Below are 57,413 nucleotides of genomic sequence, written 5' to 3' on the forward strand. Positions count from 1 at the left end.
ATATATATATATATATATATATATATATATATATATATATATATATATATATATATATACATACAGTACTGTGCAAAAGCCTTAGACACATGCAAAGAAATGCTGTAGAGCAAAGATGCCTTCAAAAATAATGAATCTAAATGTTTCTACATTAAAACAACACTATAAAGAGCAGTAAACAGTAATAAATGAAACAAAGTCAATATTTGGTGTAACGATCCTTCGCTTTTAAAAAAGAAATAGTAGTACAATGTGTGCAGTTTTATAAGGAAATTTGCTGTAAGTGTTACTGAGCATCTTGCAGAAGCAGCCACAGTTCTTCTGGAGACTTTGACTGTCACACTCGCTTCTTATTTTTGCAGCAAAACCCAGCAGCCTTCATTATGTTCTTTTTTGTCTGAAAAGTGTCTCTTATGTAATATTCTGCTTTCTTTACTAACATACAAACATTTTTCTGTAACATTTAATTTTGTGCTGGAAAACTAATGTTTGGAATCTAAAATATTTTTGTACTGAATCAATAATGTAGAAGTCATAAAATAAAAATCTATAATAGTAGTGCACCATAGTAGCCACTATCAGAACGTCAGAATGTCTATTTTCGTCCATTTCTGCGGGACCTGGCAACCCTGATCGACGTCAACTGAGCATGCGCATGATAAAGGCCGCTAAAATTAACCAGCTAGGTAGTTATCATATACAGCTGGATTAATTTAACTAGGTGAGTGTTGTGCGAGATTGAGACACATATGTTTTTATACAGTAAAGTCTTTAAGTGGTAGAGTTTTGTAAAAGTCCTCCGCAGTGGCTGGTAGTTGTTGTTGACTTGTGTGTCTCCGCAGTGCAGGCGGCGGCCTTCTCCTCCTTCTCCTCCTTCTCTTCCTTCTCATCCTCGGTGTGTGTTTGAGCGCCTGGCGGATCAGAGCGCGGAGGCGCCGCAGGACACCGCGCTGTGCTTCTGCCGCAGGACTCTTCCGGAACAGATAAACATAACATGAAATACCTGTGCCTTTGTTTTGTCTCTAAAGCTAATAAATAAGCATTGTTGGCTGTCTGTATATTGACAGTAAGCGGTTAGCTAGTTAGCTTGTCTGGAGGCGGACTACACTCTGGTCGTCGCCGGGCTGTGTGCGTTTCTCCGCCGGGTCGTGAGAACAGAGCGATGGAGGCTCCACCAGTCACCGTCATGCCTGTTACAGGGGGCACGATTAACATGATGGAGTACTTGTTACAAGGTCAGTTCAATGATTTTCTTGACATATGAAACTCAACTGATGGTAAAAATGATCTGCTACAGGATCTCAGAGAGCAGCACAGTGCAGTGATTCCCCTTCCAGATACCTGATCCAGCTCTGCTTTCACTCCAGGACCAGGACTCTGGAACCTCGATCTACCTGCATACAGTCAGCACTGGCTGTGTTTACATGCACATCAATATTCCGATATCAATCGGAATTTGGCAATATTCTAATTAGCATTAATTCTAATAATCTACATGGTTTTTGTAAGTATGCCTTAGTTGCCATTCCTAAATACCTAAGCATCTGTTAGGCTAGGTATTTAGGAATATCAATTAAGGCATACTTAAAAAACATGTATATTATTAGAGTTTGTGCACATAAGAGCACAATTCCTTGCATGCACATAAATCTGATTTCAGTGTATTTTCTGAATAAGGTGTTTACATGCAACAAACTTCCGATTAAAACAGGCATATTCCAGGGGTGGGAATCGGAATTTGGGGAACCAGAATGCTGTCTTAATCTGATCAGGCAATCAGATTGCAGCGTTTACATGACTCGATCGATACTAATTAGAATATTGCCATATTCCGATTAATATCATAATAATGATGTGCATGTAAACGCAGCCAATATTCCCCTGGAATATGCCTGTTTTAATCGGAAATTTGTTGCATGTAAACACCTTAGTCAGAAAATCCACTGAAAGGAGATATATGCGTGTGCTCAGTCCACAAGGAATTGTGGGTGTGAACAGATGCTTAGTTGTAGGCTAGGAATGGCAACTCGGGCATACTTACAACAACCGTGTATACAGGAATACTCCGATGCCTGTATGCACATAAACACTGTATTCGGAATATGGCTGCAACCTGAATATAGACTTTAAACTGAATTTGATGTGCATGTAAACGTAACCATTGTTAACAAGAAAATCCTAGTAGGCAGAGGGAAAAAAAACTTTTAATTACAAAACCCCAAGCTTATGTGGGTGGATGAGATGACTACATGCTTACTGCTTAACTCGCAGGTTCCCCACCCTGGTCTTTCAACTCAGAAAGGACTAATTATTTTTATACTGAGCAGGCAAAACAGTAAAATGTATATTACAAGGGGCACTCAGGTACCACGGTTGGGAACCTGTGGCATAAATGATAAAAAAAAAAAAAAATGTAGTGGTTGAACTTTTTCTTTCATATCTTTCACTGTAATATGCAGAAAAGTCTGCTTTTATAATCAACTAGCTGAGTGCATAAGCTTACTATATACAATTATCACAGAATTAACGTAAGTGCAGTCTGGGCCATATCCATATTATGTTGCACATTATAATAAACTGTCAACTGTAGTGAAAAGTATTTACTGTTGTTCAACATATTTGTAAACGTTTGTAGATCTGAGCATCGGTACAGTGTAAAATTGTTTTTTCCGCTTCTATTATTGTCATGAATGGACAATGTCCAAGATACAACTTGTCTGCCCAAATAGAAAACAAAAAATACTCAATATATTAAAAAATAAAATTGACACCCTAAATATTATAAGAAAATGTTAAATGGAGACACACAGCACATCCTACCCTGTGCTTTTATTATTGAACGACCTGTCTGTTGATATACTGGGTGTCTGAAAGGTGAGGAATTGATGGGAATACTTTGAGCAAATATGTTGATTCAATTGTGTTGAGCAAAATCTGCAAAAACAAGATGCAGCGGCTGAGAAAATGTCTAGGGTGTAAGGGTGAACATGTAGAGCACATGTTGTCAATAATAAATACAAAATTAAGTACATGTAGTTTTCCTCTCATTAGTTCCTGACTTTTCAGTCACCCTATAGATATGTTCAATACTCCATCTTTTTATAAAACCTGAAAAAGCTTTTGCATGGCGTTTACCCATTTGAATATTCCCACTCAGATCCAGCCAGGCTGGGTTTTTTTGGTAGCACATGATCATGTGATACTGTCGTGTTGCACGGCTCAGCAGTATGTTGGTTTTGGTGGATTTTGGAGAGTATATAAGGTTAAAGTTTTGCAAATGAGGATCACAAAAATCCACTCATCCAAGTTTACTTTTGTTCTCCTTATGTGCTTGGACTGACGACTGTTTTAGCTGAAATATGAGAAATGTTTTCATGTGTTCTGTATTACTCTAGGTTCAAAAACCATAAGTGCTATGGCTAAACTGTGGATTTTGGCACCTCTTTATAATGTGTACATTTTTATGCAATACTTTACATGTATACATGTAAAGTATTGCATGTACTATTGTAATATATACATTTTTATGCAATACTTTTTTTTTTTCACAGGCAGTGTACTGGACCAGTCCTTGGACAGTCTGCTCCATCGGCTTAGAGGTTTGTGTGACAACATCGAGCCAGAAACCTTTGCCGATCATGAGCTTGTCTACCTTCTGAAAGGTCAGCAGGGAAATCCATTCATCCTGCGAGCTAGACGCTCACTCGCTCACCCTACTGCTCCCTGGCACCTACGTTACCTAGGGCAGCCGGAGGTGGGTGATAAGAGTCGTCATGCATTGGTACGGAACTGTGTGGATGTCGCAGCCTCGCACAGTCTGCCTGACTTCCTCAATGAGATGGGTTTCCGAATGGATCATGAGTTCGTGGCCAAAGGGCACATTTTCCGCAAAGGAGCCCTCAAGGTGGTTGTGAGCAAACTGTCTCGAGTACTCGTGCCAGGCAACACAGACAACACTGAACCTCTGTCTCTGTCCTACCTAGTGGAACTTAGTGTGTTAGCACCAGCTGGACAGGATACGGTGTCCGAGGACATGCGTAGCTTTGCAGAACAGCTTAAGCCTCTGGTACACCTGGAGAAAATCGACCCCAAGAGGCTCATGTAGGTGCCAAAAGCCACCCTGACTGAACATGGTGGCAGCTTTGAATTATTTGGAAGAAAATGGCGTCACCCTGAAATATCAAGTCTTGAAATAATAAAGTGAGCTATATTGCAAGATGTGTTTAATTTGCAGCTGAATTATTTATCCATGCCAATATGGATACTCTGTTTTTGTAAATGATTAGCTTTCTATGGATAAAAGATATGTAGTTTTGGATATCAATGTGCTATTTTGTGCTATTCTTGTTAGTAGTTTGACTACAAGAGGGTGTAAATGTTATTTTCCGAATAAAAAAAATGCCTCATTTACCCTTGCATGCTTTTTTTGTTACAGATGTCATTTTTCTATGTTTGTTTTTACACTGTTTGTGCACTAGGTGGCTCTCTTACCCTGTTTGATGCTTTTTCCTGTTTCCTCACTGAGTGGCATGTCTTTTATACCTCACAAGTGAGAGATGCAGTTGCTATGGCAATAATTAGACGTGAGAGCTGCACCCCCCCACCCCCACCACCAGTATCTCTAATTAGCTTTCTCAATTGCTTAATGATACATGGACCTGTGAAAGCTCTCCTTTCTTCCCTGTCAGAAAAGTGCAGATATTTTTTTCCCTTATCTGCTCTCATCTCCACTATTAACTCATGAGAGCTGACACCAGAGATGGCAGCTAGAGATGAGGCCATTACTCTTCCGGTGCTCCAACTGGGATCCCACTGTTTAAAATGTATGAGAGAATTTACCATTAATTTCTGTTTTAGTACATACACTCATTTGAATGGAGATAAAAATTACTGGAGTGCTCATGTTTGTCTCAGATGAATTGAGTTGATGTTGGCTTCCTATCATAAAGAGGTGGATTGGGTATGTGGTATGTATGGTACTGCAGGATCCCATTGGCCCTGTACTGTCATTTTTATATCTTATAGTCATGAGTGATTTAAGAAAGACGCAAAGTGTTTTTTTTTTTTTTTTAAATCTGAAAGAGTAGTATTCTTTTAAAAAAAAAAAAAAAAACAACTCACTATTACTAAGATTGAGCACATTCTCATAAGTCGTACAGCACTAGGTTAGTTTTAATTTTTTTAAAAAGTCACATTTAGAAGTATTTTTTAAAAACTTTATATCTTAAGATATATAACACTTAAGCCTGATCAGCTCTCATACCTGCTCAATGCAAATAACATTGATAACATTTCCTGGATTATCAACAGTCCCTATAGAGCATATTTCCATATGCTGCATCTTCAAATTGCCAGAATGGAAATTAATATTGCACTGGGACCAAAAATTCCCCTTCACCTGTGAGCATATGGGAAAATGGAAAATGGTATCATTCCAAATTTCCTCCTCCCTTTGAAGCTCTATCACTGTGCTCGTGTTATATTTGTGAATGTGACAAGAGGTGTGTGAGGGTATCACATTAAACTCTCAGTGTCTCGTGTGTGAAGAGGGTTTTTAAAAAAAAAACAAAAAAAAAAAAAACAGCAGTTCAGCTATATTCAAACTTGTCGCCCTGTCTTAATTGAATCCCCCAGGCATACTTTCATCGCTGAGCTTTTTGTGAATTTTGGGAGTAATCAATGCCAGTATCACTGGCATGATTAGCTGAGTGTTGCAGGTCCACTCACTGGGTGTATGTATAGGAGCTTTATGTAACCTTGTGCATGCTGTAGGTAGATTTAATTAAATGTGTTCTAGTCTGATGTATGAAATGAAGTATAACCAGTAGGTTACTAGTCTGTTGAGTGCAACACTGTTTTGGTATTAGCAACCAAGCCAATCCTGCTAGAATGTCCAGTAACGAGTGTGTGAAGCAGGATTCCTGGTGATGCTGTGTTGCTCACACTTGCAGCCCTGGTCTGTAACCTTCCCAAGGAGTGCACTATTCCTTTCGACTTGGGATTTCAAGTTATGCATTTGTTTTGGTCAATAATCAACAACCGCGTTCACTTTAGTGGATTATTGCATGTAGTTGATTCTTATCTCTGACTATCTTGACTGGGTCTAATCCTATAATTGTTCTGAATATCTCAATACACCCCATGGTAAAAGTGCCTTTTCTAATCAGCAACAACTAAAGATTCTTTTGTTTGGCATGTTATTAGATGCGAAATGTAGATTGCGGTGTGCTAAATTCTTGGTATCCAAATCCCAAGAGAGTGCTGAACTCCAGGTTGCATATGACTCATCAGAAAACCTCATACCTGTTCTATGTTTAGCATGTGCAGTAACACAATTGTAATTTCCTAAGTAAACGAAACCACACGTTGAAGATTCAGTGGGTGTATTGTGTAACTGAGTGTGTCCAAATCGTAGGTGTGTCGGGATGGGATGGGTAAAAATTCATGCATGTGTATGGATGTGATTTGTGGATTTAGGAAGTGGTAACTTTTGTCACTTGTGGAATGTCCAAGTGCATTATGTTTTATCGTCATCGTTTTATCTTTCATTATATCCCAAGGAAACATATTTACCACCTTATCAATTCTGAATAATTTGTAAAATGGTTATATTTAATATTAGATAATATTAAATAAAATTTGCAGTATGTATGCTATAGAGTTAGGTGAAATTTTGCATGCAATGGCATAGTTATTTTCAAGCATAGTCTGCATATCATTTCCATTGACTATGCAATATTTTGTGGCTTGGCTTTCACCAAATACTAGGCACTAAACTTTGGGCAGTTAAAAAAAAGAAAAAAAAAACCCTCACAAATATAGTGTATTTAAATTGTGTATTACGTGAACGTGTATTACGTGTGTGTGTGTAATCATTTAATTAATTGTTATAAATAATTAAAAATGTATTTACATGTATGCCAAAAAATGAATCAAAATATACTGTATCTTGATATTATTCTGATGCCAAAAACAAGGAAAACTGACAACTGATCACACAATTGTAGTTAAATTATTTGTGATACAAATGTTAAGGTTAATCTTTTTTGTGTATAGGAAAATGAAAATTTAATTAAAGGTGCAACAGTTGGCTTCTGTGCATTTGCTTAGATCAAATAACCCATATGGTCTATAGAGAATATTACAGAGAAATTAAAGAGAAGTAAGATGTGAATTTGAATACAGTGTGGTGACTTGGTCCAAAACTAAGTGGCTAAAGCAGGCTACAGCAGTGGTATTTGGAGTCACCGCCTGTAACCCTATACTCGGCTGTTAGTAAAGTTACTGTAATAGTGAATGACGTTTTGTAAGATTCTTGTTTCTGTGGTAATGGGCCATTACCACATAAAAACATTTACTGAAAGTCTCCAAATCTAGACTGGAACAATTCATATTTTACCCTGATGCTCTCTATATCAGATCGGACTCTGGAGATAACTAATCCATGATGATCTCACTTAAATCTGTTTATCGACGAACTGTAGACTATATCCAGGTGAAATATCCTGTGTGGTGGTGAACTCACTGTACCCTCTCTTCACGCCAGTGAAAGAACAGAGACAGGCCTGATACAGAGCAACAGCCAGTGCACTGAATGACCTCTACTGCTGTTTCATTTGTCTACTTTTCTAGACGGACTCAAATAAAATTGCTGGTTTGTAATGTGGCTGATGGTTATCTAGCAACGGCACTGTTGATCCTACTGGATATACGCCTATAGTAACTTCAGTGCTGGTGTAATTTCCTCTATACAGTCTCAGAAAATAGGTACCAAACTGTATCTTTCCTTATCGATGGAGTGGGGCCCTTAAGGGTACACATTTTGTACCTTACCTGTGTATGCCTAGAAAGGTGTATGTCATGTACCTTCAAAGCTTTACTCTAAAAACTAATTACAGTCTATTAATATGCCTTAAATAATTTTACCCACGTTTCCAGGCAAACATATTAAAGGTATAAAATATATACATTTGAAGGTATCACTCAGGGACACAAAGGTACAGTTCAGTACTACTTTTTTCCTGAAAGTGTAGGTATGCAACTGTTCATATTCCTGTGTTGTAATAGTATGACACGTAATCTTTTACATAGGATTGCGAGCAGTTTGAGAGGAAGCCTTTAAGTCCTCTCAGTGGAGACACTCAGGGCATGCATGCTCTCCGTGTGATTAGAAAGACTGTGCGTGAGACGTCTGTGGAAACTTGGAAGCTCATGAGTGTAAATCTGGGATTTGTTTGACGAAGATGGACAGACCATCATCGATCGAAACATCTTAAAGCATTTGTTCAGCCTTAATCTCCTCCATCGCAATAGGTGGGCATGGCCTCGCACCCTCCTCACTGGCCAATTATGGGCGAGCTGCGTTTCTTCAACTCCACACCGCCGGTGCGTCATCCTCTTACAAGCGCCTGCAGGGCCGAGCGTAGCGGCGCGTGAACGGGATCTCAACGGACCCAAAGTGATCCAGCGAACAGAGGAAGAAGACCTGCTCAGGAGGTGAGGAGGAACACACTCAGCTTGTAAACTACGAGGAACCCGGACTGGATTTGAGCCACGCAGTTGTCTCCATACACAGGCTAATAACGAACGCATGACTGTGCATACTCCACTCAGACTGGAGAATTTCTAATGAAGGGATTTCGCTCTATTCAGTGGTCATGGCATAATGATTCATCGAGGACCTCTCCACCCTTGACCTCCTTAACAGAAAGTAAAGATGCAACTTTTCTTTCTATCTAACTTGGTCGCATCCTAGACATCATCTGTTGCTGCAGCAGGTTTCATTAAAAGCCCGAGCAGATTGTAAAGCTCTTCAAATCACTCAAGACAGTGCATTTCATCTGGACTGACTGTAGCGTGAATGTGCGTGGTGGATTCCTGTAACTGTTCATATTGTCATTTTAGCAGGAAAATATGGAGAGACTAAGATTGTCTAATCGAAGATCGCTTCTACGTGTTGGTTTCTGAGAGCTGTCACTTCGAGATGCCGTGTTTCTTCGCTTGCCGGTTCACTGTCCTCCCTCTGAAGTAGACATTTCGGCTCAGGTGACGGATAGTGTGGACGCGGCGGAGTCACGCTTCCATCGAATTGACTAATTTACGATGATGGTGGAGGACGAGGAGCTGGATGCGCGTGCACTTGACCTGGACGCGGACTTAGAGCCGCGCAGCCGGCCGCGCTCGTGCACCTGGCCGCCGCCGTGTCCCGAGGACTTCCCCGCGGCCGCAGAGCTCAGCGCAGCTCCTTGTCCCCTGCTGAAGACGGAAGCCGAGATCGGGCCGCCGTGCAGATCAGGGAGGAAGAGTGGGAACCCCGCCGAGGTGAAGCGGGAAGCCGGAGTCGCGCCGTTGCCGTGTCTGAGCGGCGCTGCACTCGATGTCGCCGGGCAGCTGCGCAAAGCCAAGTCCTCACGACGCAACGCGTGGGGGAACCTGTCATACGCGGACCTGATCACCCGCGCCATCGAGAGCACGCCCGAGAAAAGACTCACCCTGTCGCAGATATACGATTGGATGGTGCGATACGTACCTTATTTCAAGGATAAAGGAGACAGCAACAGCTCGGCCGGATGGAAGGTAAAGACGCACGTGCACGCGTACGCAGATTTACTAGGCTGCAAGCACCAAACGGGTTTATGAAATAGCTACACGTTATTCTTGAATTCTAACTGTTTGGCTTGCATCTGCATTGTTCCTTTTTCTGTTCCTTATTGTCTTATTAAGAGAGTTAGATTTTATATCCTACTCCAACATCAAGCATGAAGAACACTAGAAGTTTGTCTGTTGCTTGTTTTTCTTGAGTATTACTGTGATACTCAAGAAGCCAAAATATTTTGTAAAGACATACATCAAATGATAGTGTCAGAAGTGCTTGGGACTCCTGCGGTAGTATACTCATTGTATTGTGTATTTTCATTAGCAGCCATTCCTAGATCCACACATCCCACTATCCCAACTAAACACAGTTAGCTAATTATTTAACACATTCCAGATCAAACTGTGGCATCACATCACTTTTTCTATTTATAAAGCACATTCTCAGTGATACACACTCAATTATATGTAGTCAATATATGTAGACTTCTTAATGTCTTGTTAATTAGTTTCAAAGATTCAGCTCTACAATACAAAAAAGCACACTCATCATCATTATTACTCTTATTCTTTAGCACAAATCAGGATATAAATTGGAATAAAGTGGCAGCAGATCATGTAAATACACAATGTAAATACATTTTGTTTCCCACAGCTAACTATAGCAGGCGACTTACTAAGCAGTATACTAAGAATTATACATAAGACATTCATTAAAGAAAAAAAAATCAAATTCCACATTTGCAGTGTGCACAGTAAAACATCCCAAAATATGGTTTAATTACATCATCATCTAGTTACCGAGCTAGTCTGCAACTTCTTTTGGATTTATTCAAATAGATTTGCAGTGTCCTTTCTTTACTTTGTAATAAGCATGTTGTTTCTAATCCCATCCTTATTTTTTTTAACCATATACATTATTCTGTACTTTTGGGCATCGCTAAATCCATGTTTCATTGCCACTTTGTATGGAACTGGTCTTAATGTAAACATGATTATGGAAGTTAAGTGATAAATGAGCCTTGGGACATTCCACAGAACACCTGACTACTTCAGATACCTAGGCCACACTCATGCACTACATCCCTAAGGTGGGCCAGGATCGCTCATGCAGGCTCCCTAATGTCTTGCAGCTTAGTCATGCTGACAAGGTTCTGTCTGTTCACCATTTATTAAGAACATCACTGATAATACAAAACATTTGGTGTAAAATATAAAGATATGATTTTAGCTGGCTGTTCCTTTACAGTAAACATGTAATCTATTCCATTACTTCAGCTGAAACATTCATATACAGTGAGACCATACATATTATATATAGTGAGACTTACATTTAGTCTATTGACTCACTGTCAGTAGTGATAGGTTGACTGTTCTGAAAATGTCCACTGATGGGAGACAAATGCGCATTGAAGACCCAGCCACGACCAAGCACTGTGGCTCACCGCTCTGTGGTTTGTGGGAAGAAAAAAAGAACTGAGCATAAATCCAAACCCATAAGTGTTCAATGGACTCGTAGTTTCCCTTGGCCTAGGCACTTGGGTCTGATGCAAGGTTATCTAGGTTAAACAATGTGTGCTGAGGTGTGTCTACAGGTGTCTGAGCTCCATTATCCCTTCACTGTGACAAGACACTGTGCTAGTTAACCACAGAGTGGCCTCCATATCTTTAGAACTACTGTCCAAGTGCAGGCTTGCGTAAGGGCAAATTAAGGGGTTTACCACAAGCGCTGTTAGTCTACTACTGCAGCAGTTTTTAGAGCTTGTCCAGACATAGCCTGAGCCCAGGTAATGAAGGTGATTAGGCATGCTTTTAAAAGCACGCTTGTGCTCGGTTATAGATGTGACCCTGTTTCCGGTAGAAACAATATAAATAGTGTTTCAAAAATATACCCTGGACACAGCCATATAGACTGCATACTGTAGGGACCTTTCAGACTGATATTTCCTAAGCAGTGTTGACTTACACGCTCCCTTTTTGTGATGATTACCTCATTGGTGATTTATCAGTGATAATCTATCTTAGTTAAATAGCACCAAATTACTCCCTGAACTCCTTCTGTTGCAGCTTATGTATGATTAGCACTTGAGAGGCAGGGGAACATATTCACTATAAGAAGAACACTTCAAAACCGTCTTTAAAAGCAGCATGCAAATAGCAGTATAATAAGCCATTATGTGAACAGGAAGTCTAATAAGGCTGATTATTTTATTTGACGGTGTGTACCCTCCAAGTGAACGAGTACATATTACGACATTGCTTCTATGGACAGAGAAAAAAAACCCAGCGTTAAATAATTTTATTATGGAGCCTGACCTATGTCCCTGTGCTCTGGTTTAGGAGGTCAGGTGTATTTTTGTGTATAAGTACCGGTAATCATGCCTCATCAGATTTGCATGTTTTTTTCTGTTTGTTTATTCTACATTTACACAGTTTGAGACAATGCAAACATACAGGTTAGCAAAGCTCTCTTGACAGCCAACAGTAGCTCTCTGGAATGCCTGAGATTTGATCTAAGAACCTTTGGATCACTGGTACAGAACCTTAACCACTGAATCATTACTATTCTGTTTGTGGTGGTGTAATTATGTTGACCATGTGTTGGTTGAGTCCTACTGACATTGCTGAGGAAGTGGTGTCATATTCTGTAGACGTGTGTGTAGGGGGATCCTCTGATCAGTGTGACAGCATGCCATCGCTGCGGATTATGTGCTGCTCAGATGTTTTTTATTTTTGTGTACAAGGGCATGTGTGAATGAAAGTATTTAAAAGAAAGAAAGTACATCTTGATATTTGTGCATGTTTGTGAGAATGCAAGTGTCAGATTAGCTAATTGCATTTGCTGCAGCGTACTGTGGTTTCTTTTTTGGTGAATATCTGAAATTATTGCCTTAAGTGTGTGTGTGTGTGTGTGTGTGAGAGAGAGAGAGAGTGCAAGTGATGGAGTGTATGAGTGCCTGACCGCTGGTGTTCTAGTGCCAGGGGATTGCAAGTCAGGTCAGAGCGTGTGCCAAGCAGTCAGTCAGACGCTCTAATCTGAAGTGACGAGAGCGTTATTTATAACGTGTCTTTAGGTAGGAGCACAGGCCAGCAGTGCAAAGGGTCAGCAGCCTGCCATTGCATGCAGACTGTCAAAATGAGAGCAAGCAAGTCAGTGAGAAGAGTAAGACTGTGAGAGAAGGAGAAGGAAACACTGAAACACTGAGGGGAATAAGGAGTCTATTCTAAATATTCTAATCATTTTAATATTTATATAAAAATATATATTAATTGGTGCTGTTATGATTCAAAATAAAACACAGTTCAGTGTTTTTCAATAGTTTTTCAGTGTTTGGGCAGATCTTTCTTTTGCCTTTGTGGTTTACTATAACCCGAAGTCCATGCTTTTATGGTGTAGTATTTATGAATCATATAAAACACAGTCCTTGTAAATGGACTCGTAGCACTCTGAAGTGGTTACACTGTGTGTGTGAGTGAAACTATAAGCACTCATTCTTAAGGGCAGGAATCAAAGATAAAAGATAGATGGTAACCTGAGGTCCTATCCATATTTTATTGGTGCTAGTGAGCAGAGCTGACAAATGATGAAGACAAAGCAACACAGTGAGAAACAGAAGTATATTTTCTGGTAAGTGTAATTACATTGAGATTATGTCATCTGTTGAGGTTATGTACCTTGCTCAATGGGGAACATCAGTGGCTGCACTGGACTCATCCAAGCCATGACACATAGCCTTTGGCTTCACGTGGCTTCTCACTAGTCTTCAAAGCTACACATGGTGCACAGATTACACAAGATGTTTCAGAGCCAGAGCAGAACTCAGACTCAAATCCCTGTTCTCTGTACTCATAGAATATCTGAGTTACTCATGCATATTTCATCTGTGAGTAATTTGACTAGATTAGTGTAGACTAGATTAGTCTCTATAAAATGCACCATTCTCGGGTTAGGCTTAACTTATTAGCTTTAATTAGTTAAAAAGTTAAATATTGGTGCAAACACTAAGACATGCAGTGCAGAAAGTGATCCAGGTTCAGGATTTCCAGATTGTTTGATCAGGATTTGCTCTTTCATCCTGAAACATCTTGATTGCTGCTTTTTGCTGCTGCTTCTTCCTTCATTTTTTAATTATTGCTCTGGAGGGTTTTGTGTTGTTTTGTGTTGTGAGGTTTTGATGTGTTTCCTCCTCAGATTTGGTGCTCTTTTCTGGCTCTTTCTCTGGCTCTTTGGAATGAACTGGTGAACCAGGACTTTATGAGCACAAAGTGGATGGAGTAACACATGTCCATGCCAAGCTTAGAGTGCAGCCATACTAGTAACTGGGAGATGGAAAGCAGGCAGACAGAGACAGCTGACCTTGGAGAGGGTGCTTAAGTTGGAATGACTGTTTTGGTCATAGTTGTCTTTGTTCACTTGCTGTATATGAAGTGTTATAATGTGTGAGGAGAATAAACTGCGTTGTGTGCAAATTCCAAGAAACCAGCAAACAGAAGAATGTGTGGGCGCAAGCCAACCAGATGGTTGTACGCAGACCCCTGAGGTACACCGGACCCACAGAGCCATAAGTGTAGGCCTTGACTGCAGCTTGCCTCTTAGCACCTAACAAGTTATTTCCCAAGCTCTGCCTTTTACCCTGCTCACATGCAGGCAGGATTGTGTGAGCTGTCATAGAGAAGAAATTATGTAGTGATTCAGAATGGTTTGGAAGGATCTGTCCAGTTATCTGAACCATCAGTCAGACCCTGATGATTCCAAACCTCATATAAAAAGGCCATGTGCTCTTCACCTTCTGACTTCAGTAAACTTTTAAAAAGGATTCTACGGCCAGGTGCCATGAAGAGGTCAGGAAATGTTTTCAACTGGATAAGAACCAAGGACAAGCTGTACTGCCTGTGAAGGGGGATATTTCAGTAAAGCGTTTAATTTGTTCCTCTGTCTATATCTATATCTATGTCTATCTATCTATCTATCTATCTATATATCTATATCTATATCTATATATATATATATATATATATATATATATATATATATATATATATATATATATATATATATATATATATCATTCAAGGCCACATTACATGCAAGACAAATGAACAGTACAATTGCGTGTTATGTAGAAGACTCTGTGAACTATTGAAATGTATTGTGATTTTTTTCATGACCTTTCACACAGTGGGTCTTGAAGGTTTCTTTTGTATGTGGGCATTCTGTGGATCTAAAATTATGTGGATATTGAAGTTTTTTTTTTGTGTGTGTGTGTGTGTGTGTGTGTGTTTGTCAGTCCATTGGGTATGCTGTGTTACCTACCTCTGTGTGTGTGTGAGAGAGAGAGGCACTGTGAGTGCATGTGTGTGTATGTGTGTACACTTGCATTCATGTGTATGTCTATGTGTTTGTGAGTGTGTGTGTGTGTGTGTGTGTGTGTGTGCGTATGTGTGTGTGTTGATGGGCTCAGTGGGAGACTGGGTCCTGGGGGAATAACTCTCGTTAATAATTCAGACGAGGCTCATTATCAAGGCAGTGCAGATTTCTCCCTGATTTCACCTTAATTGCAGGCAGCCTGCTCCACTCAGGCAGTCTGTAGTCACGCTGCGCTCTCTCACTTTCTCTCCTTCGCTCTCTCTCACTCTCTCTCTACCTCTTTCTCTTAGAACACACTCAAATTTATATACATATATGCAGATTTGGAGTGAAAGCCTATGAGGATAAAACGAACAGTGTTGTCTCTAATTGGAGGGTATCTATATTATTGTGCCTCTATATAAGGATCACAGTCCTTTTCATACATAATGACCATTATTATGATGTCATTACTAATTAAAAAATTGTCATTAAATAAAATGTTTATGTTTAGTAATTGGGTGTAATTCTAAACAATAACTGTCTAAAATCTGTGACCTGTGAGGATTACCAGATGCTTAGTATCTTTTTTGGTGATACTCTTACAGACCTGGAATGGAGCAATTTTTGTTTCTGGGTTTTGTAACCTTAAGTCTTGTCTTCAGTAAAATCTGAAGTAAAAAACACACACACACACACACACACACACACACACACACACACACACACACACACACACACACTATGTAACAGATCACTGTATAGCAGAACACATACAGTACAAAATACTGAAAAGTGCTTTATACACTAGAGAATTCATCCTGCTACTGTCAGTCACAAGTGAGACTATTTTATTTGCAATCATAGATACCTGTGTCACAAGGCGTTTGAGAAACCTTATCTTTTTTTGGCTATGTTTCTGATTTTCCAGCCTGCGCAGCATGCGCTACACGTAAATCTTTCATTCAGAATCAACATCAGAACGTTTGTTCTCATGGACATGAACTAATGATGCGTTGACTCACTGCTTACCAAATAAATGACTGAGCAGCCAATTGTCCAATTAGTAAAAGTCCTCTGAAATTAGATGCTATGTACAAAACAGATTCCAATGTGGTTGACCCAAAAAAGTATGTAAATATGTTTGAATTAAGGCTTTCTGCACTTTTAACTAAACAGATCAAGTCCGGTGTGTGTGTGTGTGTGTGTGTGTTTTTGACCTACTTTTGTACATATGTGTGTATAAGATACTTTGCACTATGGGGAATATACTGCTTCAGCATATGCTCATTATCTCATAGCTGAAGCCCACTTGTGGTGGCCTATGAAAACATTTCGCGTGGTAAAATTTTGACATTTTCATTTATATGTGATACTAAAATTAAAGGTTCTCTGAGACTGAGATTTGAAGACTGTTTACCCGCTGAAGTTAGAAAAGGAAGAAAAAACTTCATTAAAAGTCACAAACTTTCACTGATTGTATCTAGAAGCAGTTGACATAATCTACACTTGTGTTGGTCCCCCTTTTGCTGCCAAAACATCCCTGACCCGTTGAGGCATGGACTCCACTAGATCCCTGAAGGTGTGCTGTGGTATCTGGCACAAAGAAGTTAACGGCAGATCCTTTAAGTCCTGTAAGTTGCGAGGTGGGGCCTCCATGGATCGGACTTGATGGCCAGCACACCCCACAGATGTTCGATTGGATTGAGATCTGGGGAATTTGGAGGCCAAGTCAACACCTTGAACTCTTTGTCATGTTCCTCAAACCATTCGTGAACAATTTTTACAGTGTGGCAGGGTGCATTATCCTGCCAAAAGAGGTCACTTCCATTAGGGAATACCGTTGCCATGAAGGGGTGTACCTGGTCTGCAACAATGTTTAGGTAGGTGGTATGTGTCAAAATAGCATCCACATGAATGCCAGGACCAAAAGTTTCCCAGCAGAACATTACCCAGAGCATCACACTGCCTCTGCCAGCTTGCGTTCTTCCCATAGTGCATCTCTTCCCCACGTAAACGATGCACACGCTACACAGCCCCATACGCAGCAAGCTGCGATGCACTGTGTGTTCTGACACCTTTGATCATAGCCAGCTTTAACTTTTCAGCAATTTGTACTACAATAGCTCTTCTGTGGGATCAGACCAGATGGACTAGCCTTCACTCCCCACATGCATTAGTGAGCCTTGGGTGCCCATGACCCTGTCGCTAGTTCACCGGTTATCCTTCCTTGACCACTTTTGGTAGGTACTAACCACTGCATACCAGGAACACCCCACAAGACCTGCTGTTTTAAAGATGCTCTGACCCAGTCATTTAGCCATCACAATTTGGCCGTTGTCAAAGTCTCTCTAATCCTTACGCTTGCCCTTTTTTCCTGTTTCCAATGCATCAACTTCGAGAACCGACTGGTCACTTGCTGCCTAATATATCTCAACCTTTAACAGGTGCTATTGTAACGAGATAATCAATATTATTCACTTCACCTGTCAGTGGTAATAATGTTATGGCTGATCGGTGTATATTAAGTTCATTTGAGTCATTTTAGTGAAACGTCACTAACTGTTAATTGATGTGCTGGGTATGTGCATATTAGCCTACAAACTTTGCAATTAAACATAGCATAGATGAAAAATGAAAAGTTAATTCCCATAAACAAAATTTTTACAAAATGAATTTTTTACAAGCATGTTAATATAAAGTTTTAATTTTAATTTTAACCTATAATAATTGTACTACTCATTCCTAATTGTTTAAATCTGAATATTCACGACCTGAATTTCAAAGTTGTAAAAGGCCCAACATATACAGATTTACTCTTTCAAAAAATATTTTTAAAGCATTGAGAGTTCAGGTTCTAATACTCTGTTGCAAATTTACTCTTAAAAAATACTCTGTTGTTTTCTTAGCTAGCCAGCATAATTTATATTATCTTCTAAACCTGGCCTAGCCAAATTTAGACAGCAGAAATATTTTGCCTGCAACAGAATAACGTTATTTTGAATTAATTTGTTACATTAACTCCAAAACTACATGTAGCAAGTTTCCCACATTGCTTCACTTATTTAACATGCATATTTGTTTGTACTTCTGTTAGTATTTGAGTTAGACTTGAGATAATCACAGCTTCTTCTTTGTACAGCTACTGTCTTCTTACAGAGACAGAATGATGGAATGACTCCCTTTCTTTCTTCCCCGACTTCCACAAAATGCTAATCAGTCCAACTACTCATGTAGTTGTGAAATTACATGCCATGCTAATCCACAGTATTTTTAATCCTCTGCATTCCTGGCTCAAAATTTGCACAAGATGCAGTGTTGCCATGACTAAGTACAAGTGCATCCCAAGTTCAATGACAAGGGTTGAGATTCTACCAAAGTTCAGATTCCACGCACAACATTATTAAGCTTCTCTGTGCCCGTTGCCAGCTAGGTTCTAATTATCAGCATGTTAGTACTCACATGAACTCTCGTGTATCAGGGAAAGAATGTGGAAATCTGAGAAAGTGTGAAATGATCGTAGCAGCTTGACAGCATGCTTTTGGGAGCGCACTGAGATGTGTGGATTGATTCAGACCCAGCGACATGGCTTTCGCTCGTAGGCTGCTGCTGAGTGCTGATTGATGGCTATTAATGTGTCTTGTGAGGAACCTGAGGTGATTTATGCCTTGGAGAGTGCCATATCTCACGCTGCTCTCCTTTCCAGCTGAAGCATACTGACAGGCTTATGAAGGCTAGGCACACTCACCAAGGTGATGTGCAGCTCTCCTATGTTATGTGAAGTTCTGAGCCTGGATTCATAAGAATCCCTGAACTGATACTCTGATCTAGGATCAGCTGTGATTCCGTCTGTTCAGGCATCATTCATTATGTACATAGTAGCTTAACTGGAGCAGAATTAGTGCATCAGTTCAGATCCTGTACTCCAGTTGCAGGAGTGGAAGAGGAATATGAAGTGTGACATCTCAATGTCAGTCCCTACAGTAGAGGGCAGGCCAAGGGAGGGTATGTTGGCTGTGGTTAATATGAGAACTGCTTACCCTTGTCATCTGCTGACTCTGTGTTTGTGTTGGTCTTTCTCCTGGGTTGAAGATAATGTGTGCATGAACAGACACAAGAACTATTGGATAATCCTAGACCTGTTCTTCTGTTTAAAAAAAAAGTCCCTATGCTTGCTGTATAGATGCAGATTTGTACTCCTGTGTTAAGTAAGCATATAACTAAAAATAGTTGGCTAGGAACACATTTAGAGTAACCAAAATAGGGTGTCTGGTTCAAGTGTCTGGTCCACAAACTATTCACTTTCCTGGCCAGCTAGTCCAAGCATTTGATAAATAGTCAGTTAACTTTCATGATTGCTTTAAAGTGGCCATATGTTGAATACTATCAACAAACCAAACTACTCAACATAAAATCCCACATATCGATAGCAAGATTTGCTATTTTGGTGACTTCTGTAAAATTGTTATCACCCACAATGTCAAAATCCCCCAAAATGGTATTTCTAAAGTCTGCTCTATTCTGTGTAGCAAGCAGTTTGATTTTGTTTTATGGATGTGTAGGAGCAATATTTAGCAGGACTAGTGGGTTGTGGATGTGGCATGTGGTCAGACTTTGGTAAGGGAGCATAGTAGGAGCCAGTGTCAGACCTATTATGAGTGGGACAGCTTTTGGCATAGGAGGTGTAATGCACTGGATGTGACTCAACTGTGGTTTCACTATTTTACAGGCTTTGCTTCTTAGGGATTTAATGCAGTCACTAGATAGCGGGAGTGTGTTGCTTAGGCAGTAAGTCACTGTTTGGCCAGGGTGATGGTGGAGTTATTGGGGGGACATGGCTGTGAGTCAGATGGCTGAGACGTGGCAGTCCTAGGTGGATTTGTGTGTCAGTGTGGATGAAAGTAGGTCAGGATCAGAGCATATGTCTGAGACGGCAGATAGCTCGTCATGAACCCAGCCTGTTTTTCTCTATCTCTATTCATCCCTCTGTTCCCTCTCTCCCTCACTTTCTTAGACTTGTAGTCTCCTGTGTTTTTTTTCCTCTCGGACTTTTCTGTCTCCCGATCTTCATCTGTGTTTATTTCCCCCTCTCGTTTAGCATTCTTCTCACTATTTCTGCGCACTCTAAGAATCTATAAATCCCTGACTCATCCATCTCTTTCATTCCCTCCAGTTCTCGCTCTGTTTCTCTCAGTCTCACTCCACTGCTTTCTGTGTCTTCTCACTGTCTGCGGTTAGTGTGCAACCTCGAGACCCCTGCACCTACTGTGCTGTGACTGTCTCGCTATGCCTACACCTCTTTTCATGAGTGACAATTATGGACAGCTCCTGACAGAGTGCAGAGTCTTCACTGCTCTCTCTCTTTCTCTGTCTCTCTGTCTCTCTCTCTCTGTCTTTACCCCAGAGACTCATCTCAGTTTATGTCTAGATGGGGTGTGTTGGTGACCTGGTAGAACACAGTGACAGAGAGCAGGCATGTGTTGCAGGCTCAGGGATTCTGGCTGCAGCCTGCTACTGTCCTCAGGTTTTCAATGATTGAGAAAGGTCAGGGCTGGGGTCGTCTCAACCTCCACTCTGCCAGGAGGTGACTGTTGCTTTGGAGCAGGGTTCTACCCTAGGCTTACATATTGTTCCCACAACTTTTTTCCTGTTGAGAGAAAGGTGGAGTGAGAAGAAATAGAAAGAGAGGCATGTGGATAGAATTGCAGGTGAGGTAGAAGGAGGGAAATAGCACACTTCAAATTAAGTGTGTATCCATTAGTACACACACACACACACATTATGGCACACCTACACACTTGCTCACATCAGGCACTCACCCACTGGCTGAAATGTGCATGGTTTGTATGGCAGACAACCAGATTGCTAAGCTTCCGGTATAAATCAATAATTAGATGAATGCAATAACAGCTCATAAGAGGAAGGCCTCTCGATTAAGCACAAAATGGGTGATTGGCATGAAGTGATGGAGCTGTAAGGAAGAGTGGTATTTTGGGAATGCACAGTCTCCATTATGTAGGGTAGACCATGGCTTGAGAATGGCATCATTCATTTGTGCACTGTTACTCTATCTTCCCTAAGCAATCAGGTTAGTGAAGTCATTCACCAGTTCTCACAAGTGATTCAAACAAAAAGGCTGATGGGGAAAAACAGTTATCAGAAGAAAGGCTTGTGAAGTGGCAAGACTTCACACAGGAGGATCATTTAATTATTTGTTTGCTTTGCGTGTTTGTGTGGATTCTCTTTCTTAAGTATGTATGAAAGAAGACAAGAAACCATGATGGCATATAGCACAAGAGGGCATGGAATAGGGACAGGACCAGTATTGTGCTGCCATGAACTAGGAACAGTACATATGAGACACAGGTTCACCTAGAAGCTGTGTGTGTATATATGTGTATGTGTGTCTGTGAAGGTACTTCAGTTGCTTGTCCTCTGGTACCTGCTAGGTCATCTGATGGTGGTGAAGCTGAAAGGGAATATGCATGTGTGTGTTTTTTTTCTAACTTTTCTTCTTTAACTTGATCACTTGTCATCTGAGCCCTCGGTGTGTTTTTAAATACTGCTAGCAGAAGACATTGTTTTATCCTTTCCTTGACTATCCTTAGCACTGTATATATACACCGATCAGCCATAACATTAAAACCACCTGCCTAATATTGTGTAGGTCCTCCTTGTGCCACAAAACAGCTCTGACCTGTCAAGGCATAGACTCCACAAGACCTCTGAAGGTGTGCTGTGGTATCTGGCACTAAGACGTTAGCAGCAGTTCCTTTACGTCTTGTATGTTGCAAGGTGGGGCCTCCATGGGTCGGACTTGTTTGTTCAGCACATCCCTCAGATACTCGATCGGATTGCGGTCTGGGGAATTTGTAGGCCAAGTCAACACCATGACTCTTTGTCATGTTCCTCAAACTAGTCCTGAACATGTTCCTCAAACCATTCCTGAACATTACTGAACAATTTTTCCAGTGTGGCAGGGCACATTATCCTGCTGAAAGAGGCCGCTGTCAAAAGGGAATACCACTGCCATGAAGAGGTGTACTTGTCTGCAACAATGTTTAGGTAGGTGGTACCTGTCAAAGTAACATCCACATGAATGCCAGGACCCAAGGTTTCCCAGCAGAACATTGCCCAGAGCATCACACTGCCTCTGCCTGCTTGCCTTCTTACCATAGTGCATCCTGGTGCCATCTCTTCCCCAGGTAAATGACACACACGCACCCGTTCACATGATGTAAAAGAAAACTTGATTCATCAGACCAGTCTGCCTTCTTCCATTGCTCCATGGTCCAGTTCTGATGCTCACATGCCCATTGTAGGCATTTTTGGCAGATGACAGGGGTCAGCATGGGCACTCTGAATGGTCTGCAGCTACGCAGCCCCATATGCAGCAAGCCGTGATACACTGTGTGTTCTGACATCTTTCTATCATAGCCAGCATTAACTTTTTCAGCAATTTGTGCTACAGTAGCTCTTCTGTGGGATTGGAACAGATGGGCTAGCCTTCACTCCCCATGCACATCAATGAGCCTTGTGCACCATAACCTTGTCGAAAGGTTCATCAGTTGTCCTTCTGTGGACAACTTTTGGTAGGTGCTAACCATTGCATACCAGGAACACCCCACAAGACCTGCCGTTTTGGAGATGCTCTGACTCAGTCATCTAGCCATCACAATTTGGCCCTTGTCAAAGGCACTCAGATCCTTACACTTGCCCATTTTTCCTGCTTCCAACACATCACCTCTCTCTTCACTTGCTGCCTAATATGTCCCACCCCTTGACAAGTGCCATTGTAATGAGATAATCAATGTTATTCACTTCATCTGTCACTGGTTTTAATGTTATGGCTGATCGGTGTACATATGACTATAGTATGTTGTGGCCACGGAAGACAACTAAATGGGTGATCATCCCTTCACAACATCTAGCCAAGTCAAAAACACTCTGGAAGAGGTACGAGTATTATTGTCAAAGTCTACACTCAAGAGACGCCTTCATGAATGTAAATATAGACGGTTTACCTCAAGATGCAAACGACTGGTAACACTCAAGAACAGAAATACCAGATTACACTTTGCTAAAAAACCTCTAAAAGACTGACCAGTTCTGATGCAAGATTAAGTTGTACTAGAATGATGGGAAGAGAAGAGTATGGAGAAGGAAAGGAAGGGCTCATGATCCAAAGCCTCATCAAACATGGTGGAGGAAGTGTTATGACATGAGAATGTATGGCTACCCATGGATCTGGGTCATTGGTGTTTATTGATGATGTGACAGCTGATAGAAGTAGCAGGATGAATTCTGAAGTGTATAGAGCTATACTTTCTGCTCAGAAAAGTCAAATGTTGCAAAACTGATAGGACAGCGCTTCACAGATAGATAATGCCCCAAAACATACCGCAAAAGCAACTGAACAGCTTCTTAAGGCAAAGAAATGAAAAATTCTTAAATGCCCAATGACCTTAACCCAATTGAGCATGCTTTTCACTTACTGAAGTGAAAACTGAAGGCAGAAAAACCCACAAACAAGCACCAACTGAAGGCGACTGCAATAAAGTCCTGGCAAAGCATCTCAAGGAAGGAAACTCAGCATTTGTTGAGTTATCTATGGGTTCCAGACTTGAGGCAGTCATTGACTGCAAAGGATTTGCATCCAAGTATTAAAAATTATCCTAATATTTATGATTATGTTATTTTGTCCAATTACTTTTGGGCCTGTGAAAATGGAGGGACTCTGTAAAAAATGGCTGTAATTCCTAAACGGTTAATGCAATATTTTTTGTTAAACCCCTTGAATTAAAACTGAAAGTCTACACTTCAATCACATCTTGATTGCTTCATTTCAAATCCATTGTGGTGATGTACAGAGGCAAAAGAATAGGAAACAAAGTGGATTTATAGAAGACAAGATGTGTGGTTTGGAATGTCTTCCCAGCACCACAAAGAGCAAAGTGAGACAAGGGGTGCGAATTAGAAGAGAATATATTGCAAAGAAGAAAAGGCAGAGAAAAAGGCAGTAAAAAAAAGGAGGGAGACAGAGGGAGAAAAGGAGAGTCACAGGAAGCTGTGATTTGGTGTAAGCTCAGAATGGCAATATATGACAGAATAAACGGATGAAGAGAAATGGGTGGTGAAGACAGGCCTGTATAAAGTGAAATGGGAGGAGAGTGATGATTGCGTGACTGAGAGGAAAGTGCATAGCTCTCTGTGTAATGCTCTCAAGTTGGATATTAAGAGGAGCTTGCCTCCTCTCCAGTCCTCCTCTCTCTCTGTATGTGTCTCCCCCTCTTTATCCCTCCCTCTACCCCTCTCTGCTCCCTATCCATCTGCACTAATGATCCACACTCCCTGCCACACGGCCAGGCTGAGTGATGCCCACTGACAGTATCACTCAAGCGGAAACATTGCAGTCGCTGGCCAGGAGACGTTTCTTACACACACAAACACACACACACACACACACACACACACAGTGTCAAAATGCACACACACTGACCAATTCTCCAGTTCCTCAAAGACAATATTGTTGCATGTGTAGGCATAAGAAAACAGCAGATACTGTATTAGGGGCTGTTGCGATACTGTGATATGTCAACACATTGGAAGAGGTGATTTAAATGTAAGCCAATGCAGTCTGTAGAGAAGCATCTCTATACCAGTAAAATTGGCTGTAACTCACTTTATGTTTAAACAATTTTCACAAAAACTTCTTTATCACAGTCTTTTATATAGAAAATAGCTATAATAACCTAATAAAAAGTTATTGTTAATTCACATAACAAGAATCAGCACTAACAATTACATAAGAATGATATAAAATCATACAGTTCTCATGTACAGTTTAGTGAAAATACTTTTACAAGAACATGTTAATTATAAAATTGAAAAATTATAAGCTATTGTCACAGACATGGTGTCAAATTAACCTTAGCTATCCTAAATTCCATCATGATAAACATATCAAACAAAAAAGTCAATAGTACTCAATCACAAATACACAGTCTTATATAACTTCACACTTACTACCAAATATTAGATATTTATATATTAGATAAAGATAAGATAAACAGTATTAAACGGTTTATTAAATGGTTCTCACAACAAAATGCTGCACAGTGACCTGAAATTTTTGAGAAAATACTCTTGCTCTAAATTCAGTTAAAGTCAATGAGACAATAAGCCACCTAACTTTTAATATGTTTATATGTGCTAGTAGAAATTCATGCTGTGGTAAGACATAAAAGCTCAAAGTCGCACCCATGTGAAGGAGCTCTCCTTCCAGATATGTTTTAAAGTTTTCTTAGAAGTTGTTGTCAATTATGTATCTTATGAACTCTTCTCATTGCTTGGTTTGTGCAAAATTGAGCAGTGTTTCTTGAATGTCTCCACATGTATAATTGAACAAATTTCAATAATGGCTAATCTAGAATTCAAACTCAATAATGCTGTGAGTGCAGTTAATGATAAAAAATCAAGTGTTTCTTTTCTGTAATAGAGAGGCTAGGCAAGAAACCTTGAAAAGAAGAGACACACTGTGACACTGTGTGTCATGACATGATCCTCTCAGCCTCGCAAATCAGATAAGCACTCCTTAATAATGCTAGCATTAATGTTAGCATCGTGTCTTACAGATATAATCCTGACTGGCTGCGGGATGGTTAATTGGCTCATTTATGAACAAGACCAAAAGTTGACGTTTTGCCTGTGGTGTCTGGAGGCACAAGCTTGGGCAACCTTGTGAAAAGAATTTCACAAAATAAACATTAAAATTAAGCTTCTGAGTGAGCATCTGTTGTAAGGGAAACTCTGTTTTCTTTTATTTAAAATGACTAATTGTATAATTTTAAGGTGTTGGTCATGTACTACATTTACATTTACCAAGTTACCCTTATCCAGAGCAACTTACATTTATCTAATTTATACAACTGAGCAGGTTAGGGTTAAGGGCCTTGGTCAAGGGCCCAGCAGTGCCAGCTTGGCAATTTGAACTCACAACCTTCTGATCAGTAGTCCAATGTCACACGGAAATATTGTAACACCAGTGTTACCTGCTCAGAATTTACATCTGCAGCCCTGACCCAACCAATTCCAGGAGCATGCCTTATAATATCAGTTCTCATGATGTTATTCATCTTGCTTGTTGAAGTACATTTATAACCAAGAGGTGGTAATGGCCTCCACCTGTTCCCTGTCTGTGGCACAGCAAGGCTCTAGGTTCCTGCTGAACTGCCTGACAGTTGAGGAGATAAGCAGAAGGTTTGAATTTAGATCGTGGCAACCCTTTTCTCCAGCGAGTGTGTATTTGTGTATATGTGTGTGTGTGTGTATGTGTGTGTGTGTGGACCCCTCATCCATTGGCCCCTGTGTCCTAATCCTGCTTTGGCCTGTATGCTAATTGAGAGATGTGATAGAGATAAAATAACCCATGTTTCCATGCTTCATGTGCATATTCATAATCCAGAGCTGTCCATCCTCAACACATGTCTCAGCTCTGCTGCTGCCCTTGTCTGCGCAGTTAGGACCAGATGTATCAGAGGCCTCCTACGCGTGGCTCAGTTTGCTTCTGGGAAATTGGAAGTATGTCATTCTTTACTAAGCTTCCTTTAGACTCCTATTATTGTGCCATCTGTCAAACTGTGTCATGCATAGTGCTATATGCACCATATTATAACACCACATATTAGGAAAAATGTAATCACAGATAACACTATCTCAGACATGTTCAGTTTAGATAATGTTTCAAAATACAAAAAGTACTCACTGTACAAAAGTATAGTTTAATATCAAGTCAAGTCACGTTTATATATATGGCACAATTAAGGGCAACAAGTGTCGACCAAAGTGCCATACAACAACATCAGGCAAATCAACAATGAAATAAAATGCAAATAAAAAAGAAATCAAACAAAATAAAAAGAAATAAAACAATAAAAGACAAAATAAAAGACAGATTAAAAGACAGGACAAAACAGAAGACTCATTACTACAGCAAATACTACAAACCCTAGGAGAATAAATAGATTTTTAAATTGGATTCAAAATGTCTACTGTAAGGGATTCCTTTATAAAAAGGGTAAACTATTCCATAAAGTCAGAGCTGCTACAGAAAAAGCCTGGTTAGCTGGAAAAGTTAAAAGTTGATCTTAACGCTCTGGAGGTAGAATGAGAACAGAAAAGGTCAGTGATATAGTTTGGTGAAAAACTTGTGCAGAGATTTAAAACAAATAATATGTTATACTCTTAACCAAATTACTAATTGGGCCAATGGCCTCCCAGAAAGTTTTCATCCAAATCCCTGAAGTATTGCAAAACATTTATTTCCCCAGTTGAATGAACTTAAAGCCGTCTTTCTTGAATCTCTGAAGCCAATTAGATCTAAAATCAATCAATATACTTAAGATAGGTGTGCTATTAGAATCCAGTCTCATCTCCATTCAGATTTATTTATATAAAAAATGAAGAAGAAAAAAGATTTTTATTCAAATAATTAAAGAGGTGTTTCATTGACAATTCTACATATGTTCCTAGCTTCTGTTTTTTTGCTGTGCATTTGTACTATAGAAGAAAGCTATCCTGCTTTTGGAATCATACTTTGTAGAGACACTTGATGCACCTCATGAACTTCATTTGCAACTTGCTCACACATGGATGGAGGGCACTCATCCAAAACTTAGAATTATTTGTCAGTTTAACTTTTGGACTATTAATATGATAATCCTCAATAGTACATACATTTGCAAAATATATTTCTGCAACCTACCACTCTTCTCTCTTAGACTGTCCATTATATTGTAACACTTTATATCATCCATAGTGTTTTATTGGAGAGAGATGTTGATGCTACATTAGTGAGGTAGCACCAAGAAAGATGCAGTTGTCATGTCATGAATCGCCTTTAACATGCGCAAATAAATCTATTTGTCTCACATAGTAGCTGTTCTGTGTAGTTGTTCTTCACATTAAAACATCCATATGAAACATTACCTTACTGATAATAGTACTGCAAGACAGTCCAAGACATTGTATTAATGATGACATTGAAGATTGGAACAATAATCTATGGTCATAAGTTGCTTATCCTTTTGAAGAAGACTGGCAGAACACTAGGACTGGATACTGTATAAGAGCAGTGATTCACATCAATGACACTCTGTGTCCTTGTCTTTCTTCAACCACACTAGGACTGAGTATTGCAAATTTCATAAATGCTTTCCTACCTCTACACTGATAAAGGTCAGGGACTGTATTCAGGAAATAGTAGGAGAGCTGATGTAAGACCAGATGTCCCTCTGTCCATACTGCAAAATAAACAGTTAGAACTAATTCAGGAACAATATTATTTTTCATATTCAAGCTTTTGAATACAGTGTGCAAGTTTTACAATGGCAGAAGGAGAAAGATGGCTGGGGATAAGGAGTTACTGTGCATACACTGACAGGACTAAAGACTGTCCTTATTAAGTTTTCAGGAGACTGTAAAAGGTCGGAGCAAGCCCCAACATCCATATCCCACCCTCTGAAAGCACCACCCAAATCTCCTTTACCTCTCCATCAGGCGCTCCTATGGGGCCATTAGCCATTCACGTTCCCTCTCATTAGAGCAAGAGTTTTACTTAAGCCATTGGACTCAGCAGTCTGCAGCCGCAGCACGCATTAATATTTTAGTAGCTCCTGTTGAGGAGCTGAGAGCCAATTGCCCCTTTTGGAGTATAGAGCATCTACTCACTCACCCTCTTTCTCTCTCTTTTTCTCTCACTATTGTTCCTTTCTCATCTTCCATCTCTGTCCTCTATATCATACAGGCCCCTTTTTACTGGTCTCACACTCTTTTGCCCCTCTTCCTTTTTCTCATTCTCTCCCTCATTCCACTCCCACCAAAAGACTTTAACACGAAGTACCTTAATTGGGCTTTTTTGTGTCTAGAAATGGCTAAAGAGGGGTATCTCTTCACTTCCCCACTTTTTTCTCTTTAAAGGGATGGAGAATAATTGCTTTCTTTCCTTCCTCCTCCCTATCTCTCCACTTTTATATCTTTCTCACAGCCTCCACTAACTCTGAAACCAGCTGGTTGAAATCTGAAATTTGATCTAATCACTGTGATTTAACAGCCAAGTCTGTCATTATCATCACAAGCTGATTAGGCCATACTTACTGAGTGTTTGAGAATATGAGATTTATCAATGAGATCAAAATGCCCGAATGACAAGGGCATTGAATGAGAAGAGCAGAGTCAACTGACCACTACACACTATCACACACTATTAGTCTCATAAAAGTGGGAGTTGTGTCTTCTACGATATTTATCTGATACAGGAGCTAAAAAAAACCCTCCAACTTTTCCGATTTATTTATTTTATTTGGAGAACCATTTATTCAGAGTCAGGTTTTTTTGGCCAAGTATGCCTGAACACACAAAGACTATGACTCTGGTTCTCAATATCTCTGAAATCCATACACATAGCACATTAAACATGGTAGCAGTGAGGTAACTCCTTTTAATGTGTAACTGATGTGCCAGAACAGGGTTCCTTTAACATGTACTGTACAATTTATGTATAAAGGTAAATTATTGCACAGTACAGGAAGGAAAAGAAAAGAAGGTTCTTCAGGAGTGTTGGTGATCACATGATTCTGTACTGGAGTTTAAAAATGTTCTCTAAGGCCCATGTCCATTAATGAGTTTGAACAGCCTCTGGAGAGAAACTGTTCTTGTGTCTGGTTGTTTTAACACTTAGTGCTGTAGCATCTGCCAGAAGAAAGAAGTTCAAATAAAGATCATTTTTAGCCATTCTTAGCTTTTATAATGCCATTGTCATGGATCACTTAGAGAAGTCCTGGTTCAAGAGGAATAGGAATGGAAAATAGAAAAAGAGATCTGCTCTGAATACTGCTCAGAGACAGGATCAACTTGGACTGTCTATCAGTGTGAGCTGTATGTGTGTGGAAAAGAAGATTATTCAGGGTATTATTACAGTGTCTGAAACTAAAACCAGTAATTGATATTGTTGGAGAATTCCATGATTATCAGTTGGTACTTTTTTTTTTTTTTTAAATGGATCATTTTCCCATTTTGGGTTCACAAATAAAATACTTTACCAGTGTATCCTTGTAAGATTTGTTTGCAATTAAATCTATCTAAATTATTAATATGAGTTATTTTTGCTAAGATATATTAACTTGAATGGTAATATATACTGTATGTTGTTAGAGATGGTGAATTCATCATGTGGTTGGAGAATCTCTGTACCCCCCCACCCCCCCCCCACCCCCTTTTCTCTCTCTCTCTCTCTCTTTCTCTCTCTCTCTCTCTGTCCTTTACTTGAGTAAGCTCCCCTGGTCTGCCTCCCTTCCCCCAAATTCCCCCATGTCACTCCCTTGGGGAGGGATAGTTGGCTGGGAGAGAACTGGCTGCTATGGCAACAAGAGCCCTCCCTTTCCCATGGGTCTCCTTAGCAACTGGTCGCTTGGTACTTCTGTTTTAAGAGTGCCCCGTGTGCCAGGCTTGTGTGTGCATGTATATGTTGAGTGTGTTGCAAGAGGTTGCTTCTCACCAATGCATGACTTGGTCATCAGCTGCATGTGTGAGCATGCCTGTATGCTGCGACTTAAGCTCCTAGGCTTGCTTTATTTCTAAGGAGGTGATTTTGAAAGTAGTCAAGGCTGCCTGACCAAGTCATGCAAGAATTGCATGCGCATATTCATAAGGTTTTGAGTTCATCTAGCTACCTGAGTCTTTGACTATAGATTGAAGGTGCATGAGTGTGTGTAAGTGTAGGGGGTCCAAGTGTCTGATTGCAACAGCGTATTCTCATGCTCTGAAACTGAAACAATTAAATCAGTGATTGTATAAATTTTGCATGCTGAACACATGTCTTGCAAATGAGTTTCCTGCTCTGGTGAAATTAAATTAAACCCAGAGAATGATCTGTATTAAAGTCTGATCAGAGGTGTGTGCTGACCTTTAGAATGTGGGAAATGAAATTCTTATGACTATGAATGAGATTATGATGAGAGAGAAGAAAAAAAGGCTGCCTGCATTTGTCCTATTGTTGCTTGTCCATTTTTTGTATATGGCAGATGAAGGTTGCAATATAATTAAATCCTTGCACACTGCCTGTGGGCTATTAAATAGAGCAACCTTACACACACACACACACACACACACACACACACACACACACACACACACACACATATACACATACAGAGCTGTACACTGATGCTTACTTACAGCCTTGCTTGTAAAATCCAACAGTTAAAACCTGTTCAAAAATGTGCATGACTTAACAAGGTATATGGCAAGCACTGTGGAAAATGTGAGTCGAGTTCACAAAGAAGGTGTGTGGGCGTGTGTATGTGTGTGTGCACATGGTTGGAGCAATCAAGAGCTCCCACAGGTGTACCACTCCTGCACCTGTTGTGTGAATACTCCCTGGGGGGTGGAGGGAAGGTCTGGCGTGATCTGGCAGACCAGTGCTGGAAAAGCTGCCCTCATGCTGCGCACGTGACGCACTCCCAGCTGCTTTTGACTGGGCTGGAAGATGCAAGGATCCCAGGTCGCTCCTTGGCCTGTTCTACAGATAAAGCATGACTACTCTTGTGCTGGGTGGGGTATTTTCCGATCCCCTGTCCAGCTCTCAGATGCTCGGCTAAGCTGGCACCGCTATTTTTATCCACTCAGCCCACGCAGGCCTGTATCCACACCCAGCCACCCGCCATCCACCCAGCCTGCAGGAAACACAGCCTGGGCACTGCAATTATCACACAGCCAGGCAGGAATCACCCACCAACCCCATTACCCTCGCAGCAGAGTGGCTGTCAGTTTCTGGCCGCAGAGCTGGCAGACATGTGCATTTCCACTTTCATTTTTGCGTTCAAACACACCACATTCACTCAGTATTTTGTGGGGATTGTGTTATTTCCAGATGATGTGTTTGTATGTATGCAGATTTGAGAGACAATTCCTTTCATGTTCTCCTATCCACATATTAATTTATAGTAAACTGTCAATTGTTTTTGGCAGATTAACTAAACTACTTAATCGCTTGGTGATTAGAGCCATGTTTTACATATTTGGTCTGTGTATATTGTGTTGTAGGTTGAACAGGCAAATTCTTTTTTTCTTCTGTTACTGTGCTAACTGCATGAGCTGAAGTCTGGATTTCTATGCTCCTTTTCAGAATCCCCCTCCCTATGAGAAATGTGTGAACACATTTACCCCCCAGTTTCCATTAATCTGTGTGCCTCTGCATTCTTTATTTTCCTTCAAAGGGACAAGCCCAGCCGTGACATCAATCACAGGATGTGAATATTTATCCGCTGCTAATTTCCATCAATAGCCTAGAGACGGGCTTTGCTGACAAAACTCATTCCTGTGCTGAACAAAACCTCTTGCATCAAGTTGCCCCCCCTTAAAAGAAAACATTTCACAGTAAATGCAGTTAATACTACCCTCACCCCCACAACACACCACACACACACACACTTGGTGCTTATCAAACTAATGGGGTGTATAGAGAGACAGTATGTAATGGCTGCTGACATATGAAATGGCTTAATAATGACTGGTTGAACATTCCTGGTCTTTTCTGGCAGATGCTGCTCTGTGTGTTATGGTATAGCATCTTTCTTTTGTGTGGTAATGTTATCTGAACTGGATGAGTGGGGTTTCTTTCCTTCGTTACGTGCTTCTGCCGCAATCTCATCAGGCTGTTCTTTTAGTTGTGATTATACACCCAGCAAGTTGGCCCTAAATAGTTTGACCTGTTTCATGGGCCCACTTGAATTAACAGTGGGAGGTAGAAGATTGAAGCGGGAGGGAGCGGTATTTGTGGAAGAGAACTCCATTGTGTTACTTAGATGGTTCTCACAGTGGGCCCCAAGCTGTACCCTCACATTCCCACCCCTTCCCCCACACAGCTGCCCTCTATGCCAGTCTGAAGCGGCCGGGTGCCTGGCTTGGAAGCAATGGTATAGGGGCAGATGGCACATAGCCAAGCTTGCGAACTGGGCTCAGACACAGATCTCATGCAAAGCTTCATCCTATCTGATAGAGTAGATGTGATCGTCACTAGAAGATTCGTCTTGACTCAGGGTGAATGCACGCAAGGGAAGTGGTGACTGGATTTCCTTTCATACCGCAGTCCTTATTCTTATGACTTGGATTTCACTGCCCCGCATAGTTGAAAGTTTTTTTTGTTCTACTTCCAACCTCGACAGCTAATGATGAAGCCCTTGATTATGTGGACAAGGTGTGTTAGGGAAACCTTTAAATAGTGCAGGGCAGTGGGCCTCCTTCAGGACAGCCATTGAAAACCTGTTGTCATGGTGTTTCCTGTTGATTATTTTGTGTTGACCCTGAGCTCTTCAAAAACTGAATTTCTTTGTCAAATTGGTTGAATCAGTTCTCAATGTTGATGTTCCTCTTCTGAATATTAGATGAAACTGGGTGGGAGTGTAGCATTGAGCAGGAATCGATTTGAATAGGGGGCGCATAATGGGTGAATGGAAGGACAAGAGGAAGACAGGGAGAGATTAATTCTCTGTTCTGATAATGGGTACAAAGAGAGGCTTCTTGAAACAGGAAGTCTGGACCTTTGGCTCTAAACATATGCATGCTCTTGGAAAAGCCCATTTAGTGGCAAGGCCACCTGTGCTTTGGAAAAAAGTGCAAACTTGTCAGACTGGGAGGTTAGTAGGTCTTAAGCTCTTAATCTTAGGACAAAGAAGACTCGGGTGAGGAGGTGTGGAGGTAGAAGCTGCATCACTAATAGAACTATCAGGATTGTAGTACCTAATGGGCCGAGTTCAAACACTTTCAGAATGGGGAAACTGGGATGTTCGACTCTTTTTCAATTGAGCAAGAGCTGTCCTCATGTCTCTTTGTTTCCTGATTGTGTTGTCAGGCATTGGTGTATGCAGAATGGTGTGTGAATGTGTGCATGCAGTTAATTAACAGTGTCTGGAAGTGTTTTATTGGTGGGAAAGGAGGTGAAGGCTCTGATTTTACAGCCCTTGACATAGGCTCTGAGCTCTCTTCTAATAGTAGTAGGCAGCATCGCTGCTACTTAGCTTACACCTGCTCCCTAGGGATGTAAATGGAGTGTGTGGGCCTTTGTATAGAGACTGAGTGATGTCTCTGGTTTCATTTATGCTATACCTAGTAAATTAAATAAATATAATATATTAAACTACTGAAGAACCTGATTATTTCCTTCCAACAATGTATTCAAAACCAAATGAGTAAATCGCCGGATCATTCATTCTACACATTATAGTTTCTTCTCTGCAGTAGGCTGGAGTCACAAAGGTAATGGGGCATGCACCACCTTCATCCATGCCTAACAGTGGGATCCACCTATCTGGGAGTGCCAATGAGTCAACTAGGATTAGACTATGATTGTCTGAGATTATGTGGAATGGAGGAGGGATTAGTGCTGATTGCCAGTTTCTGGGGTGTGAGAGGTCTGGGATGCCCAAACAGCCCCTGACTCATCTTCTGATTCAGAACCATTCAGATCTGCACACAGAAAAAAAAAATCTTAGACCTTACCTAGACCCTAACCCTAGATCTTAGAGCAAGAATGACAGACTGGTGTCACAGTCAACACGAGGAGCATGACTGTTTCAGTTGAGGCAAAATAGAGAATATTATTATTATTATTATTATTATTATTATTATTATTACTATTAATATCACTTTGGAAGAGAAGACAGGACAGACAAATATACTGAGTTCTAGTGTACTATAGTATCAAGTCAAATAGTATCAGTTTATAGAATAGGACATGATTATGGAAATGGTATTAGCATACTGTAGATGGACTCTTGGACTTTAATCTGTAGTGACTCTTGTTGCTGATGTTCTGAGCATCCCCAGCAAGTCCTAACACAGGCCTGGTGGCTTGATGAAAGGCTGTGGGGAGCTCAGCTGCAGCTTCAAAAAGCAACTCTTTCCTCCTCCTCATAAGCAAACCCCACAACAGATTCATGCTTTTTTTGTGTTCACGTTTACCCTGTTGCCATGGTTACCCTCCTCAGTTGGAGGTGCTACCTTGAGGAGCCATTCTTCGATCACCTGACAGGAGATGCTGATTTTTTATTTATTTATTTATTTATTTATTTATTTATTGTCTTTTCATTGAACCACATCTTGACTATATATATATACTCTGAGATTTTAAAATATAGAGACATATTCTAAATGATTTTAATACCAGCACTTATTCGGTTTTCAAGAAGAACACATTATTAAATATGTCTTTCTGGCTACACACACTAAAGGTTGAAACTATTATTGTTAAATCATTTCCCATGACAGTGTGGAAAACATGCAGATGAGTTGTGATAGAAATGATTAGCAATTATGAGTATTATTTTGAACAATAAATAACCAATGGAAGATGTTCCACTCAATAAATGTTGCACACTTTTATATTTTATATGCTGGGTTGTTTCTGCCAGATTTGTGCAATAAATGTATCTTTTACAAGACACACCCAGAAAAGTTCCCAGGTTGGTTCACTTGGATAAGAAGTATGTTATATATCTAGCCCCATATCTAGAAAAAGAAGCCTTTATTTGTCACATATACATTGCAGCACAGTGAAATTCTTTTGTTTGAATATGCCAGCTTGTTAGAAAGTTGGGGTCAGAGATAGGATTAAGGGTCTTGCTCAAGTGCCTAACAGTGGCAGCTTAGTGGTGGCGCTTGAACCCCAATCTCCTGATTAGTAACTCAGAGCCTTAACTGTTGAGCTGTTATTCTTTTGGTACAGTCACACAAATAAGTGTTAATAAATGCACTGCAGTGATTTCCCTAGATATAGTAGAGCAGTGTTTTACTTGTGCAACCTACAGCTAACAATTTGAGTGCAAGACTAAAGACAGGAGACTTGACTCAAACTTCAGCTCAGAGACTTGAGACCTGACTTGGACTTGGGAAAGTGACTTGTCAGCATGTGCATTTCTTTAAATTGATTTGGCTCTGGATAAAGAATTAATGAAATAGAATGTAGTCACTTGAATGTGAGGGAGCGAGAAGCCTCTCTGGGGCAAAATATAGGTTAGAGGCAGATTTGTCTGACTTTATTATTTGAATTCACCACTGGCTCAACTCAACATGTTTCCTTTCTCAGACTAGGAGAGGAGGCTGGCGATGGGCCAGGCTGGCACAGGCTTCAAACACAACCCAAGCTAAGCACACTGAACCATGGATTAGCTGACATCCACACCAGTCTGAGGGAGGAATCCCCTAGTCACAGACAAAACACAGTCAATAAAAAGAATACGTCAGCCAGTCATCAATAGCTGCACTACAAAGAAACTGAGCTATGAAGCCTTTGCAGGATGGCTGATTCTATGAAATTACTCATGTTTAGAATGAGTGAAAAATCATAATATTTCCTTTAAGATAATAGTCTGTCCTGTCTTTTTTTCTCTTTTCACATACAGAACTCCATACGCCACAATCTGTCACTCCACACCCGCTTCATCCGGGTGCAGAATGAAGGCACGGGGAAGAGCTCCTGGTGGATGCTGAACCCTGAAGGGAGTAAGGCTGGGAAAGCTCCCCGACGACGGGCAGTCTCCATGGACAACGGCACCAAGTACCTGAAATGCAAAGGCCGTGTTAACCGCAAGAAGGTGCTAGGTAGAGCAGTGGTGGGCACAGTGGGGCAGGGATTTCATGGCTCCCCAGAGCAGACTAGTCCAACAGGGAAGCCTGTCACAGGAGCAACAGGTGTTGGGGAGGAGTTTGAGGCATGGACTGAGCTCCACTCTCGGACTAGCTCTGCAGCCTCCACACTGAGTCTGTCACCCATTATGGCAGAGGAGGAGTTAGAAAACCCAGAGGAGGGTAGGTTGTCCTGCTCCACTTCCCCTCACATCTACCCCAGTCCCTCCAGCACTCGCTCACCTGTGGCTCATTGCCCACCTGTGGAACTGCCACAGCTAGCGGACCTCACCGGAGCCATCAGCTTGGAAGAAGGTTACCACCACCAACAGCCCCCATGCCACAAGCGCCCTCCCTACCACTACAGCAGTGGGTCAAAAGTTCAGGGCTCCTACAATAGCCCAGCCTATGGACAAGCAGGCATGGGTATGCTGTGCCACCAAACACCATTGCAGACCATCCAGGAAAACAAGGCCTCCAGCTTTTCTGGCAACATACAGACTTACTCAGGCACAAACACTCTGAGTCTACTTAGTGGAGGGTCACAGTACTGTGCTAAGGACATGATACTTGGCCAGGAGCATGAGCCCATGATGGTTCCTTCCAGCAGTAGGGTAGGCAACTGTCATAGCCATAACTCTGGGCACACCCACAATAGCGCACATGATCATAACCCTGCTCACAGCCACAACAGCACCCACAGTCTCAACCAATCACACAGCCACAGCTCTGGTTCAAGCATAGCCAACAACCCCACTCACAGCCACAGCATGAATCACAGCATGAGTCACAGCCTGGGCCAGAACCATCAGCCTCAAAGCCATGCTGTTCATGCTCACACCATCAGTGGCCACATGCAGTCATACAGCCATAAAGCTCCATACCTGTACAGTCCTCCAGCCCATGCACACCTTCCTGCCTCAACCACACTGCCCCCAAACCCTGCTGGCATGCAGGGCATCTCTCAGGACTCTTGCCATCTAGCTACTGCACCACACCCTCACCCCCGCTACAGTGCCACGTACCCAGGCCCACACCAGCAGGCAATGGCTGATGGACCATACCATCAAGCTCAGGGAATGGGGGGAGGAGGCAGTGGTTACCAAGGGTACCACCACCCCCATCACGGCTACCCTCATGAGCGGCTACCAGCCGACCTAGATCTGGACATTTTCCATGGCAGCCTGGACTGTGATGTCGAGTCAGTTCTCCTCCATGACATGATGGACTCGACAGAGGAGATGGACTTTAATTTTGACTGCTCTCTGGCGCAGGGGATGGGTGTTGGAATTGGCATGGGCATGAGCATGGGACTCACAGGCCCACAACAGAGCCACAGTAACCAGAGCTGGGTGCCTGGCTAAGATGCCATGCTTTCCAGTGGACATTATAAGAGATCAAACTACCTTTAGGCCTGCTTAGCGCAGGGCGCACCGCTTCCTTTCCAGGGAGATGCACTGTGCGTGACAAAACTCAAGATCAAAAACCATTGTTTCAGTTTCTAAGTTCTGTCTTACTCTGCCTGCTCATCTCTCTGTTTTTTTTTCTGAAATTGCCCTCTGTTAGACTCTTTCTGCTTAATGTTAACTCTTTGCTCTTGCCGAATGAACCGTGATGACAATCTCAACTGTGTTACCCAACATTGCCTTCTTCTTCAGTCAAAACTAAATGCTTGAGCACTTTAACTGCGTAAAACAAATCCATTTCTTACCCTCAAAATGGTGAGTTGGCCCCTGGATGGCAGGAGCTGTAGCTGGCATGTTTCATACCCTTATGGGGCCAGTATGCATAAAAATTAAACAGAATTGTTTATTCAAAGAGAGGTTATTCAGCTTGCATGATAAACCAATTGAAAAGTCCAAAATTTTCAAGTGGATGGAAATTCTGATAGTTACATTTCTGAATGACCTTTTGGACATCACTTCTATTGGAATAAAAACAAGCAGGCAGTGATTCCTGTTTTCTCCCCCCTCTCTCCCTCTAATTCTCTCAGTGAGAGATTATGTTAGAACTCACTCACCTTCTTTTCTCACCGATAGGTTCAGCTCCCCTGCCAGCCCAGACTGGCCCATCATCCTTCACTGGCCCATTAACGGCTTGATTGAAATTCAACGTCCTTATTTTTAATCTCCAAAGTGATGCTGCAGTGATGCATCATTATTGCAGATTGAATACCCCCCCCCCCCCCCCCCCCCCCCCACATCACTAGGCCTTTCTTCCCTCTCTCACATATGTTGAGTGATGGGCATGATTAACACAGTCATCCAGCACACAGCGAGTCAGTAGTACTGTCTGTTTGTCCAGAATAGGACACACACTCACACAGAAAATAATTTGTAATAGAAAGAGCAAGGCATTAGTTCTTATTATTTTCATTTATGAAACTGTTAGAATCCCATAATGGCAGTTTGGTCTCTCTTGTGCGTGACGAAAATGGGAAGTGTTGTATTGTAACTCCATGTGATGTTTAATTTTGAGGTGCTATGAGATAGACATACATTTAATTTTTTAGCATTATTTTGATTTTATATGTCAGTAATCAGAGATGAAAAAGACAAAAATAAATAAATCAGGTAAACATTAATATAGCCTAGGATTTTGCCTTATTTTATGTGTTGTAAAAAAATGGAAAAAATGAAAATGGAAAAGGGCTTGCAGTGATTTGTGGCAGTGGCTATGTCAGTGAAAGAACCGTTCTCTCTATAATGACTCCTCTTTCCCGCTCTCCTTCTGTGTGTGCGTGTGTGTGTGTGTGCGTGTGTGTGTGTGATCTCTATAGCTACAGCCCCATGCTCCTTCTAAACTTTCTCCTTTCCTTCTTAAGCATGGCTGCGCTCCATAAAGCAGCCGGGAGGGAAATGGGGCACGTCATTATGGCAAAAGGTCAAGGATAACTTACTCCATCAACCCTTGCACTCAAATAAAGCTACTCAGCTGGCCCGGTTTTTGTGACACTAATCCATGACCCAGTGGGATATCCTTAGTACAATTTTTGTTGTCATTATTTAATATTTGCCCCACTCCTCTGATATGTCAGACTGCTCACTGCTTTCTCTGCTTTGCCTATTAACCATAATCTTGTGCAAGCTGTCACTGCAGTACCAGCCACCTTGACTCATCAGACATGCTTAAAAGAAGCTGTGTTAATGCAGATATCAGAATAGTAAGCTCTAATATTAAATATTTAATATATAACAGCAGTCTTATAATGTTATTGTATGGAAGTGAGGACGAACTACATGTGTCTCCTTCCTTCGTTTTGTGTGTTTAAATGATCGCTCCTTCTTTACTGTTCCATGACCTTTTATTTTGTATAAAAATCTATATATTGAGAATATTGTATTATAAGTTTTTAAAGATGAAAAAGGATATCTCTTTCATTGTTTCTTTTTTAAGAGAATGTATCTCATCATTTGGTGACTGACAAATAAATGAAATCAAATGTTAAACGTTCTGTAAACGCCTGGGATCTGATTTATATTTTATTTTATATCTGGTCATTGCACATTTTGTTATTGGTACAGCAGATGTTATGGTGAAGCTTATATTTTTGACCCATTCAAAAATGGCTGTATAGTGTATAGTGCAAATGTATTTTTAAACACTAAAACATTATAGAGGAAGATATAGAAGAAGGTTAGTACATAATCTGCATAAGGATACTAAATGCAAATTAAGGAATAATGTTACAATGCAAGTAGACTGTACATGCAGCTCTGCATGCTGGTTCACAGATGAACAGCAGAATGTTGAAAATTAGGTCTGCATTATATGGTACAGGTTGTATTGTGTACCGGTGTGGGTAGGTGGGGGTATGGGTAGGATGGAGGTGAGAGTCTAAGAGTCTAATAAGGCTTGTTATCGCCTCTGAAGCTGTAGGTTGGTCACAGCTGTCATAGTCCCATCTGAGGCGTTTTCACAGAGGGAGAGTGCTTCTCTGCACAGCCATACTGTCTGCCCCCTAGGGAGTCTCCCTCCTCCCACTCCGGCGGAGATGCACGCTTTTAATTGACTCAACTTCGGCAGTACCTCACTGGGGAGAGAGAGTCAGAGAGAGAGAGAGAGAATGAGTGAGCGAGCAAAAGTGTGGAGATGAATACAAAGACACAGGATTGTAAGGAAACAATAAGTAGAAGAGAAGCACACAAGAACCATGTCTGACTCTCCATGGATAGTCATCCTCCAGGTTTATCAATTAGAGGTTCTTTTAGACTGCAATGTCAAGAGATATTAACATGTACGTGATATTACATGAGTTTGCATTCCCGCCTATCTAACATATGGCTGTCAGCAATAGAGCCAGTAGATGTCAAAGATCATTAACTTAACTGGATAAGCTGAGTGGAATGTTCTTTTACTTACTGTTAAATGTTGGCTGATATGATGAAATAGGCATCATATCAGAGTGTGCTATCTTCACACAGCAGATCAGTGGTGAGACAAGGTGAGAACATGTCACTAATGCTGTTTGGTGTTGCTCTCATGTTCACAATCCCCCCTTAATCTCTTCCTCATTCCTCCCTGCTTCACTCTGGAGTCTTTAATCTCAAGATCGCACGTTAGGCCACGAATCTGTCTGACTAACACATGCACATACAGGCTGCTTAATTCACAGCAGTCTGACTGGCACTTTTAATTACTTACTGATAGTAAAGAGTCATTAGTGAGTGAGGCTAAAGGCAAGAGCTCAAAAACATACCAGATCATAGAAGATATAACAGAGCAAATACAAGCATAGCCATTGGGAAGGAAGGAATGGCATCTCAGACTCAGTTTACCCCTGGTCATTTCATACATCTGGAGTCTAAGCATCCCTATCCAGATATATTCCTTATATTCAAGATGCATGAAACAACCAGCCTCCAATGAAGTCTGACAGCCCGTTTACACCTGGTCATTTTATGCATTTTGAATTTGGCTTGGATTCTGATAATAATATTTTCTCTACATGCATTTACACTTGCATCTCTGCTCTGGCAGACTGAAATCTGCTGTATTACACATAAAAAAAAACTGATTACATTCAAACATACATGCTCCTTTTTTTTTGTTATTTAAGAATAAGTGACAGTGATTGTCATGTCATTTTTAATCTCAGTAACATTCTAACATACTCCAACTTGATGAAGCATGTGTGTGACTGTTAGGAGGAGTTTTGGTTGTCAAATGTGACTTGGAGAGATAGATACACTTACACTCATATAACATGGCTAAGATGCACCTCAGACCTCCTGAAGCGGTTGGAGTGATCAGAATGAAATCTGCTTCAAATGCATATTGGGTGCATTTACACTTTGTCTTTTACGTGGATAATCTTTCAAATATACTCCTGATACACATGACACATGAAACACACAAGTGTAAATGTGGCCTGAACACATTTTAGCCAGATGTAATAGACATGTATATGTACCCTTTTTTGGATAATACACTGTAGGTAGTATGACTATCCAAGGGGAAAATAAAGGTAGCAGATCAGAAGTCAGCCACCTAGAACAGCCTCTTATTCCTGCTTTACTTGGTAAGCAGTTGGAGGATGGGTGGAAGAGTAAAGGCACTGGTTTCGATGAGCATGATAACAAAACTGATCCTAGAATGCAGAATACACCAGACAGAATATTACTCTAATAAAACTAAAAGAGAGGAGAAAGATGAGGTCTGAAGTGTTGGACTGTAGAAAGTAAATATATCAAGGTAGACTGTGTTTTATAGACATGGTAGTGTTTGTATGTGTGTGGGCATGTTTTTATATGTTAGTGCAGACCAAATATCTGCATATTAGATATTTGACATTTAGGGTAAGTAAGGGGGCATTTGGCTAGTCCCCACAAGGAAAGGTTCTCACAGGGAAAGGAACTCAAAAGTGTGTGTGTGTGTGTGTGTCAGAGAGAGAAAGAGACAGAGTTTGTGATTTCTTTGTGTGTGTGTGTGTTTGCGTCTCTCTATGTGTGTGTCAGAGAGAGAGAGAGGGAGAGAGAGAGTTTGTGATTTCTTTATATATGTGTGTGTGTCTGAACACAGGCAGTGGTGGTATGGCTAATGAGGTCTGGAATGGTGAGTGTGAGTGTGTGGGTTGCCAGTGTGTGTGACTGAGGTCCATTATCCAGAGTGCAGTCTACCCTGACCCTCAGCAAGCCTGTCACTTGGAACCAATGGCCCTTTACACATACAGAGAAGGGAGTGTATTCCCTCTCATTCACCCCTGCAACTTCACCAGCAACTCACACTGTTTGCTAACAATCTCTCTCTCTCTCTCTCTCTCTCTCTCTGTCTCTCTCTCTCTCTCGCTGCTCTGCTCTCTCCCTGATCTGTCTTTTTCTTCAGACTAGCATGTTAATCATTTCACAGTACATACACACTCAGAGAAGCAGATGAGTGCTGAAGAAACCTCAGAAGACGGTGGCTGATTAAAAGAACGAGTGATCCAGTGGAGCCTGCAAAACTATAACATGGCTTAGATTAACACCAGGCTTGTCTTACAGTCTATGCATCAATTTCTGATTTCTGTTGCTATTTACCTAAGCCATAGCTTAATTCCTACACAGATAGAGGAGATGTAAGCAAAGTATGATTCTGAAGATCTCTGAAAGAAGGAAAGCACAGACATGATTTTTAGCTATGTCAGTGGTTTTAAAATGTCCTGTTGGGTATTCAACCTGACTGCAGGGATGGAGGGAAAGGGAGAGAGAGAGAGAGAGAGAGAGAGAGAAAGAGAGAGAGTGAGAGAAGCGAGTTGGGATGAGATATGAGATGAGATCTTGTGTCTTTGGGGAGGGTACTGGCAATTCATCATAACTGTGTGTGTGCTTAAATGCTGGATTCACACACTTTCACACATTCCTCCAACAAGGGTACCTACATACGTGTATTCTTGCTGAACATCTATCACATGCATACATAGGTACATGGCCTAGCTTGCTGTGCTTCAGCTGGTACTCTTTGTAATTCTCAAAGCACTACTGCACTCCTCTGCTGCGACTGGCAGGGGCCGAGAGAGTCAGTCTAGACTCAGGTGATAGACATCTCATTAGGCTTTCACACAACACCACTGCCAAGCAGGCAGGTAATAGAAGAAAGAGAGAGACAGAGAGAAAGAGAGAGAGAGAAAGAAGGACAGGAGGGAGGGAAGCTACTCTGACTCAAGGATGGAGAGAATGAGATGATGATAATGGCATTAATAGTGTTGAAAGAGGGGGGCTTTCCCAGAGGCAGGCTCCATTTCTCCACTACTGCCACCATTTCCAGTCTTAATTAATTTCTCACTCATCGCTGGAGGCATCAGTGCTTCTGCCACTCCTGGCCCCTTCTCCAAGACTCTTACTTCCCTTCCTGCCTATAAAGAACTAATTCTTCACTAAGAACTGTTCTCTGTCATTCACAGGCTCAATTTAGCCACCTCACTGACCTGTGCTCAGTCCCTCAGTGATGATAGGAGGGAGGGCTGTACAGTAAAAGATGGACCATTACACACACACACACACACTCCAACCCTCACCATAGAGACCTGGTGCCTCTTTTCCTACTGTAATTGCTTAGGGAGGGAAATAGGTGTAATAGTGTATGCAGTTACCTTTCCGTTTTGAAGGTCACCTGGAGGAGCTAGGTAGGAAGAGTCATGATTCTGCCTTAACCTTGATGCCAGCTGACTCAACAGGAGAGGTTAAAGCCATAGGTCATTGCTGCTTTTTTGAGCTGCTTAGGAGAGTAAATGTATATTATCTCTTGGTGTGGTTGTAGTGGGATGACTCCATCCACTATTTGTACCCCAAGAGTGGACTGGGCGGAACATTTCCTGACTTTAGTGTCATGCTTCAGGGTGTCCTGTGTTCTCAGCAAGGACCACCAGGACCCTCTTTGGCCCTTAGCAGCATGAGAGCAGAGACAATCTGTACTGGTAAATGAGCCCCTGAGGAATACTGCACCCAGCCAGATGTGTCTTCCAGCTGTACTCTCTTCTTCTGTTTCCTCTTCTCTTCTCTTCTCTTCTCTTCTCACCCCCTCCACATCCCTGTTTTTGCCTAATTCTTGCTAATTCTTGATTCTTGAATCTGAACTCATTCTGGGAATTCTTCTTACTCTAATACTTATAATTTGGCAGTAAAGGTGGTGGAGAGGAAGTGGAAGGACTGTTGCATAAAAACCTTTAGGCAACTAAGTGGATTTTGTTTTATATTAGTTTTATCAATGCTAAAAGTTTTAGACATTGAAGAAGTCATATGCTTATTAATTTTAAGGTTACAGTTGTGCCGTGCATTAATTAACAAGGCAATATGATAGCTACAAGTAACCGAAACAGGTAAGCTGAAATATTTAAGAAAATTTACCAAGCTGTTGGTAAGAAACAGTTGCCACATATGTAGCTTTTCAATACAACTGGATGTAAGTTAGCCATTTGGAAGTGACTATCCAAACTTCTCTTTAATGAAAAGAAGTTTCCTGCAGTGTCAGTGTCTAAACTGCCTCAGTTCATTTCAGTTATATATCTGCTCCAGTTTTTAACCAATTATGGATCACTTCTGCATTAGATATTATGGCTGAGAACAAATGAAACAGAATATTTAAATTTGTTTCAAGTTATTCACAAAGTAATGCCAGGGTGATTATACAGTTCCCACTGAAAGTATTGGAATGGCAAGGCCAATTCATTTTTTTTTGCTATACACTGAGGACATATGGGTTTGAGATCAAAAGATGAATTTGAAACAATAGATCAGAATTTCAGCTTTCATTTCCTGATATTTACATCTAGATGTGTTAAGCAACTTAGAACATGGCACCTTTTGTTTGAACCCACCCATTTTTCAAGTGATCAAAAATATTGGAGCATGTGACTGAAAGGTGTTTCTTGTTGCTCAGGTGTGTCCTGTTAGATTGATTGTTTAAGCAGTCAATAGCTCTGAAGGGCTCTTGGGTTGAGCCCTGGGTTTCACTTGTGCTGACTGCAAGGATAAACCAACATAAAGACCAGAGAGCTGTCTGTGGGAGAAATGCAAGCCATTTTGAAGCTGAGAAAAGAGGGAAAATCAATCAGAACCATTGCACAAGCACTGGGCATAGCCAATACAACAATTTGGAATGTCCTGAAAAAGAAAGAGACCACATCAGACATTGAACAGGTTGGCCTGTTCAAAAACAATAGCAGTTGATGACAGAAATGTTGTGAGAGCTGTGAAGAAAAACCCAAAAACAAGAGTCAGTGACATCACCAACAACCCCAAGGCAGGGTTGAAGGTATCACAATCCACTTTTCAAAGAAGACTTTAAGAGCAGAAATATAGAGGCCATACAGGAAGATGCAAACCGCTCTTCAGCAGTAAGAATCAGAAGACCTGATTGGAATTCGCAAAGAAATACAGAGATGAGCCACAAAAGTTCTGGAACCAAGATTAACCTCTACCAAAGTGATGGAAAGGCCAAAGTATGGAGAAAAAAAGGACCTGTTCATGATCCAAAACATGTGAGCTCATTGGTCAAGCAGGGTGGAGGTAGTGTTATGGCTTGGGCTTGCATGGCTGTTTCTGGAAAAGGCTTAGTATTCTTTATCGATGATGTAAATCATGATGGTAGCAGCAGAATGAATTCAGTAGTCTACAGAAACATTCTGTCTGCCAATTTACAGAGAAATTCTTCCAATCTTTTGGAAGTCAGTCACCAAGTCAGTCACCAGGACTTAACCCAATTGAGTAGCATTTCACCTCCTGAAGAGGAAACTGAAGGGAGAAACCCCCAAAACTAACAACAACTGAAAGAAGCTGCACTACAAGCCTGGAAAAGCATCACAAATGAATGCAACAGTTTGGTGAAGTTTTTGCAAGCAAGGGATATGCAACCAAAAATTAAGTGTTATTTACTTGAATATACTTTAAGACCATCTGTTCCAATAGTTTTGCTCACCAAAAAAATTGAAGCAGAAGCAGCCTTTATTTGTCACATATACATTACGGCACAGTGAGTTTCTTTTCTTTATATATATCCCAGCTTGTTAGGAAGCTGGGATCAGAGCACAGGGTCAGCCATGATACAGCACCCCTGGAACAGAGAGGGTTAAGGGCCTTGCTCAAGGGTCCAACAGTGGCAACTTGGCAGTGCTGGGGCTTGAACCCCCAACATTCTGATTAGTAACCCAGAGCCTTGAGTGGGCTTGTAAATATTGTGAAATGAAAGCTGAAATTTTGATCTGTCGTTTCTTATTCATCTTTCGGTCTCAAACTCAAAGTCTTCAGTGTATAACTAAAAAAAGAATTTACCTTGCTGTTCCAATATTTTCAGAGGGGACTGTATCAGTGGACTTTGGATTAAAAAATATTTTCAACCAGTAGAAGAGTTAAAATGGGGCTATTCTTTGAGAGAAACAGACTCACTTTCATGCTAAATTGTTATGAGCAAGCAATGTGGGCTGAAGTCTTCCTTTGATGTTCCAAAAGGACTCTTACAGATAGAAAAACGTAAGAGACAGCTTAACAGATCATATTACTTTCATCGCAACTAATGTTTTGTAAAGTTGAACAAAAATTTGTAGGAATGACAATGATTTAGCCAATTGCATTGGATTATGTATCCTTAACTGTTGGGCACATAACTTATCCATTTATAATTTTATTTTTGTGCTGTTTTTTTTCCATCATTTTTTAACAAACAGTTTTATTTGGTATTTGGTCCAAATGAAGAGATATTTAACCTGAGGATCATGAATAACATTTAAGAATAATGTTTTATAATGGTAATTAAACATTTGCAGTGTTTCCGGGTGTATCTTTTTGCATCTGTCTTCACTGGGAAGTCAGCTCTTACCTCTGTGGAATGATGGAGTTTTAACACAGCACTGATTTCCAGTTGGTACAATTACGTGAGTACAGAGTGACAGTGGAATGGAGGAATGGACGAAGCCCTCCAGTTTGGGAAAGGAAGCTGTCATTCAGAAACATGTCAATTATTTTCATATTTCAGTAGAAAAATATCTTTTCTCGCTGTTCTTAACTTCTGACCTGCAGCAGCATTCCATATCATGCCTGTGAGAAAACTAGCGAGTGTTCATTAAAGAAGAGAGTGAAAGCAAGTGAGATTCTGTTGGAGGAGATGTCTAGGTTTTTCTGCATTCCAGTCTGGAGGACTAAATTTGCTCTCTCTCTCTCTCTCTCGCTCGCTCTCTCTCTCTGAGCTGGGTGAATAATTGATAGGCATGGAGCTAAAAGTTTGATGCTTTGCTTGTGGGCAGATTTAACCTGCAGGGGGCATGCCTGTACCCACCAGCAAGTTTCATACTGCCAGGGCCTGCTTTATAACAGAGACACACACACACACACACTTCACAACATTCATACAATCATTTCAGACTAGGTCTGTGTTGCTTATTCAACAAATATTTAGTATATGCAGTTGAATATATGGGGGAAATTAGCATGTAATGAAATACTCTCGTGTATGCTTAGGGACAGTGTGAGGAGTCAGAAAGCAAGGTGGACGTAGCTGCATTTTCTAGCCTTACAAATATCATGTTGGCAAGAAGGAGTGTCTGCCTCCTGCATGATTTGATTTTTAATATCGTTTACGCTTGCACAAGATGCTGCATCTGAACTAAGCTTGCTGCTCCATCAGTGTCCACATGTGTGGGCTTGTACGTAGCTCTTTGTGGGGGTCAAATGTAATTATGATTGTAGGAATATGTGACAGTTTGTGACAATGTGTGGGAGCATTTGGCATGAAGAAATTTCTTTTATTTAAAAAAAGAAGCTTTTATTTATATCTGAAAGTGCCAAAAGATTTTATTTAGGTTAGGGTTAGTGTTTGGCAAAGCATAAGATATGATATTTGGTACATATACAGTACTGTGAAAAAGTCTTAGGCACCCTATTTTTTTTAGTACAAACTTTGTTATAGATTTTTATTTTATGACTTCTACATTATTGATTCAGTACAAAAATATTTTAGATTTCCAAACATTAGTTTTCCAGCACAAAATTAAATGTTACAGAAAAATGTTTGTATGTCAGTAAAGAAAGCAGAATATTACATAAGAGACACTTTTCAGACAAAAAACATAATGAAGGCTGCTGCGTTTTTGCTGCAAAAATAAGAAGCGAGTGTGACAGTCAAAGTCTCCAGAAGAACTGTGGCTGCTTCTGTAAGGTGCTTAGTAAAAATTACAGCTAATTTCCTTAGAAAACTGCACACATTGTACCTGAGACTACTATTTTTTTTTTTTTAAAGCAAATGGTCATCACACCAAATATTGACTTTGTTTCATTTATTACTGTTTACTGCTCTTTATAGTATTTTTTTAAATGTAGAAACATTTAATTTCATTATTTTTGAAGGCATCTTTGCTCTACAGCATTTCTTTGCATGTGCTTAAGACTTTTGCCCAGCACTGTACGTGCTAGTGTAAGGTTTTGTCAGTAACCTGCTCTGGATCATGTGCATTCATGTCTCATAATTTATGTATGCCCATTATACATGCTGTGATTTAGTTTATCGCTGGAACAGACAGTGTAAAATATGTTCAGCTAATACCATGCTGTGTCGAACCTTCCTACTGTGTTCCATTGTGTGGGAATGTGTGTGTTACACCTAAGTCTATACATGGGGGAGGGGTGTGTGTTATGCCAACCTGCTGATATGGTATGGCATGTAGGAGGAGGGGATATGTGTGTGTGCTTTGGAGTTGTGTTTCTTGCTGTCATTCCTAAATACGCATACATATTCATCTATGTGCATACAGTTATATGCACACAGATTAATGTAATTTCATCTTGGTGAGTATTACTTCATTAATACATTTCAGCCAATATACGACAAGTCTAGCTTCAAAGATTATAGCACTAGTGTTCCATAAACATCGTTTACTGTGAAACATAATAGAGCATCCTGCATTTACATTAATTTTGAGCTACAGTCAGTGTTTTATGTGACTTAAGCCAGTAACATGTGGTGGGATGCTTTAAAGTACACAAATCTCCATCAAGCATCACTTTACAGCACAGACCAAAGTGCATTTAGAACTTTGTTTTTGTTTTTTTTTTTTGCACAAGGGACGAGACTCTATCTGACATATACTCTGTGTTTTCTGTGCGATTTGTACAAGCCCTAAAATGGATTAACAGGAAAAAAATTGGGATGGAACTACTTTGCACAAATCACCATGCTATGACTCCTGTGTGTGTTTTACACAGTATGTTATGTCGAGCTTGGGAGAATCACAGGTATCCATTTTTGTTTTTTGTCTTTTTTTTTTTTTTTTAATAATGAACATTCCCTTGTGAATAAATCCAATTCCAAGAGTGATCAGGCTTGGAATTTATTTATTAATTTATTTTCTTATTGGCGACTCTCATTTAACGGTGGAGGCTGGGGGGCTGGCGATGTTGCAGGCGGGGGTTTTGCAGGAAGTGTAATTTAATTTGGTTATAATCTAATTTGCTTTGATTAAAAATTTATGCAAATCCCTTTCAGCACAGGAATCAGTGAAGAGAAGCGACACCTCTCTCTCTCTCTCTCTCTCTCTCTCTCTATAACTTGGTCCCTTCTCCCTCACCACAAATTAACAGTAAAGTGATTACAGAGTTTTTCAGGTCCTAATCCATTGGAGGTTCTTAAGCTCTTCAGCAACATGATATAACCTAAAAAAACACGGTGTATAACATACTACATGCTATCCAGAACATACATCAAAATATGCAATTCAAACTTGCTCACAACATATGCTTAAAACCATGTACAGCTCCAATGAACCGAAAGAAAGACTGGGAAAAGGCATTCTAATTATTATGAAGCAGAAACTGTGCTAAAGACATAGCTGACTAACTATTGCATTATACTGAGTGTAACACTATAACAGTCTTTTAGTCACTGGGTACAAGGAAAAGACCCAATTAAATGTAAATTGCAGAGTGAAGAATATGAAACTCAGTGCAATAAAATAGACCATGCTTTTTTAAAAAAAAAGGTTAAATCCAGAAAAGGGTTTGAACACCTTCAAGGTGTTTCGGTCTGTTACTCTTGTGGAATGCTTAAAGGGTCTAACTATAATGCTAAAGCGGAGTGCTTCCATATCAGAAAGGGGTGTAAGCAGAACCCCTTTAAGGAACTCAAGAACCCTTAACTATTAAAATATACCATATAAAGTATACACACACTTTTTTTTGTAAAAATGCACTAACCACTGTATATAGTTATAGTCACAAACTACCATAAATACATAGAAGAACTGTTTTTCATAAAATGTTTATTTGTATTTATATTTATATTTGTGTGTGTGTGTGTGTGTGTGCATTATAGAATGCGTACCCCCAGATGTAGATTGTCTGATAGTAACTTTGCCAAGTCTCAGATATCTCCCTGAAGATACTATCCCCTCTAGCTGCTTACTGGTGAAGGTCAGAGCTCTTCTTGCTCTTGTTCCCATATACACACACACACACACACACACACACAGTCTCTTGACCTCCACTGTGGCTTGTCTTCAGAGCTTCAGGGTCTCTGGAACCGTGGTACCGGGCACTCTGGTTTCCCTCTGGCCACTGACAACCTTATACTGTCACCTTAGCCAACACACTGCCTGTGAGTATGTCAGCCTGAGGGCTCTGTATATTTCTATGTGAGTGACTGTGTGTGTGTGTGTGTGTGTGTGTGTGAGAGAGAGAGAGAGAGAGAGAGAAGGAGAGAGCGAGCGCAAGAGAGCGATAGAATATACATATATATAGAGAAAGCATGCATATGCATGTACCTGCTTTATCCCTTGTCGATGGTATACTATACTTTTTAACCTCTTCTCTTACTCATTTGTCTGCTCTTGCTTTGTCTCTGTGCCTTTCTAACTTTCATTTTTTCACTCTATCTGTCTTTCCCTCTGAGTGTCTACCTTCGTCTCAGTATCTTTCTTTCTGCTTCACTCAGACAGATGCTGAATCATCAATTGCCCTTTGGCTCTCTCAGCACCCTAAGGGTGCCAGGAGACGAATCACTATGCCACACACACACACACACACACACACACACACACACACACACACACAAATGGTTTACAACTGGACTGTGGGGTTGGGAGGTCTGTAGGTCTACCTCATGTACACTTCATAAATACAGTAAATGCAGTTAATGCAAGCATTCCACTGGACAAAGAGGAAAGAAAGAGAAGAATAAGAAAGAGAGTGTTACCTGGTTGCCACCTATTTTGAACTTAATTCTCAGTTTGAAGAATTTGATTTGTGTATATATTGATTGGCTTGTCGACTTGAACAATGGATGTCTACAATAGGTAGAGAACACCAGCGAAAAAGCATGTCTTCACTTTTTTTTTTTTTTTTTTTTTTTAAGAATGGAAATGTCAAAACAAACATTATTGAACCACTGATTGATTGACTGTTTTGACAGTTACTGCTACTATTGGTTATATTTATAATGCACTCTATAGAATATACATTGTACAAATTAATATTATCACTGCTATTCATGGCAACTCGCATATCTATTACTACTTAATTTATATCGAAATGTACTAAGAAGATTTATGTATCTTATGTACACACTACATGTATATACGCTACTTACTGACTGATTCTGGTTGTGAACATGAAAGATCAAATTAATTCAGTAAGGCTTGGTAAAAAGTCAAGGAAGGAAACTATGTATGGATGGGAAGCTGGTAACCCCAATACACTGACAGTCAAAAGTTTTTGAACACCTCATATTTTAGCATTTTTGTATAAATGACCCCATTCAAATATTCTACATTTTTTATAAACTTAACTAAGCAATTGGTATAAATGAATCAAGAAATGTTTATTATTAAATGTAGGGCAAATTAAGAAATGTTAGAAATAACTTTTCATTTGTTTGAAAACTCTAGAACAAAGCTAATCAGACAAGGCCAAAATCATTATTACTCTAATTAGACACTTGTAGCACACCACATATTTATGTTTTACAGTTTTTCGATTAGATTAGATTCAACTTTATTGTCATTGTGCAGAGTGTAAGTACAAAGCCAACGAAATGTAGTTAGCATCTAATCAAAAATGCAAAACAGCAAGTTGCATTAGGTGTAAAGTTCAAAGATACAATGAGGTAGGGTGGTAATTAATGACAGTTAATGCTAGCACTGAGTCTTTTATCTATAGGCTTGATGGGTTTACCCTCTGAGTTCACATGCCTGTAATAAAGCATAGTCCCATTAGGATCTGAGAGCAAGCAGTTTCACAATGATTTAGGTTTCCTTATTTAATTACTATTCCATATCATTTTGTTAGCTTTGGTGGCTTTTGACCAGCAGTGTAGGTAGGAATACTTTAAGAATAACTGTCATAACAGTAAAAAGAAGAGACCACATGGCCCACCTTACACTTGTTGAAAAACACAAATACCATTAATTAATTAAATTAGTTATTTAATATTACTGTCAAATTTCCCAGGACATTTCAAGGTTTTTCAAAACTTTGTAAGTGATGCAAGTTTGTCACCAACATACATGTTGTAATCAGGACATCAGACTAAAGGATGCCAATTGCAAATAGATTAGGCATAGCTTTTATCCAGAGTTTTTCAAACATAACTCCTATGCCATAATTAGCCTCTCAGTTTCTATATACAGTCAGGTCCGGAAGTATTTGTGATTTTGCCTTTATACACCACCACAATGGATTTAAAATAAAACAATCAAGATGTGATTGAAGTGTAGACTTTCAGCTTTATTTTAAAAGGTTCCACAAAAATATGGCTTTTACCATTTAGGAATTACAGCCATTTTCAACAGACTACCTCCATTTTCAGGGGCTCAAAGGTATTTGGACAAAGTGACATAATTGTAAAACACAATTTTAATATTTGGATGAAAATCCTTTGCAGTCAGTGACTGCCTGAAGTCTGGAGCCCATGTTCTCAAAACTCAAATTCTGAGTTTCCTCCCTGGAGATGCTTTGCCAGGCCTTCACTGCAGCCACCTTCAATTGCTGCATGTTTTTGGGTCTTTCTGCCTTCAGTCTTGTCTTCAGTAAGTGAAGAGCATGCTCTATTGAGTTGAGATCAGGCGACTGAAGAATATTCCATTTCTTTGCCTTCAAAAAGTCTTGAGTGGCTCTTGCAGTATGTTTAGGGTCATTATCCACCTGCACTGTGAAGCAGCATCCTATCAGTTTTGTAGCACTTGGCTGGATGTGAGCAGAGAGTATAGCCCTTTACACCTCAGAATTCATCTTGCTACTTCCATCAGCAGTCACATCATCAGTAAACACCAGTGAGCCCGTTCCATTGGCAGCCATACATGCCCATGCCATAACACTGCCTCCACCGTGTTCGACACGATGTGGTATACTTTGGATCATGAGCTGTTCCTTTCTTTTGCCATACTTTTCTCTTCCCATCATTCTGGTACAAGTTAATCTTGGTTTCATCAGTCCAAAGAATCTTATTCCAGAACATGGGAGGCTTTTTTAGATGTTTCTGGCAAAGTCTAACCTGGCTTTCCTGTTCTTGAATGTTACCAGTGGTTTGCACCTTGTTGTAAATCCTCTGTATTTACATTCATGAAGGCGTCTCTTGATTGTAGATTTTGACAATGATACACGTACCTTCTCCAGAGTATTCTTGACTTCACCAGGGAAAGGATTCTGCGATCATCCACTTTAGTTGTCTTCCGTGGTCTTCCAGGCCTTTTGATGTTGTTGAGCTCACCAGTGCTTTCTTTCTTTTTAAGAATGTAACCAACTGTTGATTTGGCCACACCTAAGGATTTTGCTGTCTCTCTTATAGATTTATATTGTTTTTTCAGCCTAATAATGGCCTCCTTCACTTGCATTGAGATCTCCTTGGACTTCATATTGATAGCCTCAGTTGAACAGCTGCCAAATGCCAACACAATACCTGATATCAACTCCAGAATTTTTATCTGCTTCATTTGTCTTGAAGTAACGAGGGAATAGACCACACCTGGTCAATTAACTTCTCGTCACTCAATTGTCCAAATACCTTTGAGCCCCTGAAAATGGAGGTACTTTGCTTAAAATGGCTGTAATTCTTAAATGGTAAATGCCATATTTTTGTGGAACCTCTTAAAATAAAGCTGAAAGTCTACACTTTGATCACATCTTGATTATTTTATTTCAAATCCATTGTGGTGGTGTATAAAGGCAAAATCACAAAAAACTCTGTCATTGTCCAAATACTTCCGGACCTGACTGTATGAACCAAGCAGCAGCACCAGCAAAATCAAATGTTAATGTTATAAATATATTATGTACATGTAATTTTTTTTTAAATCTTATTGATAGGCAAAATATTATGGCCCAATAACATGTTTTGGGCTCTGTGCTATTTGAATTTTATGTGTATGTATGCTATTGTATGAAAGGAATTTTTAATCTCAGTAAGAAAAGGTTTTTAACCTCAGTCAAAAATTATGCTACAGATACATAGCGAACACATGGACGAAACATGGAAAAAAACATCAACCAAGAAATAATATGCTAAATCTGTATTTAATTGATGTTAAAATAACCACAGAAAGGAACACTTAACAACATGTCATTTGGCAATTTAATAAGTTTCCAGTCTGAACTTTCTACCTTTTTCAATGGTAAAATTTCTAACTCTCTCCCCATTTCTAATATTGATTTCCATAAACTAATTCCGAGACCAAGATCATTTTGATTAGATTTTTTTTAGTAGTTTATCCAAGCAATATGTTCCTTACAAGTCATTTGGTCTGCAGGTAGAGTATCTGTGAATATTGGTACAAATCAAGAATGTAGTATTTAAAGCAATAGAAAACTTGAAAGTAACTCTGCAGCTATCTGTCACCTGATTTACCCTTTGGAACTAGAGGCCATTGAGTCAAGTCTCAAGCAATTATCTAACACATTACTTCTTGGGTTTGGCAATACAATGACAATTGCACCATTACAGGAAACTCTCAGAGTTAACATAAATAATTAGCGACTGTTTTTGAAAGCAGCATAGCAATCTCTGACTGTCGTGACACTTTTATACCTTTGTCTCTTCTACATAACTACCGCAGTCCTTGCAATTTATTTAGCATTTCACAAGACAGACCACAACACATTCTACTCATATTATTTTATTTAGGGTCTATTCCTTTTTACCTTTAGCCCTCATATTTATTCATTTTTTGTTTTTGTGCTGTCTCTCAACCAGTGTTCTCCAATTTATTCCTGTCAAGAAGTCCTGTACCCTTGCACACACCTATCTCTTTTCTTCTCAGTCATTCCTCACGCTCCTTCTTGCCTATTCCCTCCCTCTCTTCCTACTGCTTTCTCTCGCTCTCCCCCTCTCTGTCTCTCATCAGGCGAATGCAAGAATAGAACAGGGGAAGCCCTCTCACCTCTCTATCCATGTTGCAATATTAGCATATTCATGAGGGAGCCTATGCATTATACATGAGATCCTGGGGGGGAAACAGGAGCAGTATGAGACACACAAGCACATGCAGACACACACACACACACACAGACACACACACAAACAAGAAGACAGAGGAATAGTGGAGGCGAATGTGATGTGAGTACACATGAACAGAAATAAATCTGCAGCAGTGTGTACAATCCTAATAGTGAATAATAAAATAATAGATGGATTTGTTATATTTAGTATTTCAGCATTACCAGGCCATTTATGTACATGATTGCATGTATTTTAAAGGTAAGTGTAATAAGATATATGAAAATGCAATTTGTGTAGTTTAAGTAATGAAATTTAATGGAATAGATGTTGATGCTAGGTCATTAAATGCTATATTAATAGTCCACAATTAGGAAAAGTGTACTGTGGGGGATGCAGTAAAGGCTGGGGCATAGAAGGCCACATTATCAGCTAGAATGTGAAACAAGGGATGTTCAGTGCATGGCAGCATGTGGCTGAATATGGCCTAATTGTGGAAAATGTCTGTGGAGACTGAAGCAGCCAGAGCTAACAGCTGAGAGGAAAAAGGTTAATGCTGCAAGCTCTTCTCATAAGAAGCTGGGCTGCCTCTCAGGGACCCTTAAGGAGAAGAGAAGCCATAGCAAACAGACATGCTCTCTCTCTCTCTCTCTCTCTCTCTCTCTCTCTTTCTCTCTCAGACACACACACGCACACACACACACCTTGATGGTACAGGAGAAGCTTTTAGTATATGTGGATTATCCTGATGTTGTCAAGGATAAAACAAGGATTTCCAGTTGCAATGCAATTCAGAGGAAAATGTATGATTATTTTTAATTGTCTTTCATTAAACAGGCTGAAGTATGAAAAACACAAAACCATTCTGATCATACCCTGAGAACATGTGCTGAACATGTCATGATAGAGGTAGCATCTTTCAGTTCGGGCCCCAGTCAAATGAAGCCAGGTGGACAATCTTGCATATGTTACTGGAGTTTCATCACAAGATAATAAGTCACTTTATTCAAAAAGAAGGAAAATATATTCAGAGCTGTCACAGAGAGAAAGAGCTCCTTCCATAAGCACCCACACAAACACACATGCACAATTAGCAATCTCTGTTTCCTCTTTCTTAATTAGACAGAAAACCAGAGAGTGAAAAAGACACTACTTAATAGCCAGAAATAAGAAGGAATTATTTTGTTCAAGTTTTGTTTGTTCTGTCATAATCATTTGACAAACCAAATGGAAATACACCATTTCCTTCCTGTGCAAGGCAAACATGACATTATTTTGCTTAATTTACTAGCTTTAGTCTCATGTAGCAGCAAGTGTGTGTGGGAGTGTGTTACTGGAGGTTGTGTGTGCAGGAGGGTGATGGTCTCCCCTCGGCCTCGGTGACTGAAGCTAATATCACATTACTGCT

At 40.3% G+C, this 57,413-nt stretch overlaps 2 protein-coding genes across 4 annotated transcripts; both read left to right on the forward strand.

Annotated features, from left to right (window-relative positions):
- Positions 1–579: 579 nt before the first annotated feature.
- Positions 580–4,410, forward strand: med18 (mediator of RNA polymerase II transcription, subunit 18 homolog (yeast)). 3 transcript variants are annotated; one of them, XM_026926073.3, is made up of 3 exons: positions 580–721; positions 843–1,235; positions 3,552–4,410. In XM_026926073.3, the coding sequence occupies exons 2-3, from the start codon at positions 1,163–1,165 to the stop codon at positions 4,103–4,105; spliced, it is 627 nt and encodes a 208-aa protein (XP_026781874.1). In that variant the 5' UTR covers positions 580–721; positions 843–1,162; the 3' UTR covers positions 4,106–4,410. The 3 variants fall into 3 exon arrangements, with proteins under 3 accessions (XP_026781874.1, XP_026781876.1, XP_053089040.1); XM_026926075.3 differs by having other exon boundaries at positions 599–721; positions 848–1,235; XM_053233065.1 differs by lacking the exon at positions 580–721 and having other exon boundaries at positions 728–1,235.
- A 3,790-nt stretch (positions 4,411–8,200) lies between these two features.
- On the forward strand, positions 8,201–38,795 carry foxo6a (forkhead box O6 a). The gene is made up of 2 exons (XM_053237242.1): positions 8,201–9,576; positions 36,397–38,795. The coding sequence occupies exons 1-2, from the start codon at positions 9,103–9,105 to the stop codon at positions 37,981–37,983; spliced, it is 2,061 nt and encodes a 686-aa protein (XP_053093217.1). The 5' UTR covers positions 8,201–9,102; the 3' UTR covers positions 37,984–38,795.
- Positions 38,796–57,413: the final 18,618 nt, after the last annotated feature.

The sequence above is a fragment of the Pangasianodon hypophthalmus genome, chromosome 1, assembly GCF_027358585.1.
Source record: "Pangasianodon hypophthalmus isolate fPanHyp1 chromosome 1, fPanHyp1.pri, whole genome shotgun sequence".
Classification (NCBI taxonomy): domain Eukaryota; kingdom Metazoa; phylum Chordata; class Actinopteri; order Siluriformes; family Pangasiidae; genus Pangasianodon; species Pangasianodon hypophthalmus.

Coding starts and splice junctions, on each gene's coding strand:
- med18 (XM_026926073.3), top strand. CDS start 1,163: ATGGAGGCTCCACCAGTCACCGTCATGCCTGTTACAGGGGGCACGATT. Junction 1,236..3,551: donor GATGGAGTACTTGTTACAAG/GTCAGTTCAATG, acceptor TTTTTTTCACAG/GCAGTGTACTGGACCAGTCC.
- foxo6a (XM_053237242.1), top strand. CDS start 9,103: ATGATGGTGGAGGACGAGGAGCTGGATGCGCGTGCACTTGACCTGGAC. Junction 9,577..36,396: donor ACAGCTCGGCCGGATGGAAG/GTAAAGACGCAC, acceptor TTTCACATACAG/AACTCCATACGCCACAATCT.